At 40.0% G+C, this 72,089-nt stretch overlaps 2 protein-coding genes across 3 annotated transcripts in view; one reads left to right on the top strand and one right to left on the bottom strand.

Annotated features, from left to right (window-relative positions):
• Positions 1-9,074, top strand: part of LOC109913347 (tetratricopeptide repeat protein 37) — a 74,620-nt gene extending 65,546 nt beyond the window's left edge. Inside the window, exons 26-29 of the mRNA XM_020512846.2 lie at positions 1,159-1,311; positions 4,129-4,259; positions 5,695-5,818; positions 8,217-9,074. Of these exons, the coding sequence (XP_020368435.2) occupies positions 1,159-1,311; positions 4,129-4,259; positions 5,695-5,818; positions 8,217-8,294 (486 nt within the window). The 3' untranslated portion in view covers positions 8,295-9,074. The remainder of the gene's footprint in view (positions 1-1,158; positions 1,312-4,128; positions 4,260-5,694; positions 5,819-8,216) is intronic.
• A 7,107-nt stretch (positions 9,075-16,181) lies between these two features.
• fam81b (family with sequence similarity 81 member B) lies at positions 16,182-56,864 on the bottom strand. 2 transcript variants are annotated; one of them, XM_048592433.1, is made up of 9 exons: positions 56,842-56,864; positions 44,149-44,223; positions 34,974-35,223; positions 32,183-32,301; positions 30,582-30,711; positions 30,235-30,341; positions 28,101-28,236; positions 20,515-20,710; positions 16,182-17,060 (listed from the first exon to the last, which is right to left on the bottom strand). In XM_048592433.1, exons 2-9 carry the CDS (start codon positions 44,187-44,189, stop codon positions 16,924-16,926), a joined length of 1,116 nt encoding a protein of 371 aa, XP_048448390.1. In that variant the 5' UTR covers positions 44,190-44,223; positions 56,842-56,864; the 3' UTR covers positions 16,182-16,923. The 2 variants fall into 2 exon arrangements, with proteins under 2 accessions (XP_048448390.1, XP_020368446.1); XM_020512857.2 differs by lacking the exon at positions 56,842-56,864 and adding an exon at positions 46,351-46,595.
• Positions 56,865-72,089: the final 15,225 nt, after the last annotated feature.

Below are 72,089 nucleotides of genomic sequence, written 5' to 3'. Positions count from 1 at the left end.
ATAATGGGTCAAATGGCCAAATTCTACTCTTGTATCTTATGACCTTATGGAGGCAATCTAGAAACTGTATTGTCTTTGTCTTTGATAACATTTATTTGATGTCAGATCTGTGGTCTGGATTTGTAGTCAGCAAAACAAGGGTGCTGATTGCAGGCATCAAAGAAAGTCTCATTGAGAGATCTAGCAATCACTATGGCATGAGCTTTTGAGTCTTTTGACATGAAATTGATGATAGTATTGCTTAATGGTGATTGTCAGTGTCAAGCTGCAATGATGTCACCAAGCTACTTAATCAGCTGAATTCATTGAAGAATACTCCCAGCCACCAGGAAACAAATTCTATTCATTAGTCAAAATGATAATTAACAACATTCCATAAATATGTAATTTGTTTCTGAAGCTTATTGGTCGTGCAGTAGTAGTTATGTCTCCGATTACCAAACAAAAACTCCAGTTATACCTCATTGAACAAGGTGTAATTTTTATGGAGGTTCTAGCAGGGATATAAGAATGGAAGTGGAGACAATTTTGCCCAATCCATTGATTTTTCTCTTTGCTGATTCTGACTGGGGTATTGGGGAGGATCCACAGCACAAGCTGTGGCAAAGCAGTGGATGACAGACTGAAATTTCAGAATTTCTGTCATTGTGTTAAACTCTGAAGTTGTGGTCAAGTTTGGTGGGGTTATGACCATGAGGGCTGTCAGCAGTGAAAGTTTGCCATGGAGCACAATTGTTTTTCTCTACCTTTTTAATGAGTATTCGAACTCTAAAGTTCAGTGTGTTTTTAAACCTAGAAACTGCTTGGTACATTTCCTTAGGTGGAATTTTTTGCTGATATTTATTAGATTACCTTTCATTAACAATTTATGAAGAGTTTATATTGCATTCTTAATACCATTCATAGAAAGTTAAAACTTAGAACTTCATTGAAAATAAATCTATCATTGAATCATCACTTAAATGCCACTATTTGTACATACAGTCTCAAGCATCCATTTAAGCCATGTAAATGAACATGTCCATTTTCAACTCTGCTTCAGAAGAATTTCAGAACCTAATTTAATGTTAGCAAATCAACATCAACTGGCAGGATGTCAGGTGTTAAACATATGATTGACTGAAATCTATGCTCATCTTTTAATCTGTTTCCATCTAGTGGCTGGCAGAAGTATATAAATCTCAGGGTTTAATGATAGCAGCAGAAATGTGTTACAGGCAAGGATTGCAACTATCTTCACAACAAGGCGATATGAATGGCAAACTGTCAAGTCTGCTCAGATTAGCATTGCTCGCCCTCTCACTCAGTACGGTAAGAATTTTGTTAACTGCAACTGGAATTTTTTTGTGCTTGCATACTATAAGCAAATGTTTTCTTGTTTTCTTGTTTTGTTGAAACCCTGATTGTAACTGCATGCTGAACCTTGTGGTTAGAAGCTTGATTCTGTTGCTACCTAATGCTTTAATAGAACAATTGATTTTAACAAGTATTTTTAATGTTTTTAACTCTTCCTAAATGTTATGATATAAGAGCTGTTTTCTGTCCTTAGGTGAACTCAGTCTAAATTCAGTTCAGAACTTTTAAAGTGCACTGAATATATCCAGTGAGAATTTAAAGGGCTACATTATATGCTATTTTATATAAGTTGATGTATGCAGCAATAAAGTGCGGCTACATCCAAATTTCCTTGTTAGTAAAGAATGTTTGAATTTTTATTCTGGAAAGTATCATAAATAAAACTGTTACATAGCTATTTTATTTGGAAGAAATGGTTATGATTATTTGAACCTTGAATATAAAAGATTTCTCCTTCTCTTCCCCCAAATGGTGTAATTTTATTTTTGTCCTAGCAATTTCCTGTTTGTAGCAGCAAGGATGGAATGTACCTATTTGTCACTTGCATCAAATCTCCAAAGAAAGCTTTGGTGTGTGTGACCCTTCAACTCTGTCTTCCTCCATTTGAAGAAGCAAGCCAAGGTTTCTCCTTTACATCTCCCATAGTATCATATTTCAAATCTTGAGCTTGCATCAAGGAAACTTAAAGCTATAAATTTGCATCCTACACAAGTCAGTTCAACTATCATAGATAAAATAGCACCAGGAGCAGCAGCCATCTCTTTTTAATTCTGCTCATAATTGCCTAATTTTATACACCTTAATCAAATCTCCCCTCAAGCTCCTTTACTCCAAGATGGACAACCTCAGCTTCTTAAACTGACCTTGTAACTAAAATCACTGATCCCTGGAACTGATCTGTTAAATCTCCTCCACACCTCAACGACCACTGATATCCATTGCAATGTGCAGTGACCAGACTGGATGCGATGCTCTGGTTGTAGTGTAATACTTTATAAGAGGAAAATTTGACGTGGTCTTGTATTCGATACCTCTATTTATGAAGTCCCAGATCTCACTTGCTTTGCTGCTTGCCATTCAACTTGATATTATTCATTAGCTTCCTCATGTTCCCTTACACATTTTTTTTTTCTCTGCCGCTCTCTCACTCTCGCATTCGCTCTCTTTTCCCCCCCGCCCCCCCCACTTCCTTACTAAGCATAACATCTCTGAATCTTGACCCTACACTGAAGTTTTAATGCTGTAATTCCATTTCCCCATTATTACAAAATGAAGGTGTATCTAGATTCACTTTTCCCAAGGACCACATATAAACAATGGTGACGTATAGGTGGCTGCATCAAGTGTGATACCAAGTCAAAGAGTTTGTTTATTTTAAACAAGCATCTTCTAAAATCATTATCAGTAACTCTATGTTGGTAATTGAATCAATTGCAGATCACCAGTGTTCTCATCTCTGGAGGGTAATGCTTCATATTTGAATAAAGGTGTCTTTGGTCATACTATATATATCCACCGAGCTGGTTCGTTGTTCCGCATTTCACATCCAAAGAGTAGCCCAGTGTAACCAAATTATGCATGTTGAACTATGTGAATTCAAGTGCAAATTCCTTTGAGGAGTTTTAGGATTTTATAACTTGCATTGTTTCCTAACCTTTTGAATATCTTAAGGTTAAATCTTAAAATGTGGCTGCTTGCTTGCTGAATAAAGTTTTAATGGCTGACAGATCCAAAGGTTGCCTACCATCCTAACAGTAACACTTTTTAGGACTAAAAACAGGCAAAACATTTAAAATTAGTTGTGTTAAGTCATTGATTTATCTGTTGGAATGATTGAAGAAGCTTTCCTTTTAAATATATCCCAATGTTATTGTTTGGATGAAAGTAGCAATCATGACATTTACTAGCTAGTCCATTATAGTGAGTAATTGCCATAGACTATGACAAGTGAACATTCAACTAATGATAACGGGTAATAAAATGTTTTTAAAGAGTAGCATGAAATTTAATTTTGAGATCAATCCAGTGCAGAATAACTTCTTTAAAAAGTACTGCACTTTTCTCCTGCTGCGACCAATCTACTGTCTTTGGCTATGAAACCCTATCAAAATTCACATACTCGGTTATAAACACTTGGATCCACCAGACAGCAATATCTTCCTCCATTGTACCTACCTTAAATTTAATTTGAGAATTTCTGTTAGGGTGTTTTTGAGAATGTTCACCTTGCCTGATATGATCATATGTGTAAATACTTGCCATCTTTCAAGATTTTTTATTTGAATATGCACCTGTTAAACTTGTTAATCTTTAATAAACAATATAGATTTTTCAATATTCAGCACAAATTGTCTTTTTTTAAACTTGCATTAAAATTGGAGTCTAAAAGATTAACAAACCTGTAGGAAAAGAGAGCAGGAACACTAATCGATACATTACATAAGTGCTTTTGAAAAGCTGTAAACTGGTCAGGATTCTATAAAGTGAGCACCACCAGTTTTTGTCAATTTCAGATCTGTTGGATTTGCTTATTATTGTCTGGTCAATTTAGATTCCGTATTTCCATCATGGATTTTAATATAAGTTTTCAAATATAATGCGTTCAGTTTTAAATGAAGTTTCTCCTTACTACTTGTCAATAACATAAAATAGATTAAACATTAAACCTGAAATGTGACCTTTTGCTGTACCTGCCAAATTTAAAACCTCCAATTTAATGGATTGAACATTATTATGTATATAAACTTCACATTTGAATTTCTTTTTTATTAGATTAAACTTCAAAGCAATCGATGGGCATCACTAGTCAAAGAAGCAACCGGTGAAGCTCAAAAGATCTCTTTTTGTCCTCTTGCTGGTCTATTCCAAGCACTGCTGCAATTTGTAGTTAAAATGGGAGCAAGGTAATATTACATATTTATATTTCAGATTCCATGAAATGCTATAAATAAGTAGTCCTCTACTTATTTCTTTATTTTTAAGAATATTTCAGTGCATCCAACTAACTAGAAACATACACTAGGTATTCATAGGAAGGTATTAAAATTCTTGAAGTTTGCCTTAAACCAACATCTGTAATTTGGAGTAGACAAATGAAATTTGTAAATGTGTACAAGCTAAAGTTTGTTAAATAGCATTTGTTAATGAATAAAATATTAATTTTAGAGAACAGTTAAGTATCAACCACATTACTGTGGTTCTGGAGTCGCATGTCAGCCAGACCCAGGTAAAATGGCAGATTTCCTTCTCTAAAGAACATTATTAAACCAGATAGGTCTTTACAACAATCACTAAATGGTCACTATTAGACTAGCTTTTTTTACTCCAGATTTTTATTGAATTCAAAATTTCCATGTGCCTTGGAGATTTTGAACCAGCATCTCCATCACATTAATCAAAGAAAAGTACTGCAGATCTAGTGTCCCAAGTCCAGCAGTCTTCAGCTCCATTCATCAGCGACCTTTGCTCCAGTATAATGTCAGAAATGTTGATGTTCATCGACAATTGTGCAATGTTCAGCACCATTTGTGATTCCTCAGGTACTGAACCAGTCCATGTCTGAATTCCACAAAAGCTGGACAATATCCAGTCTTGATCTGAGAAGTAGCAAGTAACATTTGTACCATGCTGACAAAGGGTCTCCAGACTTGCAACTGCAACTTGATTTTTCTTTCCAGTGATGTTGACAGATCTGCTGAGTTTCTTTAGCACTATCGTTTGCTTTGGAGTACTAGTCCAGTGACATTACCACTGTACCACTGCCTCCCCAAAGTTGACAGGGTCAAAGGGCTCGCCATGAGCATGGGTGGGAGAGTTAATATGAAAGGAAGCTTTAGTGAGGATAAGAGGGCTGTGATTTCTGAGGAGAAAAGGTAAGGGAGTATTGGTGGTGCCTGAAGTATAATTGAAGCTGTTGAGGAAAGAAAAGAAGGACCAATATTTCATGGAAATTTGGGACAGTTAAATGAAATGATAAGGAATGAAGATTTTTTTAAGGAGAAAACTTAGGAAATAGATAAGAATGTCGAACAATATGACGGAAGAAAGGCTCCCAAAAAAAAGAGGAGAGAGACTAATTCTTGACAAAAACAAAGTTGCTGGAAAAGCTCAGCAGGTCTGGCAGCATCTGTGAAGGAAAAAACCGAATTAACGTTTCGGGTCCAGTGACCCTTCCTCAGAACTGATTCTTGACAGTGTGATGAGGTGATTTGCATGGGGTAGGTAGTGGAAAATATATTCAGTCTTTTGACTTTAACTTACTGACTTTATTTCTAAATTTTTGAGGACTTAAGTGGCTAAATTGTTCAAATGAATTGATTTTATTTTACTGCCCTACAGGGAAACACGACGGCTGCTCGAGAGAGTGGTATATCAGCCAGGTTACACGGAAAGCATTGCATCAGTTGGCCGTTGGTACCTCCTCCGACATTTGTGGGCCAAAAATGATGATGAACTTATCACAGTAAGTTTAAACAATTGGCACCTATTTTGTTTATAAACTAGGAGCATTGTGCAGTTTTGTTGCTAGCACTGGTCTTTGCTTAAAAAGCTACAGTGAAATTTAACAGAATTGTTTTCAAGACAACAAGGTGCAGGGCTGGATGAACACAGCAGGCCAAGCAGCATCACAGGAGCAAAGAGGCTGACGTTTCGGGCCTAGACCCTTCATCAGAATTGTTTTCAATTTCATTTTGTCCTTTTTTTTTATTTGCTCATGTGATATGGGCCTCACTGGCTAAGACAACATTTATTGTTCATCCATATTTGCTTAGAGGGCAGTTAAGAGTCAACTGCATTGCAGTGGTCTGGAGTCATATGTAGGCCAGACCAGGTAAGGATGGTGGATTTCTTGCCTTAAAGGGTATTAGACCATTGCTAAATAAAAACCAAAAGAACTTCAGATGCTGTAAGTCAGAAACAAAAACAGGAGTTTCTGGGAAAACTCAGCGGGTCTGGCAGTATCTGTAAAGAGAAATCAGAGTTAACGTTTTGGGTCCTGTGATCCTTCCTCGGAATAGGGAAGGGTCACCAGCACTGTTTTCCAGCAGCTCCTGTTCTTGTATAATACCATTGCTGTTGTGGAGTCTTGTAATGTGCAAATTTGATGCTGAGATTGCCTACAAGTCAAACGTTAATTCACTAACTGTGAAAATACTGAGGTTGTGAAATGTACAACATGAACACACGTTCTTTTTATAGCTTTATTGTTTTAGCAAGAGGAGCGACGGTGTAGTGGCATGTCAATGGGCATGTAATCCAGAACCCTGGGCTGCACTGATGGGTATTTACAACAATTGACAGTGTTTACATCAACATCATTAGGCCAGCTTTTTATTCCATTGTTACTGAATTCAAATTTTGCCATTTTTTAAAAATTCATTCATGGGACACTTGTGTCACTGGCTAGATCAGTATTTATTGTTCATCTTAGTTGCCCAGAGGTCAATTAAGAGTCACACTGCTGTGGAGTCCCATGTAGGCCTGACTGGGGTACGGATGGCAGTTACCTCCCCTAAAGGACTTTTGTGAACTAGCTGGGTTTCTCTAACAATCAACACGGTCATCAATAACTCTTAGTTCCAGAATTTTTTTTTTTTTACTGAATTCAGATTCCACTGTCCGCCACAGCAGGCTTCAAACCCGAGGTTTTGGAAGATTACCTGGCTCTCTGAATTACTAATCCAGTACCATCACCTTCCCCAATTTAGAGGCCAGTAGATGGGCAGCATTCTCTGCTCTCTACATGTATGACGATGGGATTCAAACCCATTAGCCTGGGGTTTCAGGGTCCAGTGACAGTACCACTATGCCGCCACCCCTCCTTGCTAAGATAATCAAGCCATACAAAAGGTTTTAGAAAAAGTATGTTTAAATTTGTACCATTCACAACCTCAGTGCCTTACTGAAAGTACTTCTCAGTTAGAGAATTACTTTTGAATTGTAGACGCTGTTAGCGGGAATCTCAGCATCAAATTTGCACATTACAGGACTCCACAAACGGCAATGGTCTGAATAATTTTCACGCTGTTTTACTGGTTTTGGTTATTGAATCAATGCTAACAATGACTCTACTTGCTAAACAGAATATTAGCCTATGTGTAAAATAAAATGAAGACAAGATTTAGTTGGTTGGAAACACTTTGCCTCCCCTTAAGGCCAGATTAATGGCGAAGTGGTATTATCACTAGACTGTTATTCCAGAGACCCAGATAATGTTCTGGGGACCCGAGTTCGAATCCCACCACGGCAGATGGTGGAATTTGAATTCACTAAATATCTGGAATTGTGAATCCATTGTCGTTTGTTGGAAAAACCCATCTGGTTCACTAATGTCCTTTATGGAAGGAAACTGCCATCCTTACCAGGTCAGGGCTGCATGTGACTCCAGACCCACAGCGATGCGGTTGACTCATAACTGCCCAATTAGGGATGGACCAATAAATGCTGCCTGGCCAGCGACGCCCTCATTCCGTGAATGAATAAAAAAAACCCACTATCCTTTAAAATTCTCACTGTCTTTCATAGAAGTGAAGGATGGTCACTGGACTCAAAATGTTAACTCTGTTTTTCTCCAAAGATACTGCCAGAGTTTCTCCAGCTGTTTCTCTTTTTTTTTAAATTTATTTCATTGTTTTCTTCTTTATTTTCCTCATTCTCTCATGCCCACAGCTCAGAGTGAGCTCACTTGTGGAAGCCTGCTATTGGTTTGACTGAGCTTAGCTAATTCGGCACAAACTAGGTGTACAACATGGGATTTAGCTGGTATTTGAGGATCATGCCGGATAAATGTCATTACAAGCTCCCAAGAATATGTTCACTTATTCAAAACTTTGTTTTAAATGAATTTACTGTGCTTTCAGGTATTACTTCAAAATGCCAAAATGAAAGGAGATTCTAGAGTTGAAGAGCTGCACAAGAAGCTTATTGAATCATCCTAATAACTAAACAAGAACAAAGATTGAACTCCAATGCATGCACACTAAAGTCTTGCATTGTAATTTATAGATGCAGCCACCATATTACTCAGATTTCTGGTTGTCAAAAAGCAGTAGCTATGGCTGGCTTTTTTGAAGCAATTTGAATACAGTACGATTTGTTGCACTTTGGCTATATTGAAAAAGACTGCGAATATTTAGACTAGTTTTCTCTTCTGCCATCATATTTCCTGCACTTTTCATCTTAAAAGCTGAAAATTTAAATATACCATCATGACTGGGAAGCATGCAGATTTCTTTATTTCTGATTGAATGCCTTCATTTTAACTTCACCAATGATCTGTATTATTATAGTATAAATACACCGAAACAATCATGTTTGAACATTTTGTTGCAAAGTTTAATGTAATGTTACGATTAAACTATGTACTCCTATCATGATTTCCTATTGAAGCCTGTAGGCATGTTTGCATTTTGTTGAATTTTTTTCTTTTTGTTTCACTAGTCGTTTAAGACAGAAATATCATTTGTGCTTTGCATCAAATGTATTTAATTTTGTCAAATTACTATGCAATAACAACCATTTCTGTATTGAACTGGAATAATCTTCTGAAATGCTGCTTCAATTAAGATAAAAAACTTGATCCATAGAAATCCTTAAATACTTTTAAAGATGGATCTTATTGGCAAAAAAAAGTGTTGCAATATCTCTTCCCTACAGCTTTGCTTCATGTGGCTCTGTGTCTAATTGAACCAATAAAAATGCAGAGGACTTTGTTGCAATTGTGCTCTACTCTGGGCCCATAGTGGGACCTTATTTTTAAACAAGTGTACAAAATGGATGGTTAAAACCAAAATAGAAAAATTAAGGACAAGTCAACTAAATCCAAGCGAGCAGAGAATACGTGCCTTGACAGTCTGCACTGTCAGTTGCAGAACAGGTAACTTAAAATTGTGTCATAGAGTCACACAGCATGGAAACAGACTCTTTGGTCCCACCAGCCTATGCCAACCAATTTTCCCCAAATTAACCTAGTCCCATTTGCCTTCGTTTGGCCCATATCTGTTTAAACCTTTCCTGTTCCTGTGTCTGCCCAAATGTTTTTCAAATGTTGTAATTGTACCTATATCTACCACTTCCTCTGGCAGTTCATTCCACACAGGAACCACCCTCTGTAGGGAAATAGTTGTCCCTCAGGTCCCTTTTAAATCTTTCTCTTCTCACCTTGAAAATATACCCTCTAGTTTTGAATGCCCCCATCCCCCATCCGAGGGAAAAGGCCTTTGACATTCACTTTATCCATGCCCCTCGTGATTTCATAAACCTCTCCTAAGGTTGCGCCTCAACCTCCTACACTCCAGTGAAAAATGTCCCAGCCCCTCCTTTATAACTCAAACCCTCCAATCCCAGTAAAACAACTTTCCAGTTGCCATCTACTTTAACATCTCCTCCCACTGCCCTGCTGACATGCCCATCCTTGGCCTCCTCCACTGTCAGTGAGGCCAAATGTAAACTGGAGGAACAGCACCTCATCTTGGGAGCTTACAGCCCAATGGTCTGATTTATTGACTTCACCAGCTTCAAAATCTCTCTATCTCCAATTGTCTTCCTACACCTCTATCTGCTCCATCCTTCCCACTGACCAACCGCAATAAACCTTTACCTGCTATCACCTATCTCCATCTCATCTCACCTCCCCTCCCCCAGCTCCACCCATCCCCCCCCCCCCCTATTTATTTCTGGGCTGCCCTTCCCCCTACCCATCCCTGATGAAGGGTTTCAGCCTGAAACGTTGACTTTCCTGCTCCTCGGATGCTGTGCTTTTCTAAAAGTGGCCTCACCGATGACTTGTACAACCGCAACATCACATTCCAACTCCTATACTCAATGGCCTCAGTAATGAAGGCAAGAGTGCTAAACAATTTCTTTACCACCTTATCTACCTATAACACAACTTTTAGGAACTATGTTCCTGAGCTCCTTGGTTCCATTTATTGTTTACCTGCACTTAGTAAGTTATGGACCATGCCCTGGCATTTTACGTGTTTGTCCAAATGCTTCTTCAGTGCTGTGAGAGTACCTGTCTCCACCATCCTCTGACAGTGCTTCCCATAATTTTTCCACTCCCTGGTTGAAAAAAAAATTTCCTCCAATCCCCTCTAAACCATTTACTCCTCACCTTAAATTTACGCCCTCCAGTGTTAGAGATGTCTGCCAGGAGGAAAATATTCTCATGATCTACCCTTTCTATGCCTCTCATAATTTTATATACCTCAGAAACCCCGTCAGTGTCCTCTGCTGTAAGGAAAATAAACCCAGCCTATCCAGTCTCCCCTCGTAACTGTGTTTACATCTCGGGCAACATCGTGGTGAATCTCCTCTCCAGTGCAGTTGCATCCTTCTGATTAGTGTAGTGAGCAGAACTGCATGTAGTATTCCATCTGTGGCCTGAACTATGCTCTATAAAGTTGCAACTTCCTGCTCCCTGGCTAATAAAGGCAAGCATCGCTTCTTTACCAACCCCCCGCCCCACAACTACCCATGCTGGCACCCTCAGGGGCCTATGAACTTGTACTCAACTTTCCTTTGTTCATCAGTACTCCCTAGGAACCTACCATTCATTGTGTAAATCCTTCCTTTTTAAATCTCGTAAAATGCATCACATCACACTTATCAGGATTAAATTCCATCTGCCATTGTTCTGCCTAATTTACCAGCTGATCATTATCAGATTATAGCCTGACACCACCACCCTCATTATCAACAGTACCACCAATTTTCATGTCATCTGCAAAATAACTAATTATACCTTCTGCATTCACGTCCAAATTGTTAATGTACATAACAAACAGTAAAGGTCCTAGCACTGATCCCTGCAGTACACTGCTGGTCACGGGCTTCCAATGACACAACTAGCCTTCAACACCCTTTACCCCCTACTTCCGGGCTAATTTTGGATCCAGTTTGCTAACTTGTCTTAGATCCTATGGGCTCTTACCTTTTGGACCAGCCTTCTAAGTGAGATCTTGTCAAAGGCCTTTCTGAAGTCTCTTCAGCTGCACAACCCTCATCAATATATTTAGTCACCTTTTCAAAAAGCTCAATTTAGACAGGATCTCCCCCCAACAAATCCATCCTGACTGTTCCCAATCAATCCCTGGCCTTCCAAGTGTTGATTCATCCTGTGCCTCAGAATATTTTCCCATCATTTTTGTATCACTGACGTCAGACTAACTAGTCTGTATTACATGGTCTATCCGGGCTGCCCCTCTTCAACAAAGGAACAATATTAGCTGTCCTCCAATTATCTAGCAATTCTTGCGTGGCCAGCGAAGTATTAAATATCTATGTCAGAACCCCAGCAATCTCCCCACCTGCCTTCTGTAGCAGCCTGGGCTACATCTCAAGCCCTGAGGATTTATGCATCCTTTCTAATGCTGTTATGTCCCTACTGAAGTGTGCTTGTCAGCATTGTAGTCTATGTGGTGTAAATCTGCACACAACAGTGTCAAGAAGGGCGCTCAGGATGTTGGTCCGGTGACATTGAAAGAGTGATGATATTGTTGCATGTTTATTTGGTCTGGGGCTTGGGAGATCAACTTCCAGGTGATGGTGTATCTGTGCATTTTCCACCCTTGTGCTCCTAGGTGATGGTGGTTGCAGGTTAGAAATAAGCTGTTGAAGGAGCCATGCTGCAGTGTATCATGTAACTGGTGCAGACTGCTGTCACTGTTTGTGGAAGAGAGAGTGAAAGTTTATGGGGATAGATGGTGCACCAATCAAGTGGACTGCTGAATCCTAGATAATGCCAAGCTCCTTGCATCTGGATGAATGGAGCAGAGGTATTCTATCACAATCCTGGTTTGTGCCTTGCAGATGGAGAAGGGTCCCGACCTGAAACGTCAGCTTTCCTGCTCCTCTGATGCTGTCTGGCCTGCTGTGTTCCTCCAGCTCCACACTGTTATCTCTGACTCCAGCATCGGCAGTTCTTACTATCTTTTGCAGATGAAGGATGTGTTTCAGTATCGGGAGATGAGTTATCACAGAATTTCCAGCCTTTTTATGGATGGTCCATTTAAGTTTCTGGTCAATGGTAGCAGCCTGTTCTGTTGAGAGTGGTGGATTCAGCACATTAAATGTCACAAAATGTCAAGGGGAGATAGTTAAGTTCTCTCTAGTTGGGGATAGTCCTTGTAATGTTGTGATGTGAAGTTACTTTCCACTTGTCAACCCAAACCTGGATATTGTCTGGGTCTTGCTGCATTTGGGTAAGGGCTGCTTCAGACTTTGAGGTGTGAACATTGCTGAACAGCAGTCATCAACAGACCTCCCCACTCTGACCTTATGATGGAGGGAAGGACACTGATGAAGCAGCTGAAGATGATTGGACCTAGGACACTACCCTAAGGATCTCCTACAGAGATGTCACGGAGCTGCGAAGATTGATCTCCAACAACTACAACCATCTTCCTATGTGACAAGTATGACTCCAATCAGCAGAGAATTCTCTCTCTGCTTTACATTGACGTCTGTTTATCTCAGAACTCTTGATGTCACGCTCACTCAGTTGCTGCTTTGATGTCAGGGGCAGTCACTCTCACAGCTGGAGTTCAGTTTTTTTTCTCCATTTTTGAAACAAAGTTGTAACTAAGGCCAGGTGTTGGGTGGCCCTGACCCCAAGAGCTAGTGAACAGTTTATTACTCCACATGCCACCTAATTAATGCATTTGACACTTTCCCTCACTTTGATGAAACTGTCCCTTTCATTCTGTGGGATTTATCTTTGCCAATAAGCCTGTCATATGACCCTTTATCAAATACCTTTTGTAAGTACGTGTATACTGCATCAATTGCATTACCCGCATCAAACTTATCAAAATCTCCAACTTGGAAATGTCAGGTTGCCACTGACTATGGTTAGAAAGTTTAGAGGGGAAGTGAAGAAGGATAGGGATGAAAAGGAAAGTATGAAAGAGACGTGGAGCTAATGTGAAAGCGAGTCCAAACGTCATAGAAGTAGGCATAAAGAATTGTGCTGGCTGGCTTTCTTTACTAGTCTACATTTACCCAAATGACTGTTAATTTCATCCTGAATTATTGGGTTGAATTTACAAGGGGTGGTTACAAATATCATTGCTGACCCCACTGAAAATTCAAGGGGACCTCAGCTGCAATCCTGATGGCTTGGAGGAGTATTAACTGCTTTTGAATGAGTCTTCCATCCCTTTCCCAGGGCATGTCCTGCCTAAAGCTGCTTGAATTGGATGACCGGGAGCTCAGGCCAGGCTTCATCAGTGACCTTCCCTCCATCAATGCTCAACTGGAAATTGAGGCAACTCCTGAGATTGGCACTGTGCTGAGACACCCAGCTAAGTGCAGCACTTGTGGGTTGGTGGGTGAGGCGTGAGCATTAAATAGGGTATGGCTTTGGTGAGGGAGGGAGGGGTGTTGTTGCTTCAGATAGGTTGGGGTAGCATCAGTTCAGGTAAACTACTGGTGGTGGTGCCCATTAGGTGGCCACAAGAGCCTCAGGTCAAAAGTTGGCACCTCCCTCACCCCCAGTGAAATATCATCTGGGTCGGAGATGGATAACATGAAAGTTTGTGTTTGGAAGATCTGCTTCGGATTTTAGGTTTCCCCCACCACACCCACCACTTTCAAATCCACACCTGGGAGAGTGTAATATCTAATTCACTGTATGTAAATCTTTCGCACCATGATTAAACTGATTGGCCTGTGGCTCTGGGCTTATTCTTGCAGTCTTTTTTGAATATGGGTGTATCATTTGCAATTCTCCAGTCCTCTGGTACCACTGCTGTATCTAAAAAGTGTTGAAAGATTATTTCTTCCTTCATAATTCTCCTTTGGATTTCAGTACGCAAGCAGTGCGTACTGAGTGTCAGTGGAGGAGACTGTAGTCAAGCGGGCTGTTTTGTCCCGTATGGTGCCAAGCTTGAGCTTCACTCCTGCAGGCAAATGGGGAGTATTCCATTACACTCCTGACTTGTGATGGTAGACAGGGGTTTGGTGAGTCAGGAAGTGAGTTACTTGCTGCAAGATTCCTAGCCTCTGAACTGCTCTTCTTGCTATTGTATTTATACAGCGAGTCCAGTTCACTGTATGGTCAATGGTAAACCCAGAATGTTGATTGTGTGGGATGTTGAGGGACAATGATTAGATTGTCTTTTATTGGAGATGATAATTGTCTGGCATTTCTGTGGTGTAAATGTTACTTGCCAGTCTCAGCCAAACCTAGATATTGTCCAACTACCTCTCACTAACTTTAACTTTATCTACTGCATCCTCTTCAAACCAAGGGTCATGCTCTACCCCTCTCAATATTACATGCAGCTTCTAACTTCACTTGCTCTCACCTACCCAGACACACAACCCACTAACTCACCATGGTCTCTGCGCTGCCTACCCATGCGATCAGGACACCTCAGCATCTTTACCCCACCTGCACTAACAGCTGTGCCCCAACTTTCAACTTTCTCAATCCTTCCCCTTTCTCTCATGCCAGGTGGAAACAGCCCACACTAGGGTAGAAAGACCCAAAATGAATGGTAGTCTGTGGCATTCAATTCCTCAGCCCCTAGGAGAGGATTCTGACCCTGAGCGCTCAAAGTAGCCCAAGTTTCTGAATGGCTAACAGAGGCTACCCTTACTGTACTGGGACCCCTTACTGAAGGCTGTCTATCTTGGTAGGCTCAAAGTGAGTAAGCAGTCCAGAGATGCAGCCTAATCCAATCTGTCCCACCACTCAAAGTATCCTTGCAGCAGCATTTCATTGTTGGTTGCCAGTATGCACCCAAAGTACAACATTAAAATGCAGAAACATCCTAAAAATGATTTAGACAAGTACCACAAAGGTCCTGAGATGCTGACAGGTATTGGATGCAACTCTCTGTAGACAAGGGGATGAATGTGATAGGTGCCCTGAGATCTTGTTGCCAGGTATTCAAGATGATGGTACAGAGGAGCAAGTGACATACCTGATTAGGTACTTTTTCTGACATTCATGTCAGGAATTCTCAGCATCTACGTGATATGATAGGAAACTTATATTAGTGAGGTGCAATGTGTAATTAATGAGGCTCATATCAAGTACTAATCCATCACTTGGCATCTCGCTGTTGCCAAGTGAGAATCTTATTTCAATTTCTGGAACTTCGTTGGAAAATGCAACTAGTTGCTCTCAACATCAGGAAAGTCCTCTGGACTTCTCATGCAATGCTCCCAGATTTATCATCATAGCTCATGTTGTTCAGGTTCAGATTCACATCATTCTGATTCCACCCAATGATTTTTTTGAATTGAATAGTGATAAGAATGTTGTTCGGTTACAATAAGGTTAAAGGTAAACATGATGTAGTTGGAAAGTGAAGTGTGATCAGATGAGCCTGCTCAGAATTCTGACTTTTTAAAAAAAACTCACAACTGGCATTGGACATGAGAATGAAGTGTTAGTTTATAGTCAAGGTAAGGACTAATTCCTTTGTTGAGCTCTTCTAAGTATTTAACACTTAGGGATAATGTGGTGAATAAGTAAAATTACATCCTTGGGCCAGGAAATTGGTAGTGTAAATATGGATTGTAGTCAAAATAGCATATTTTCCAGTATTTTCTATTCTAATGAAAGTATTTCCTAATAATGATCGAGACTGAAATCTCTCAATGTGAACTAAAGTACCTAAAAATATTAACGGGGAGGAACTTCAGAACCACAGTAACACAATTTTGTGTTGGCCCATAAAACTGTCACAGGATAAGCTATAATTTAAAATAAACGGAAGTATACACTTTTCTAATAGTTTATTATAACTACATATTATGATATTAGCACATAATGTTTTAATAAAATCATTAAATATATATGATATGGGCACACAGTGACCAAGAACAATATACACACAATAAACATCATATGGATATGTTTCAAAATTATTCAAATGTGAATGAACATTTTCTAAATTGATTTTACTTGGCTAATATCAATAGTTTTAGGTGAACAATGAGGGTTAAAGAATAAAATTGGAAATCATTCTTCCAGTGTTCATCATTTTTCTTTCATGATTTAGTCTGGCAGCTGCTGCAGTGCAATTTTGCATTTCCTACATCAATAATATATCACTTTCAAGAATGTAATCTCATTAGGTCAGCCACTGAAGTGGTTTTAATAACCAAAGTTACCAGTAAAAGTCTCATGTACCAAGCCTAATTGATCTCATATTGACCACTGATTACAGCTTCCTGGAGCATTTACTTTTTTATTTTAGTTTTAGGGAAAAACACCTGAAAATCAAAAAATCACTACATCTGAATTTCTAGTCATCACAGTTACACATGAAGTGAATAGTAGATCTGCAGCCAGAGTATTCTGCTCTTTGATAGGAGTCACTGGTATTTCATGATGGAAAATAAGAAGACATTGATTCTTTTTGAGGAAGATAATCCTAACCAGTTTCATCACATGAATTTAAAACTGTAAATCCTATTTCAGCAGTGAATTCAATTTTGAAGCTCAGATAAATATAAATTGTGTTGCAGGATTGATGTCTGATTGAATCCCACGACAGACTTCCTGTCTTCATTTGCTACCAGATATCTGTTAGATCTTATTATGCTAGCTTATGGATAGCTTTTAAGATCAATTATCTGCCGCCTGATCTGTTTCAAGTCTTTCTGAATCTTCTCTTTGTCAATTTCTATCTTCTTTTCACTGATCTTGTTCAGTGAATTAATTGATTCCATAATGGATTGAAATCCTGTTTTTAAAAACATATATTGAAATTGTTTGTCCAAAATACAGTTGTAGTTTTCCATTGGTATACAAGCAAATGTTAAAACAGTGAGGCTCCATGTTTGTTAAACACAAGATTGTTAAAAGCAACCTGTTTAAAAGTTACGATCTGCCATTAAATGGCCATATGAAAAACAACTATGTTATCAACGTTTTACTTCGTGATCATTGTATCACATCCTCCATAGATGATAATGAAATTATTTGGCCGCTAGAAAGAAATGGTTGAAACATCTATTTTAAGTATATCCCTCGAGCGAATTTGAAATCGTACATTGTTTTAGTCTCAACTGCTTTCTGTCGTAGTGAATTCCACAGGTTATTCTCTGGGTGAAGAAATTTCTCCTCATCTCAGTCCTAAATGGTTTTCCCCCTAGACAGTGACCCTTAGTTCTGGTCACCCCCTGTCATCAGGAACAGCTTGTAGGGTGGCATGGTGGCTCAGTGGCTAGCACTGCTGCCTCATAGCACCCAGGGATCCAGGTTTGATTCCACCCTCAGGTGACTGTGTGGAGTTTGCACATTCTCCCCGTGTCTGTGTGGGTTTTCTCGGGTGCTGTGGTTTCCTCCCACAGTCCAAAGATGTGCAGTCTGGAGGATTGGCCATGCTCAATTGCCCGTAGCGTTCAGGGATGTATAGATTAAGTGGGTTATAGGGGGATGGGATTGGGTGGGATGCTCTGAGATTTGGTGTGGACTTGTTGAGGATATGTTTCCAGCCTGTAGGGATTCTATGATCTTTCCTGCATTTACCCTGTCTAATCCCGTTAGAATTTTATAGGGTGCAGTGAGGTCCCTGCTCTTTCTTCTGAACGCCATTAAATTCAAGCCTCAATAATTCGATCTCTCTTCATACACCAGTCCTGCCTTGCCAGAAATCAACATGGTAAACCTTTGCTGCACTGCCTCAACAAGAAAAACATCCTTCCTCACATAAGGAAGCCAAAACAGCATACAATATTCCAAATGTGCTTTCACCAAGGCCCTGTATAGCTGTAGGAAGTCATCCCTGCACCTTACGTGAACTCTATCACTGTGAAGGCCGACATACTATATGCCTTCTTTACAGCTGCACCAATATGCTTACTTTCAGCAACTGGTTTATGAGGACACCGGATCTCATTGCACATTCCCTTCTCTCAAGTTCAGAAAATAATCTTCCTCCTGATTTTGCTACCAAAATGGATAAGTCACATTTATCCACATTATACTCATCTGCCATGCAACTCCCCACTCACTAAGCTTATTCAAATTGCACTGAAACATCTCTGCGTCCTCCTCACAGCTCATACTCCCACCCAGCTTAGTGCCATTTCCAAAAGTTAGTGATCTATAGAGAGTATCAAACAAAGTAATTACATCTTTCTTGTTCCTTAAGTCTAGCCAAATAAATTCTGTTCTAGACCCCGATTGGACTTTCTCTTTGCCCAGCACTGCAATGTTCTCCATAATGTTGTCACTCTATCCACTTATCTCTCTTTATCTTTCCTCAGCTCCTCGCTCTCCACCTATCTGCTCCACTATCCACCTTCTATCACCGCCTCCCCCCCAACTATTTATTTCAGAGCACCCTTCCCCTCTCCCATTTCTGAAGTAGGGTCCTGACCTGAAACGTCAGCTTTCCTGCTCCTCTAATGCTGCCTGGCCTGCTGTGTTCATCCAGCTCCACACCTTGTTATTTCAGACTCCAGCATCGGCAGTTCCTACTATCTCATAATTAACGCCCAGTTCTCTCCTCCTTTGAGCCAAGCCTCTTATAGCAACATAGACTTTTTTTCACTGGAGTGTAGGAGACTGAGGGGTGAGTTTTATAAAATCATGACAGGCATAGATGAGATAGATAGCCAACATCTTTTCCCCATAGTAGGGGAGTCTAAAACTAAAGGGCATAGGTTTAAGGTGAGAGGGGAGAGATACAAAAGGGTCCAGAGGGGCAATTTTTTTCACACAGAGGGTGGTGAGTGTCTCGAACAGGTCCGGTAGTGGTGGAAGCGAGTACAATTTTGTCATTTAAGAAACATTTGGACAGGTACATGGATGGAATAGGTATGGAGGGACATGGACCAAACACAGGCAAATGGGACTAGATTAATTGTGAAAACTGGGTGGCACGGGCAAGTTAGGCCGAAGGGCTTGTTTCAATGCTGTAAACCTCTATGACTCTCTGTGGCGATACCACACTTCAGGTATTCACATACATTCACAGTAACTCTGCTCTGGACTTTATTACTTTCTCCATTACTTTGATTCACCTATTAAATCCTTGTTCTGATGATATCTCTTTTCCAGTATTCAGTGCAATTTGGTATTCCTCTCTGATGTTATCTCTTGTCACACCTGGGCAAGTTAGTTTCGACCTTCTTCTGCAGCACTAGCAAAAGAGCTTGAAAGGAATTCAGTCTCACATCTAAGTAAATCTGACCTGTCTGCTCTGCACAGGTCCTATCTCTCCCAGAGGCAGTTCCAATGTTTCATGAATCTAAAGCTTTCCTTTCTGCACCATCTTTCCTGCCACATATTTACATGCAGTTGCATGTGGAACTGGGAGTAATCCAGAAATTGTCACTTTTGAAACCCTGATTGCTAATTTCCTGCCTTGCTCCCTAAATTCTAACTGTAGGACCACATTGCTCTTGCTATTTATGATATTCACACAAATGTGGGCTACAGCTGCTGGCAGTTCATCCTCCCCCACTCCCGGTGCTCTGATGCTGCTCAGTGACATCCCTGACTCTGGCACCAGAGAGGCAAGACACTATCCTGGATTCATGTGTTTCTGCAGCTGCAGACCTGACCATTACCCTCACAATCAAATCATGACTGCTCTTCGAGAGTTCCTTGTACCCACTGAATCACCAACCCTATCCCTGTACGGCTCAGCTATGGCAGTGCCACAGACTTGGATCTGACTATGAAGTTTTTCCCGTGCTTTACAATGAATTGCACAGAGCAGATTTTACAATACGGATGGGTAAAATGGCTAGTTTTATTGAACGGTGTGAGTAAATTCTATTAGGAATTTGATCGTGTTAATTTGGCCGTTAGTTCATTGACTTAGCATTTATCCAAAATACTGTGCCATCATTTGTATTTTGATTCATCAATTCTATCATCATTTTTACTTTAAAGTGCAACAGAGAGCCTCTCAGCAGAAATATCCTGTGGCTAAAGAAAAATAAATCTTCGGTTTCAAAATTCTTATTAAGTTGTGTGAAACTTGAATTAGTGCTTGCAACTTGTGTGTATTGTTTTTGTTAGTAAGTAGGATTCTCCCCACATCGTCATGTTTGCTTCAACATCATTGAAGTACTTGTGTTATTAGAAATCTCAAATTGCAAAACATTCCCAATAAATGTACATTTCAGAACTAATCTATTAGCAGACCACCCGAACTAGTTGTATTGAAATGACCTACTCACCTTCTCTGTATTCGTTCTTTATGCTTTCTAACTCATGCCAAATAGTCTTTTCTACTTTAGCAAGTTTTGCATTGATTTTCATGTCAGAGTACTTCATTCTGTTGGATTCAATATCAAGGCTTTGTTGATTTTCAAGCTTTTCTAGTCTCAAAGAGATACGATTAAGTCTGTTCAGTATATTCTTTTCCATCAGTTCCTAGAAAAGTCAGAACAAAGCCAACGGCTTACTCATTTTTTAAAGAAAAGTGTGCTCCTACCAGATGTTCACCAGTTACATTTTAGTTGAGTCCTTTTGAAAATTGATTTGCCCCTCCCAACTTTTTGCATGATTTATCATAAAACTACTTACTGGCAGAAAATGCCTAAAGGTAACCTTGTAATCAGTGCCTCATATCCCATTTCTCCATGTGCTGAATTGCCCGGTTTTGTTGTGCCAACTGTAACTCAGCAATGTCAGACATTCAATCTATTTCCACACAATTCATTAACAAAAGCGTCCTGGTATATTTTCACTGGAATTACTTTTAGTTATTAAATTAACATTTTCATCAGATGGAGCGATGTACTGCAAGAAACTGTTTTCTAACAATATTAATAAGCTGAAAATCATATTTGGTGTGTGTACCAAGCTCAGCACCTTCCTTTACAGGGTAAAGAATGAACAGTTTATGCAAGCTGAGAAAAGAGGGTGAACATATTCTACCTCTACTGTCTCAACCGAATAGTGAGCATCTTCTGCAGGACAACATACCAAACGTGGAAGCTTGCAGGGATCCCCAGCATGTTTGCTGTATTGAGTCAGCAGCATTCTGTAGGCTGCATCATGAGAGCTGAGTGGATGAGGGCTGCATCCCCAGAGACATTCACTATGTCAAGCCTACTATCAGCTTGAGACCAATAGGTCACCCCTGTCTGCAACACAAGGGTGTCTGCAAGTGAGACCTCAAGTTGACAGGAATTGGAGTCAATGCATGAGAAATCTTCACTGCTGATGGGGACAAGCAGTTGAAAAGGGTGGGGAAAAAGTAAAGGACAAAAGAAATTATCAGAAAAAGAACCAGATGAAGAAAAGCCAATCAGCTGATCAACCAATAGATAGTCATCTGTGCTAACTGGAGAAAGAATAACCATTCACAAATCAGCCTCTATAGTCAAAACAGAATTTGTTCAATCCACCTATGATATACAACCAAGACACATTCCATCATGTCCCAAGGCAGGTGGATGCTATCTCTATTTGGGGACCAGTGTTTGAATCCAGCTTTTGCTTGATATCAAAAGAATAATGTAGATATTTTATTTTGTAAGGTACGCTTCAAGAGGGAAAGGAGGAAAAGGCATAATCAGACCAACAGGAGAACACTGTACCACAGATTATGGAGTTGCCCTTATGGTAACACTGCAGATAGACAACTTGGCTATTTTACTTGTTTATTGAAGTAAATTTATTGATTTGTCATCCCTGAATTCCCGCCTCCTTAAATACTACAAAATAAGGAGCACGTGTAATTTGTTCTACAACAAACTTAGCTCAAGGTGTATCAGCTTTTGTACAAAACTTTGGACTGAATTTTTCCATTTTTTAGGTAAAGTGATTTTTTTTTTAAATGCAATTCATGGTGACCAGTCCACCATGGTACATGTCAACTTTTCTCACATGATCTTTCACTCTTCATCTTATTCATTACACAGTCAGCTCCTTCGGCCCCAACACATGGAATTGTGCAGTAGGAGAGGCTAGCATGTTAGAACATTCATGTCCCTTGTGGTGAATTTGAACACTAGCTGTAAACCACTTCAAATGGCACAGAGAGGCAAGTTATATTCTGTTTTCTCTCTGTCTCCCTTCTTGATTAATGGAGTTACATTAACTACCCTCCAATCCACAAGAACTGTTTCATTGTAGAATTTTAGAAGATGATTACTTGCGCATCCTTATTTCTAGGGCCTTACTTCCTTAAATACTCTGAGATGAAGATTATCAGGCCCAGGGGTTTATCTGCCTTTAATCCCATTAGTTTTCCCAACACCATTTCCCTACTACTATTAATTTCTTTCAGTTCCTCCTTAAGCCCTGTGTTCTCCCCTTTTTTGGGATATTATTTGTCTTCCTTTCTGAAGACAGAATTAAAGGATCTATTTAATTTGTCTTCTTTCTCTTTTTTCCCCATTATAAATTCCCCTGTTTCTGCCTGTATGGGACTTAAATTCATCTTTGCTAATCTTTTCTTCTTCAATAAACATAGAAACTTTTACTGTCGGTATGTATGATCCCTGCAAGCTTACACCCATTTCTCTTCTCCCCTTTTTAATCGGTGTCTTTGTCACCATTGCTGGAATGTAAATGGCTTACAATCCTCACATCTGTTAACATTTTTTTTGCCAATTTGTATACCTCTTCCTTGGATTTAATACTAATCCTAATTTCCCTTGTTAGACATGGTCTGATCACATTTCTCATTTTATTTTTATGCCAGACTGGGAGAAATAATTTTTGCAGTTCCTCCATGTGCTCTTTAAATGTTTGCCATTGCTATTTACTATCATCCCTTTAAATAATGATGCCTAATTTATCACAGCTAACTTGTACCTCATACCATCATAATTTCCTTTATTTGCATTCAGGACCCTAGTCTCAGAAACAACTATGTCATTCTCCATCTAAATTCATCTAATACACTCTACCCAACTGTGGTCATTTTTCCCTCATAGGCCACACACAAGTAGATTGTCAATTATTCCTTCTTCATTACATAGTACCCAGTCAGAATGGCCTTTTCTCCAGGTCCTTCACTGTCTCTGGGTTAAAATCTTGGAATTCCCTCCCTAATGGCATTGTGGGTCTATGTACGGCACATGGGTTGCAGTGGTTCAAGAAAGCAGCTCACTAGGGGTGGCACGGTGGCCCAGTGCTTAGCACTGCTGCCTCACAGCGCCAGGGACCTGGGTTCAATTCCACCCTCAGGCAACTGTCTGTGTGGAGTTTGTACATTCTCCCTGTGTCGGCATGGGTTTCCTCCAGGTACTCCGGTTTCTTCCCAAAGATGTGCAGGTTAGGTAGATTGGCCATGCTAAATTGCCTGTAGTGTTCAGGGGTGTGTAGTTTAGATGGGGTACAGGGGGATAGGTCTGGGTGGGATGCTCCAAGGGTCGGTGTGGACTTGTTGGGCTGAAGGGCCTGTTTCCACACTATAGGGATTCTATGATTCTATGATACCACTATCATCTCAATGGCAACAAGGGACAGGCAATAAAAGTTTGCCCAGCCAGCAAAGCCCACATCCCATGAGTGAATTAGAAAATAGTTGGTTCCTCAACATATTGATACATAAAACTATCACATATACTCCAAGAATTCCTCTTCAGCAGTGTTGCTACTGATTTGATTTGCAGATTGACATCAGCCATAATTACAGCCATACCTTTATAGCTTGCATCTCTAAATTCCTTTTAAATACCTAGTATTAATACGAGAGTTTGGGGATCTATATATAATCACTTCTATCATTTTCCACTCCTTGGTGTTTTGAAGCTCAACCCACACAGATTCTACTTCACCAGAGCTAATATCCTTCCTCACAATTGCATTACATTCTTTTTCAATCAAAAGTGCTACCTCACCTCCTTTTCCTTTTTGTTTGTCCTTTCCAAAAACTGGAAACCCCTGGATATTTAGTTCCCATTCCCAGTCACCCTGCAGCCACATCTGTGTAATCCCCACTATATCATACCCATTTAGATCTATTTCAGCGACTAATTCATCCATTTTATTGCTCAATTCTAGCCCTTGAACTCTGTTTATCACCTTTCTTATTTCTCACACTGTTTTTTGTCTTACTCCTTAGTCCTGTCATCCATCTCCCTGTGTAGGTTCCCATTCCCCTACCATTTTAATTTTAACCCTCCCTAATTGCCCTTGCAATTACTCCCCAAGGACATCAGTCCCCATGTTGTCTAGATGCAATCTGTACAGTTTGTGCTGGTGCCACCTTGCCCAGAACTGCCGCAGGAATATAAATCGTCTGCCTTACACCATCTCTCCAGGCATATATTTATCCAATTTGTCCTGTTATTTCTACTCTCACACACAGCACCAGTAACAATCCCTTTGAGGTCCTATTTTTTAACTTGCTTCCTTACTCCCCAAATTCTGCTTTTAGGACCTCTTTTTTTTTCTACTGATGTCATTGGTACCGATGTGGACCACGACCAACTGTCTGTTCACCATCCCACTTCAGAATGTCCTGTAACTGCTAACTGACAGAAGGGTTGGTAGAAAGGAGGTTTGGTTGCACTTGACCTGCAGGCCTGACCATGGCCTGACGCCTGGACTAGAATTAGATGGGCCTTTTGACTGACTATGATGGTACCTCTAATTGACTGTATTCCCCTCGAGCCCACTAAGGACTGGTCCCCTTTGACTTTTACAATTGGTTGTTTGGTTCAAGCACACACAATGTATTTGCTGCCTGTGCTGTTGAAATGTGCTGTAGCTGTGACAGAGATGTAGCACAAGGTACAGCAATATGTCCATACCCTTCGGTGTTCAGTGCTCTCAATGCTCTAAAAAGCACAAGAACAAGTCACAAAGGCTGGCAGCCTCCAAGGAAGCACAAAGTGAGCACTAAGCAAGTAAGCCAAAAGCCATAAAAATGCATCCAGTGTGGACGCATAAGATCTGTGTGTGTATGCAAAGAGACTTGGCAGACCTAAACAGGTTGTCGGTGTCCCTGATCTCCAACCTGAAGAATTGAAGAGCTGAACTGATGTTTGAATTGGTCCCAGGGCAGCAATGAGGATGTGTTAAGCTTGGTGGTTTGCCATTGCCAACTTGGTGGGATGAATGATGGAGGAGAATGGTGTCCACACAGCATGTAGGGACACTGTAGTGAAAACAGAGTTGGACAAGCTGCTGCCAAGTTACGAAAGGTTTCTTGGCGAAGGAGAGGAGAATAAGAAGATGCAAAGAAACTAAGCCTCATAATTACAGAATCCCTACAGTGCAGAAAGAGGCCATGTGGCCAACCAAGTCCACACCAACCCTCCAAGCAGGATCCTACCCAGACCCAGTGCCTCCACCCCATCCCCTTAACCTTGCATTTATCATGGCTAACCCAGCTAGCCTGCAATTCCTGACCACCACAGGACAATTTAGCATGGCCAATCACCTAGATAAGGTAGTAAAAAAGGTCTATAGCATGCTTGCCTTCGTTGGAAGGGGCATTGAGTGTAAGGATAAGCAAGTTACGCTGCAGCTTTATAAAACTTTAGTTAGGCCATACTTGGAATATTGTGTACAGTTCTGGTCAGCACACTACCAGAAGGATGTGGATGCTTTAGAGAGGGTACAAGGCTGCAGTCTGGTATGAGGGATTTAAAGCTATGAAGAAAGGTTGAATAGACTGGGTTTGTTTTTACTGGAACGCAGGAGATTGAGGGGCGACCTTATGGAAGTTTATAAGATTGTGAATGGGTAGAGTGGAAAGAATGAAGCTTTTTCCCAAGATGGAGGGGTCAATTACCAGGGGACATAGGTTCAAGATAAGGGGGAGCAAGTTTAAAAGAGATGTGTAAGGCAAGTTTCTCACACAAAGGATGGTGAGTGTCCGAAACACGCTATCAGAGGAAGTGGTAGAAGCAGACACAATAGCTGCATTCAAGAAGCACCTGGATGAATACATGAATAGGAAGAGAACAGAGGGATACAGATCCTGTAAGTGAAGACAGTTTTAGTATCGAAGGGCAAAATGTGTCGGTGCAGGCGCGGATGGCCAAAGGGCCTGTTCCTGTGCTGTATTGTTGTTCTTTGTTCTAACCTGGACTGTGGGAGGAAACCGGAGTACCCAGCAGAAATCCACGCAGACACATGGAGAATGTGCAGACTCCACACAGACAGTCCTGTGAGACAAACATGAGGCCAAAATTGAACCTAGGTCCCTGGTGCTGTGAAGCAGCAATGCTAACCACTGAGCCACGATGCCAATGAGATTTAATTGCATGGAAATATAGTAGTTGCTGCTCATTTGTGAGATTCTGAACTTGGCATTTAAACCTCAAAGGAAAAATTGGAAATTCTTTTCTTGGTTCCAAGATTCTCAATTTGTCATTTTTGATACATTTTGTCACATTGCTCATCCTCACTCATTCTCTTCAAGGTAGCAGAACATTCTAGCCTTTGTTTTTGTTGTGGAGTTGGGAGAGGAACGTCAATGTACCCCACTACACTCAGCTGTTTAAATTGCCACTTTCTGTTGATCTCAAAGGACAGATCTGACCAGGTTACTTTATGAAAAAGACATATAGAAATGTACTAACAGGAAACCAAACCTGAAATGCTGGCATGTAACAAATTTAACACTCTGTTCTCACTGTGATAAAGGCACAACAGATGTAATTTTTGCACAATTTGAAATTATTCAAAACTATTCTTGTGTGTCATTATTACAGATATTTTGAAAAATAAACATTTTGCAAATTGTTTGTTGATCTGAGCAACAAGTGACAGTTGCAAGCGTGAACAGAGGAGAATTTATTTGATTCAAATAAAACCCCTTAAAAAGCAGTGGCACTGGTAAGCTCTGATTTACAAAAAATTGATCCAGGTTATAGACTTTGATGGAACTGGCAGTTCAATTCAAGGCAGGCTCTGCCAGGGTTGCCAATGAGACTTCCTAATCCCAATCAAGTAGGTTGCTGGCACAAGAAAAGATTGCCTAGAGAGCGTAACCACAGCACACTTGGCTGCCAAGCAGAAAATCTGGTGAAATAGCCCCTGTTAAAGGAGAAATAGTGATAGTGACAGCAAATAGTCGAATTAAATTTGACCGGAGTTTAACTGTGCCTTTCACTGATATTCTTCTGTTACCATATCTTCTGAAAGGCAAACAGATCCATTGTCATACTGTTTCCTCAAACCCCTTTCTTCAGAACCAGGAGTCACAGTCTATGGATACAGGGTAAACCATTTAGGCCAGAGATGAGGAGAAAATGTCTTCACCCAGAGAGTGGTGAGCTTATGGAATGCCACAGAAAGCAGTTGAGGCCAAAACAATGTGTGATTTCAAGAAGGAGTTGGATATAGCACTTGGGATACAAGAGATCAAAGAATATGTGGGGCGGGGTGGAAGGGGGTAACGGGAATAGGTTAGATGAGCTAGATGATCAGCCATGATCATAATGAATGGCAGAATAGGCTTAAAGGACCAAATGGCCTTCTCCTGCTCTTACTTTCTATGTTTCAATGTCTACTTCAACTTCCCTGTTCTTCAAGGCTCCCCTCCATATATCCTCCATAACCTCTAATATCTAAATCATAGCTGACTTCTGCTACCTTACACTAAGTCTGGCTCACTACAGTTCTGTCCTTCAGCACATTGAATCTAAAATTGGCATCTCCATTTTGAAATGCTTCTGGGGTTCGCCCATCATTATCTCTGCAACCTCTGTAATGCGACTGTTTTTAATGTTAAAGTTGCAAATTTTTGATCTATAATTAGGAAATTATTGATTAGCTATAAATGTCATAAGCAGAGTGTTGTGAGTTATCATTTTTTCCCTTGTGAAGTAATAAATAGCAAACTGCTTACAGTTTTCTCTTGCATTACATGTAAGAAGTGGTCTCCTCTCTGTCCTTTCTCAATTTCTGTTTTATCCAGTTTGTATTCTGCCCATTTCTGATGGTTTTGCATCTGTGTATGCACTTCAGTCAGTGCAGTCGTAATCCTGGGAAATGATTGCTTAATGATTGTTCACAGCATATCAATAAAATTAACATAACATTCAAACAGGGTTTACACAGCAACCAGTAGATGAATCACAATTTTGAATGAAAAAATAAAACAGATGAATTGTTACTGATGTTCTGTGGTAATTCATGGAATTCTTACATTCTTGAGACACATTTGCATTATGCAGATTGTACGATCAGAATCATATCCAAAATATACTACAGCTACTTTTAGAAGAAGAGAAAGAGGGGACTTTTGAGTAACAAAGGAAGGTTTTGACAAACTTTCGTAGTGTTTCAATTTAATGTTGCTTATGCTGTATTTTTATATCAAAGAAAAATCCTTTAATTTAGTTATCTTTTGCTCAGTTTAGCATTAATCCCTTAAGTGGAAGTCTGTGCATGACAAAGGTACGTTGTCATCTTCTATCTTGCTTGACCAGCCTCGCTGAGTTTTTTAAAGAGGCAACAGAAAGTAAGCAAAAGTAATGTAGTAAATGTAGTTCATAGAAGCCATTTTGAAACTTCAAATAATTTAAAGTAGCCATAGTCCCAGAGGACTGCTGTCTCAGTCCAGAGAGATGACAAGTTGTGAGTTGAACCTGAGGCTTACCACACCTCAGGTGAGGAGGAGCAAGGTTGAGAAGGCAGGATCTTTATGGTAGCCTCAGCCAGTGCGGGAATTGAATACATGCTGTTGTCACTTGCACGTTACAAACTAGCTATCCAGCCAACTGAGCTAACCAGTCAATTAATAGAGTAAATAGTGGACTGATGAATAAGGTCAACAAATACAGACTCCAGTGGCAAAAAGTAAAATGGATGGCTATTTGGGTTCAAGAAAAAACAGCAGAGTAGAGGAATAGAATACATACTAAAAGTGACAAAAGTTGGGAAGTGGTGTTCCACAAAGATCAGCCCTGGACCCACTGTTACTCACAATTTAAATTTATGATATAGGTTTTGGAATCAAAATACAATTTCTAATATTGCTGTCGACACCAAATTGTGATGTGGTCAATGAGGAGGACCAATAAAAACTTACAAGCAGCTATTAACAAACCTGTAACTGGGACAAATAGCAGGAAAATGAATTTTAACATAGAAAAATGTGAGGTGTTACATTGGGGAAAAAAAAGTAAGGAGGTTGCATGTTATCTAGAAAGTAAGAATTTAATCAGAGGAAAGGAACATCTGGAAGTACAAATACACAAATCACCAAACAAAAACTTAACATAAGTTAACAAGGCCATAAAAATTAGCACTAGGCATTATCTCAAGAGCAATAGCATTGAAAACGAAAGAGGTTATATTAAATTTATATCAAATCTAAGTGGGCCTGTTCTTTTGAGTACTGCATAGAATTTCATATTATAGAAAAAAATAAAGCCACTGGAGAAGGTGCAAAGTAAATTTACAGGAATGACACCCAAAACATGGGAGTATGCCTATCAGGTGAGGATGAACAGGCTGGGTTTCTTTTCCCTTGCAAAACAAAGCTGAAGGAGGTCCAGTAGTGGTCTTTACAGAGATAAAAATGTTTCCCATTTATAGGGCAGAGCAAAACTAGAGACAACAATGCAAGGTTGTCTCCTCAAATTTAAATAGGGCGTTCAGAAGAAACTATTTTATCAGTGACTGTGTGAGAATATGGAAGTCAGCAATATGAGGAAAATAGTATGAATGCTTTTTCTGGGGTGGGGGGCAATAAGTATAGGAGGAACGAGAAAATAATGCTAATAATGTTAGATGAGGAAAGACAGGAGAAGGCTTGAGTTGAGCATAAATGCCAACATATACAAATTGGACCAAATGACCTGTTTCAGTATTGTATATGCCATATAATTCTAAGTTAATAATTCAATTTATGTTATTATTCTAATTTAATTCCTAAATCCCTGTTACATCTTCAAAGAATGCAAATAGAATAATTCAACAGAATGAATATGACAAATATTAAAACATTTATATTCCACATTTATAAAATATTTTACTTGAAATCTAGACGTTGTAGTTCATGTTGTAGCTCTCCTCTTACAGTCTTTAAGCTTGTATTGTGTTCGCATTTAGAGTTATCTATATTTCTCAGTAGTTGTGTCACCTATTATAAAAACAATGACACAAAGATTATGTTTCCTTGTTCTGGAAACATCAACATTATACAATTATATTTGTCTTAAAATACTGCACTTCAGAAACTTTGCCCTCCTTCCAGAATACATCTGTCAATATTTACACATGACTAACAAGCACGTTGATGTTAAAGTTTCAATAACACTAACAAATTACATTCATATCAAGAATTCTATTCACATTACTTATTTAAAAAAGATTTACCAACCTTAATTTCCAATTCTTTCATTTGTTCTTGGAGGGAAGACTTAGCATCTTGAACATCTTTCTTTACTTTTTGAATCTCATTGTTGGTTACACTGACATCCCCAGCTAGTTTGGAGATATTGGCATCACACCTTATATTGGAAAACAGCATCATCAAGCAAATTATATAACTTAAATTAATAGAAAATCAAGCAGGATCTCTTATTAATTTGAGGCCTTCCCCAACGATTTTTCCTCTGATGCTCTGCATTTGGAAAACTGTTTTTGCAGGTATAAGCAACCTGCCTCTTCAAATTTATGGAGATGAGCTTTGTATTAGAAGACACCCCAGTGCAACAAAATTGTCGCTAAAATATAACATTAGGAAGACAAAAATAATCACAACACAGAGAAATAGAGGAAAACAGAGAGACAAGAAGAGAACAGACTGTGATCTAATGATGGGCTCTGCCAAGGAAATGATGAACCAGCCAGTACAAGAGCAATAAAATAAGTAATACAATGCTTCTTGGTTACATAACTTCCATTTAATGTTGTGCCACACACAACAGAAAGAATTACAGACATTAGAACATTAGCTGCTGTCTCATTGAGTGACCAAAAGAACCACATTGATCCAATTGCAAGCAACACAAAAAAAATCAGAGATTTTAGGGAATTCAACAATTGTCAATTATTCAGCTTCTAAACAAATAGATCAATTCATATAAATGTAAAATCCAGGTATTATCAAATAATGCTCAGATTTGGTTAAAATTTGAATATGCAGAATCTTACTAAGCAGATTCTATTTAATATTCCCAGGTACTAGAAACTATCAATATTGGGAACATTTTATAGACAGTAGTTTTTAAACTTTTGCAGCTCTTAATGTTTTCATTCATTCTTAGTGATTTGCAGCAAGAAATCTGTACAGTTTGAAGCCATGTTTGTCAAACATTGTACGGCAGCTCAGTCTTTGCAGACAAGTAGACCTTTTACATTGTCAATACCTCACATGCACACTGACCTGAATAATAAAGTATGATCCATACCATAAATAGGAATGGATTTGCATTCCCCCTATATCTTGTCTGTTTTTCACTTTAGATAATAATTAAAGTAAACACGAAATTTAACATCATTATAAATTTATCATTGAGTAGATTAGATAATAACCCTGATTACATTGTTTCCAAAAATTTTAGCTTCAAAAAATGCATAATGATTTTTTGTGAAATAACACTCTGGGGACAAAATTGGATATAGATAGGAATCCAAAATAGGCAGCATTGTGTTTGTTGCCTGACACAGCTGGTATTAAATTCTTTTGAGGTCAATGGAAATGAATATCAGGCAGGCTTATAATAGATGGCAGACCAAATTTCAACGGCTTTACATCCTTGCTCATGTCCAATTTTACTCCTTACAATTGCACAGGAAATTAGACAGAAATTGTCAGGATTCTTGCCAGATGGTGTTAATCTTAAATAATTCTCACCAACCAAGAGCAGGTTATACAGTACGATGTATAAGTGTGATCTTGTCCTTAGGTCAAGTGGAGTGCTTCTGCTTCAGTATTTTTATGTGTTTCCCTGCCAATTTGAGCTCCATCCCCCATACCTGGCAACTCTTCCACGGAGGTCTCCAATACCAAGCAAATGTTTGTGGTTCAGGCTCTGAATTGCAAAGCTAGTCCCTGTAGTCACACCATCACGTCTCCTAATCTGTTCTTCTAGAATCTAGGAGGATATCACATGAAGACATAAAAACATAGGTTCAAATCCCACAACAGCTGCTGGTGGAATTAATAAGTTAGGAACTAAAAGCCAGTTTTAGTAAAGTTGAATCTTAACTGCCCTTGGCAATGGCCTGACAAGCCATTCAGTTTTACTAAACACTACAAGAAAGTTAAAAATGAATGCAACTAGATGGACTACCCAGCATCAACAGTGGAAATAACAATGGCACACCCTGGGCCTGTCAATCATACAAAGTCCTCCTTGTTAATATATGGAGGTTTGTGCCAAAAATAGTCTTTTCCGCAACTAGTCAAGCAACAGCCTGATATAATCATGCTCAACAAATCATACCTTGCTCAACAAATCATACCTTGCAGGCAATGCCCCAGACACTACCATCACTATTCTTGGGATGTTCTGTTCCACAGATATACAGAGGTAGTGCATGATGGTGTACAATTGAGAGGGAATTACCCTGGGAGTACTCAACATTGGTTCTGTACCCCATGATGCAGTATGACATCAACTCAACAAGGCAAGGAAACCTCCTGCTAATTAGCAACTACTGTCCCCACCCACTCAGCCAACGAACCTGTACTGCTTCACATTGAATATCAGTTGGATGACTGAAAGAAGCCCTGACGATGGCAAGGCTGTACTCTGTGTAGGGAACTTAAATATTCATCTCCAAGAGTAGATCAGTAACACTGCTACTGACCAAATTGGCCAAGTCCTAAAGCACTCAGCTGCTAGAATTGATATGTAACAGGTAGTGAGGAAACCAACAAGATGGAAAAATCCACTCAACTTTGCCTTTACAAATCTAGCTGTTACAGATGAATGTCCATGGCAGAAGGGACCACACCTGATGACAGGCACAGTCCTGTCTTCACAATGAGGATACCCTTAATCCTGGTCCACTGGCAAGAGTCCCTTAGGATAATTTGCTAGACCCAAGCAGCTTGAGATGACCTTCATTGCATCATAGTCAGAAGTGGGGATGTTCACTGACGATTTTATAGTGTTTGGTACTGTTCACAACGATGCTGATAGTGAAGCAATCTGTGTCCATATGCAGCAAGACCTTGGCAACATTCAAGCTTGGGTTGATACGTAGCAAGTAACATTCATGCCATACAATTACTGGGCAATGCCATCTCCAACAGGAGAGGGTCTAACCATTTCCCCTTGACATTAAATGACATTATTTTCACTGAATACCCCAGTATTGACATACTGGAGATTACCATTGACCAGAAACTTAATTGGATCAACTATAAAAATAACATGATAACAACAGCAGATCAGAGGCTGCGAAGTCAGCTGCAAGGATCTCACATACAAACTCCTCAAATCCTGTCCTCCATCTGCAATGAACAGAGCAAAAGTAGGAAATAATGTTCTCCATTTGCCTTCGGATGAGTGCAGCTCCAGCAACATTCAAGAAGCTCAACCCCATGCAGGACAAAGCATTCTCCTTGAATGGTACCTGATTCACATTATTAAATGTTCATTCCTTCCACCACTCAAGGACAGTGGCAGCAGTGTGTATCATATACAGAATGGAACTGCAGCAACTTGCCAAGGCTCCATCAGCAGCTTCATGCAAACCTGAGGCCTCTACCAGCTGGAAAGGCAATGGTAGGACATGGATGGAAACACCACAAATTGCACCACAAAAGCCACATACCTTTCTAACTTGGAATTACCTTGGCATTTCTACAGTGTCACTGGGTCAAAAAACTGGAACTCACTTCTTAGCAGCACTGTGGATGTAGCTACAATATATAGACATTAACAGTTCAAAACAGCAGCTTATCTCAAGGGCAACTCGAAATGGGGAATGATTGCTAGCCAAACCTGTTATGTCTACACTCAGTGAAAGAATAAATTGTTTAAAAGTGCCCATTAAAGAATGGAGGAATATTATACATGGTTTCCCAAAAGACAGAAGAGCTGACTTTCAATCATGGCACCTAGCTATACTGCTATAATGTGCTTCAAACATTAATCTTCATGCATAACGAGGGACTTCCCAAAAGGATTTATATCATGTCACTACTTTCCTTAGGCTTTGATTGTTTACACCAAGTTTTTATGTTCCAACAAATGCTAATAGATATGGACATTTTGATATAAAACAATAATTAATGCAAACTTGCGACTTGCACAAAAAAATCAATAAAACTTCATTTTCAAAAGGTAAAAAATATTAACCATACAATGGAAAACTCTTAACAGGAATATTTATCTTTGCCAATTATCAAATCAGCAGCCTGATTTTCTTTTCATGATGTTGCCCCAATGATGAGACTAAAAATCATCTACAACAATTTTAATTTTACCAGATTAGTACTGATGATGTTACTTGGAACAATTCATTCACAAACTTACTGATGCTGTGAGGAAGCTGATTGGATTCATTGTAAAACACTACGCACCTGTCTATTGGTGGCAGTCTTATGGCAATTCAGTAGATTGAGGATGGGTGGTACTGAGTGAAATAAAATACATACCCTGGGTTCTCTTGCTGTTTGTTTCTGACTCACACTGGCTGTAGCAACATCTATTAATTAGTATATAAGAGGCAGACTCACTCATATCATTTCCATGATGATAAGCAAGAACAGTAATCTCCCCGCTTATTGCTTTTAGCAAAAGAAATAAAGTACCTCTATGTCAGTACTTAGTTGTTTGAGAATACTTGTTATAACTTGTATGTGGTTTTCCAAAAGCTGTTGGGATATTTTCTCGACTGGGTAGTGGCCCTGGTTTCCTCTTAAATGGGTAATGATGTCTTCTTTATTCCGAAAAGCTTGCTCCAGGAGTGTTGCAATAGTCCTTTCCTGGTTGGATATACGGTCATCCATCATTTGTAAGTGGCTCTTTGTCACTACTGGAACTCGAAGCGAGGTATGGTCTCTGGATAATCAAAACAAAAAGAAATACGTTGAACATAGAACGAGGAGTGTGCCATTTCACCCTTTTAAACCCCTTCTACTGCTCAGTAAGATTGTACATGGTCTGTGACCTAAGTCCAAAACACTCACCTTTGCTCCCTATCCCTCAATAACCTTGGCTAGCAAAAATCTATCAAACACAAGCACTACAACAACTTATATTTATATAGCGCTATTCATATAATGAAATGTTCCAAGATACTTTGCAAGAACATGGGGCGGCACGGTGGCTCAGTGGTTAGCACTGCTGACTCTCAGCGCCAGGGACCTGGGTTTGATTCCACCCTCAGGCAACTGTCTGTGTGGAATTTGCACATTCTCCCCGTGTCTGTGTGGGTTTCCTCCGGGTGCTCTGGTTTCCTCCCACAGTCCAAAGTTGTGCAGGCTAGGTGGATTGGCTGTGCTAAATTGCCCGTAGTGTTCAGGGATGTGTAGATTAGGTGGGTTATGAGGGATGGGTCAAGGTGGAATGCTCTGAGGGCTGAAGGGCCCTGTGTTCCACACTGTAGGGATTTTATGACTCTATAACATTATAAAAGGACAAGCATCCACAGAAGGAGATATTAGCTTAAATGATCAAAAACTAATTAGTCCACAGCTTGGAGCATAGGTAACTGAAGATATGACTACCACAAGTGGAGGCAATTATGATTCTGAATGCATAACAGGCCAGAATTAGAGGGTGACAGGTGTCTTACAGGGTTGTGGAGATGTAAGAGATTACAAAGATAGATACGGGATAGGCTATAAGGGACATTTAAACAAAGATGGAAATTTTAAAATCAAGACACTGTTTGTCAATTTGATTCAATGTAGATCTGTGGGTATAAGTAATAGGTGAAGAAGATCTACTGTGAGTCACAAAATGTACAGCAGAGTTTTGGATGACCTCATGTTTAGATGGTAGAATGTGGAAGACTATTTTATAAGATAATGATACTGAAGAAATTAATGTTCATATTACATTGGGTCCACTCATTCTACTGATGTTACTCACAGTATCTGGGTAACAGAAAGAAGTTCTACTCAAGATTTCAGAGGGATAAATGTATCTGTGCCAGCTCCCTAATGTCCTAATAATCATGACTAACTGCAGTTGTATTTATTGCTAATGTGCAAGAAAACTTCTTGTCATCTAAAAACAGTGCTTCTCCTAAATATTGTCTATGGTGGTTCAACCTTTACCACCAATCATAGAGTCATAGAAATGTTCAGCATGGAAACAGAGCCTTCAGTCCAACTCATCCATGCCGAACAGATATCCTAAATTAATCTAGTCCTATTTGCCAGCATTTGGCCCATATCCCTCTAAACCCTTCCTATTCATTTACCTATCCAGGTGCCTTTTAAATGTTGTAATTGTACAAGCCTCCACCACTTCCTCTGGCAGCCCATTCCACACACGCATCAACCTCTGCGTGAAAATGATGTCCCTTAGGTCCCTTTTAAATCTTTTCCCTCTCACTTTAAACCTAATGTCCTCTAGTTTTGGACTCCTCTATCCTGGGGGAAAAAAAAACTTTGATTATTCACCCTATCCATGCCCCTCATGATTTTATAAACTTCTATAAGGTCACTCCTCAGCCTCCGACACTCCAGGGAAAATAGCCGCAGCCTATTCAGTCTCTCCCTAAAGCTCAAATGCTCCAAACCTGGCAACATCGTTGTAAATCTTTTCTGAACCCTTTCAATTTTCACAACATCCTTCCTTTGGATGAAGACCAGAATTGAACGCAGTATTCCAAAAGTTGCCTAACCAATGTCCTGTACAGCCGCAACATGACCTCCCAACTCCTATACTCAGTGCACTGACCAGTCAAGGCAAGCGTACCAAACACCTTCTTCACTACCTTATCTACCTGCGACTCCTCTCACTAAATAGGCCCAAAACAAAGCAAAGGCAAAGAAGGGTTGACAGCAACAAACTACTTCAAACAACCCTTGCCCAGCACCATGTGCTGTACCAAATATCAAAAGATACCAGGAGTGGTCATTTGGGAAAATGTCACATGGTTGCAGTGACTACCACATGCCCCCCACCAGCATGAAAAAAAGAAATCTAGAAGACTCAAAAAAGTCAAATATTCAAGCCATTGAGTTTATCACTTTTACAGCATTACTACTTTAAGAAGACACTGTCAGTCAGCAAGTGAAATGTGATTAACAACAGATACAGACAGCAGCAGCTGTGAAAGCAAAATGGCAAGCTCAGCACTCCAAAGCCATCTTCATTCAGAAGCTTGAATGTGCATGGGTACTTGTAGATTTTTAAAGTATGTTCATTGGTCTGGTCACTGTTGACCAGGCTAACATTTATTGCCTATCCCTAATTGTTCTTGAGAAGATAGTGGTAATCTGCTTTCTTGAAGCACTGCAGTACTTGTGGTGTAGGAACACTCACTGTGCTGTTAAGGAGGTAGTTCAGGATTTTGATCTAAGGACAGTGAAGGAACAGCAATCTAGTTCCAAGTCAGGATTGTGTATGGCTTGGAGCGTAAATTGTATGTGATAGTGTTGCCATGTATCTGCTGCCCTAGTCCTTCTTAGTAGTGATCATGGGTTTAGAAGGTGTTGTCTAATGAGCCTTCGTGGGTTGTTGCACTGCATTTTTGAAGATGGTACACACTGTTGCTATTATGCATTGGTGGTGGAAGGAATGAAGTTCAAGGTGTTACATCAGATGATATATCAAGCAGTTGCTTTTTACTGAGTAATGTTGAGCTTCTTGAATGTTGTTTGAAGTTGCATTCATTCAGGATATTCAATGATCTGGCATAGTAGATGAAAGAGGAAAGGGCGCTGGATGGAAGTAGGCACTAAGTTGGCCCAGAGTTATGAGGGGCTATGGGGAATGGCTGGAGAGCTTTAGCTTGCATGGGTACAAGTCTGGGTCTGTGTGGAGTGAGGGAGAATGAGGGGTTGTGAGGAGTGAATGCTGTATATTTCTCCCTTATTTGGAGATGTAATTTACCTTTGAATCTGGTCGTGAGACACCCTTCGAGGAGGCGAAGGCATTGTTTAGTGGAGATAAGGCACAATTATGGAATGTGAAAGGACAAGGTGTTGCATCAAATGTGCATTAACTCTTTGGAACTTGCAAAGTTGTTCAGAAACTGTCTAAAAGAAGTGCAGCTAAAAAAAAGTTTGGTATTTCAGAGTACCTGGTTATATAAAACATTTATAGAATTGGCACTGCATGACCAATTTGCCAAACTATCACTTTGACAATGGGGTGCCCTTTTATCCATACACGTTATTAAGCACTTCAGTGAAATGTTGAAATAAGGTACAAATCACTTAAGTGAAATGCATGTTTACATAATTCATTGAATACTTCAGTGAAATGCTTGCTTTCATAAGAGACATGTTGAAATAGCTTTCATTATATTGGATGTTTGTTTTCTATTAATAAATGTGTACATTTTTCAATAGTGATATACAAAAATAGGTGCCTTTGTGTGCTTGCTCTCAGCCAATCTTCTAACTAGGTCAATAATTTGTCTTTAATTCCATGAGTTTTAATCTTGGTTAACTGATCAATGGATTCAGTCAGTTTTGGCAGTCATGACCTGTCCATTATAAATCCATCTTGGATTTCAAAATTAAAATTTTCATGGTAACTATAACATTAATTACAGGCCCTGGCAAATTTCCAATAACAGATATTAGCTTTACTGATCTATATTTCCTGGATATGTTTTCGTCATCTTAGAATAATGTGTGCCATTTTCCTATCGAAAGGCAAAATGTCCTGAATCAGGGATAATCTGGAAGATTATAGTTAGGGCATCTAAAATGTTTTCCCCCACCTCTTATGTAGGATGCAAGCCATATGGTCCAGGGGATCTGTCACTTTTTAGTGCCATTAATTTCTCACTTTATTTTTGTGGAGTTCCCATTCCTGATTCAGTAATAGTTTCCTCGGCCTATCTGATATACTGACCTCTTCCTTTTCTGTAATTATTGATGAAAAGTAATTATTCAGCATGTTAACCATTTTCTCATTGACATCATTACAATTACTTGTTTTCAAACAATCCACATTGCTTCTGGCCACACCAATTCTGATGAATGATTTGATGATGAGGATCACAGACCTGAAATATTGGCTTTGCTTTTTCTCTCCATAGATACTGCCAAACATACTGAGTGTTGCTTAGGCCCATACTTTTTTTCTTCCCAAAGCAGCTGTGAAAGTTATTGTTGGTTTTTTAATCCCTTGTAAGTCTCTTTTCATGCTCCCTTTTTGTACCTTATTACTTATTTCATCATCTTTTGCTGGTTTTTGCATTCTTCTCATTCAGCTGGTCCTTTTTTTGCATTTTTGTAAGCCTTTTCTTTTAGTTTACATAATCTCTTATCTCCTTTGTTGTCCATGACTGTCTTTGTTGGCAAGTAGAACTCATGCTCAACGGGGGTAAGGACCACTATTGTATCATGCTTGAATTTTCTTAGAATCCATGCCCTAATGCTCTGCCATTTTACCCTTGAACAAATTTGCCCAATTTACTGAGGAAAATCCCTGACTTATCCATTGAAATCAGCCTTAATGAAGTCGAGAACCTTAGTGGCTATCTCAAGTTTGTCCCTTTCAAAAACTGTTTTGAACTCAACCATACTATGATCACTATTAGATAAATGTTTACAACATTAGATTAGCTCAATTAGTCTTATTGTTCATTATTCAATCTATTGTGGTTTTAGGCCTTGTTGGTTCCTGTAAACTTTACCCGGGAAAACTGTTCAAGACACAAAATTCATGACTTTTCTGATGTGCTTGTCTGCTTATCCAAACCTACGTGAAAGTTAAGATCCCCAAGGAAATCACATTGCCTTTGTTACATGCTTGTCTAATCTAAGATTTATTCAGCTGCCACCAGGGAATCTATAAATAACCCAAGTGTAGTCTTAAATCCTTTCCCATTTTTAATTGCACCCATAAAATCTCCACTGCCTCTGTACATCTCATTATATCCTATCACATCATTGAATTGATTCCATCCTTAATCATAAAGGTTATTCCCTCTCGCTCACATTTTCCTTATCTTTCCTGTAGATCTTATCATTTGGTATATTTAGTTCACAGTCCTAAGCATCGGACAGCCTCATCTCCATCATTGCTAACATATACTATCCAGATTGTCCTGCAATTCTTTATTCCTTCGACTTCATGTGTTTGTAGATTACTGGGTTATTCACTCCTAATCTAATGTCATATTTACTCACATTTTTATATTTCTTTCTCCTGGTTTAATTATCTTACATCTTTTGGTTTTCCCTTCCCCAAAACAAAACATGTTTTAATAGGTATTCTACTCTCTTTCCTTGTATTTATTTTCATACTATTATCTGTACTACTTTCTTCGCCTGAGGCCTCTCCAATTCCATCCTCCATATTACAAACTGTCCTGGTGACAGCCCTTATTAAAAAATTCTACTGAGACCTTGGTCCCAGACCAGTTCACATCTGGAATCAATCCCAAATATAGAGGGCCTTCCTGTAATGATTTAGCATCAAAAGGCTAAAATTTTAACTTTAATACCTTCTTAGTTGAAGATATGGTCAGCAAAGCTTTTATGTATTTAACTACCATTCATATTTAAAAGTCTCGCATACAGTACACTTAAGAGGTAATGTTGAAACTACTATTTCTTATTCGCGTTCTTATCTTTGTCTTTGGCTGCTCAGTTAGTGTTCTAGCTAGAACCATTCAGCTTTAATTATCTTTGTTGCCTTGACCTAGAAGGGACACAATGTGATTATCAATAGATGGGAATGAAAGGACCTGACAAAACTGGGATCAAGGATATCCCCATCCTTGAAGGTGAAATGCTTCCAACAGCTGGACATACCTGAGACAAAAGAAGTTGGTCACGGTTGTTGGATTCTACAGAGCTCATTTCTATTCACAATTCGTTTGTTAACAAAACAATGTATCCAAGCCTTTAGCAGGACTTAGGATAATATCCATATTTGGCTTGGCAAATGTCAGAAAGACCTATGTCATAAATTTCACCCAATACCACCTCTAACAAGGCAAGTCCATCTACTGCCAATGACACAATCATCACCAAGTTCTCCCAATTTACATCCAAGGACTGCTCACACACATGTCACATACACACACATATAAATTAATGGGGTGAATCATTTCATCCAAGAATTTTGTTTATTTGCAGATACATTCTATCTTGTTCAAAAAACATACAATTTGTAGTCACATTCAGTCAGTGTGGCATCTTATGAATTCCAGCTTTCAGAATAAAACCAACCAACTCTGAGACAGATTCTGAACAAAACCTCACACCTACAATTCAGTGTCTAAGCTGAGATGTCACCTTTTGTATATTCCTATGGCTCTGCCTGATTGTCATGACAGCACAGCACTAACATTGACTTTATAGACACTTTACACACTGTATAACAGTCTTGGTCACTTGCAGAGACTTATTACCTGACACTCCACACACACCAGTTGAATGATCTTTTTATCTCTCCTCCCTTAATCTGTCTGCCCATAAACTCTGTGTTTGTGGGCGCTGCTCTCTCACTGCACCTGATGAAGGGACTGTGTTCCAAAAGCTTGTGTGATTCTAAATAAACCTGTTGGACTATAACCTGGTGTCATGTGACTTCTGACCCTGTCCCTCATCCACAGGGCTTAGCTCAGGAGTATGATGGGATATTCCCCACTTGCCTTGATGAGTGCAGTTTCAGCAATATTCAAGAAGTTTGACACTCTCTAGGACAAAATGACCTATTTGATGGAAACCACATTCACAAACATTCACTCTATCCATCACCAATACTCAATGCTAGCAGTGTGTACCATATACAAGATGCATTACAGGAATTTACCAAGGGTCTTTGGGCAGCATCTTTCAAACTGTCAACTACTACCATACAGAAGAACTAGAATATACAATTTTTTTTATTCACTCGAGGGATGTGAGCGCTTCTGGCAACACCAGCATTTATTGCCCATCCCTAATTGCCCAGACAGCAATTAAGACTCAACCATATCGCTGTAGGTCTGGAGTCACATATAGGCCAGTCCAAGTAAGGATGACAGATTTCCTTCCCTAAAGGACATTAATGAAGCAGATGTGTTCATTGTGAACACAACCATCAGCAAGTTCGCTGCAAAGCCACTAGCTATCTTACTTGGAAATATGTCACCATTCCTTCAATGTAAGTTGGTCCAAATCCTCGAATTTCCTCTCTGACAGCAGTGTATGACTACCACCACCTTCCTAAGGGCAACTAGGGATGAGCAATAAACAAAAAAATCCCTGGTATGCTCTTATATTTGTATGTTCTGTCCCTTCCTACCAATCTGTGATTATCATTACCATTACTGGACCATTGCATTATCAATTTGTCCTTTCGCCTTAACTTTAGAAATCTTCTCTCATCCTCTATTATTCAGTTTAGGACACATCAACAACCCTAGTTCTTGGCCAGAACACAGGTTCAAATGTAGGTAAGATAAAAAATCACAACAACGGCATAGTTTCTACTTCCCTCCCCACTACCTGTATCAGTGCCCCATGAATTAAAATTCATTCCTCCTACATCAGGCTATGAGCCACACCTTCAAATCTCTGATCTTATTTACCTATACCAATTTGTTTGTAGCTGAGGTAGTAACACAGAGATTATTAACTTTGCGATTCTGCTTTTTAATTCAACCCCTGACTACATATTTGATCAGCCAAAATCTTTTCTTTGTCCTATTTTTGTTCGTTGGTACCAACATGCACCATGACAACTGGATCCTTCCCTGTCCACTCAAAATTCCTATCCAGTTCTGAGGAGATCTCATCAATCCTGACACTGGACAGGCAAAGCAGCTCTTGCAATTGATTCACAGCTTCAGCAGCAGTTATTTTCCCCTGGGTGGCTTGCCTGGCATCACTTTGATTGGGCCTGTACCCTTAGGATCACGCCACACCGAATATTGAGATCGCCAATTAGGAGGCTACCTGGCTCTACTTGGAGTACTGTGAGCAGATCTGGGTGTCACACTTTAAGAAGGATATATTGGCCTCTGAGGGAGTAATAATGTAGGTTTACAAGAATGATACTTGGACTTCAGGGGTGAAGTTATGAAGAGAGATTATATAAACCAGGCATTATTTCTATAGAATTTAGAAGGTTAAGGGTGATCTGATTAAAGTCTTTAATATATTAACAGGGTAGATAAAGATAAACTATTTCCATTGGCTGGAGATTATAGAACTAGGGAGTATAGTCTGAGAATTAGGGCCAAACCATTCGGGGAAGATGTTAAGAAGCACTTCTACACACAAAGGATAGTATGGCTTGAAGCTCTCTTCAACAAATGGCAGTTAATGCTAGATCAGTTGTTCATTTTAAATATGAGATACGTAAGTTTTTATTAAGCAAGGGTATTAAGGGATATAGGCCAAAGGCAGGTATATGGAGTTAGGCCACAGATCAGCCATGATCTCCTTGAATGGAAAAATGTGCTTGAGGGCCTCAATGGCCCAACCCTATTCCTATGTTCCTACCTGCCAGAACTTTGTGTGGATGGATATGTCGACGATGTGCCCAAGTTTGACACCCCAACTTGGTTCTGTTTTTAGGTTCCAACACCAGCCAGAAAATTTAGCCTTTTGATTTTCTCTGTCAACTCATATCAAAATTTTAGCTCAGTATAACAATAGCCTTCTTGTTTGTACTAAGACTGCTAAATGCATTAAGTCACGAAATATAACTAGAGTCTTTTTAATGCTAACATGTTGCTTGCAATGGACAGTTGAACAAACTGCTTCCTGTTCTAATCATGCAAGGAGCTGGCAACCCTTTCAATCACTGCAGCATTATAATAGTACAATGTAAACCAATGTGTCTAACACTTACTTCTCTGGTATCTGAACCAGCAAAAGGTTTTCTGCAGACATTTTTAAAATGAAGTTCAAATTAGTCACCAACACTCTAAAGGAGGAGAAGACAGAAAACAAAGTAAGTCAATGAAATGCTTTGAAATGCGGTATGACATTAGGTGCTCAATTGAATTCTTATTCATTCATTTGATCTTTGAGATTTGATTTCAGCATTTCAGTATCTTAAGTCACACATCACACTGTTAACACAGAAGGCATATTAGTATACATCTAACATATCATCATGCACAATCTACTTAGCTTGAATGCTGCAATACTTCCAGTTCCTCCTCCCTGGCAGATTAAATTTTCCATGGGTTGTTTGGGCTAAAGATTTCACTTGTAATGTTTCTGTAATGTAGATTCTGCATTTTCCTTAACAAAAGTTAAACTTGAAGTGCTAATTAATTATTTTAAAGGAAATATATGTTGAATCTCAAACATTTTGCCAGACTATTGTGAGAAGATTGTCAGTAATAATTTCTGTGGGTTCAGAAATTAATGTAATGGTGATCAGGATTATCCTCTTCTTACATGCATGGAACTTACCACCACAAGGTGATAATAGCTAATAATGGCAGGCAGAATAGAAAAGCTCAATATTATTTCAATTGGAAAAGACTTAGAAAGCTGCAGCACAGAGGTATTCGGGATCCTTGCTCAAGATTCACAAAAATCTATCATCCACATTCAGCGGGTAAAAGGGAAGGACTGTTGGACTCTATTGTAAAGGGTATAAAGATATATAAAAATAAAAATAAGGAAGTCTTGTTAAAACTATACATAGCTCTAGTTAGACCACACCTGGAATACTGTGAACAGTTTTAATCCCCTTATTTAAGGAAAGGTATAACAGTATTGGAGACAGATCAGGGAAGATTCATTAGGTTGGTCCCCAGTGTAAAGGGATTTTCTTATGAAGAAGCATTGACTAGGTTGGGCCTGTACTCATTGGGATTTAGAAGAATGAGGAGTGATCTTATTGAAACAAGATTTTTAGGAGCCTTAATGGGGAAATGCAGAAAAATTATATCCCCTTGTGGGATAGTCTAGGACCAGAGGACATAATCTCAGAGTTATGAGTCATCCATATATGATGCAGGTGAGGAGAATTTTTTTCATTTCAGAAGGTAATCAATTTGTGGAATTCTTTACCACAGAGGGCTGTTGAGGCTGGGTTGTTAAGTATATTCATGGCTGAAATAGGCAGGTTTTTTTTATTCACTTGTAGAATTTGGCATCACTGGTTGAGCCAGCACTTAATGCCCAACCCTAACTGCCCTTGAGAAGGTGGTGGTGAACTGCCTTCTTGAACGGTTGCAATCCATGTGCTGTAGGTAGACACACAATACTGTTAGGGAGAGAATTCCAAGATTTTCACCCAGTGAACGTGAAGGAATGGTGACATGGAGTCATACAGCACAGAAACAAATCAGGATAGTGAACAGCATGGAGGGGAACTTGCAGGTGGTTGTGCCCTGGTCCTTCGAGATGGTACTGGACATATGTTTGGAAAGTGCTGTAAAGGAGCCTTGGTGAATTTCTGCAGTGCATCTTGGAGACTGTACACACTGCTGCTACTGAGTGTTGATGGTGGAGGCAGTGGGTGTTTGTGGATCCCGTGCCAATCAAACGGGCTGGAGAGCGTCAAGCTTCTTGAGTCTTCTTTTTATTTAATTGTCATTACTTAATGGAATCTTGGGTTGGATAAGGCACGGAAGTTGTGGATTATCAGATCAGCCACGACCTGATTTAAAGGTAGAACAGACTCGACAGGCCGAGTGGCCTACTTCTGCTCCTAGATGTTATATTGTAGTTCAACAGCCATCGCTAAAAAATGCAAAAATCGTCCGAGTAGCGGCTCTGTCTCCCATTTTCCCTTTGTGACAACAAGAGTTTCGCAAGCTGTGCACGAAAAGATTAACACATGTTCAACGATTTAACAAGTTGAATATTTGCTGCTTTACACATTCCGCGAACATAGAGAAATCGATTGTTCTCATTTCAAAACAGCACGTCGTTTCCCTTGAGTATGTAAATTCATCAGGAAATCGCCTGAAGATTTATGCATACAGATATTTTACAATCTTGAAATTCACCGGATAAATTGGGCCAGGTTCGGTTGTGCCAGATGAAACCTGACTTGCCCCAAGTACCATTTGCTAAGAAGACAACTCACCGGATAGTTCGAGATTTTTTTTGTTTGCAATGGGTTCCCCTGTTATCGGCAGAGTCCTTCAATGGGGTAGGAAAACATCGAACACTATGAGAATACTAAGGATAAATTTAACCTGTACAGCAATCGGCGTAGTCTGCATGTTATTCGTTTCACTACAGTACCTCACTGGTTTTGTAAAATTGAAACAGAACAAGACTCATTAACTATGGTGTGATCATTGTGTAAAATAACTCGGGTCTGAGAATGACCTTGTTTACTGTTGTTTCCAAGTTACTGTCGAATGGCTAGCACCGCCCTCTGATCATAGCTGTAGGCGATTTGACGAGGGAAAGATGTATTGGCTTCCAGAAGCAGTTTTGACAAAAAAAATTGACACCAAAATCCAAGAACATTCATTTTTTTAATCTTGGCTTTATTATTTGAAGGCTGGCGGAAGATTATATATGGAACATGGACTTAGTATTGAATTAACTGAGCAGGATATTTCTTAAATTGTAAATTTCAACTGACCCCTTATGCTCAAAAGTTATTGACTTTGAAATAAAAGGGAAACTACAAATTACACGCAATTACACATCAACTTGACGATTCCAGTGCTGATAAAAGTAAAATTTGTTTTTGCTTATGTATTTATAATTTATAATTTATTTTAATGTAAGACTTGTTGGACAAAATGGTCTTCATTCATGCACCATCAACCAACTCCAAGAGATTAAATCTTTGACTTCCTTGTGGTGTAAAGGCTTTAAAACCATGGATCAATCTTCCAATGATATCACAGAGCTGTGGCTCACTGGGTATAAATAGCACAGTAGAGGTGGAGTTAAGAGGAGAGAGGAAGAGAGAAACACACCTGGAGCTCAACAGAAGCCTGAAGTCTAATCTTGTGGATGATAGAAACATTTACGTAGAAGCAGGAGGAGTAGACTGACTAGCATTAGGAGTTTTTGGAACCATCTCTTTCAATAAAGTAACAGTAAAATTACAGTACTCCAGTGAAGCTCAATGCAAGTCGGAAAAATATCACCTCATTTTCCATTTGGGAACTGTACAGCCTTCTGGACTCAATACTGAACTCAACAATTTTAAGCATGTTCTCCCATGTCCTTACCCTAAGCCCCACAGACCAGGCCTCGTTATCACATGGTCTGCTGCAATACACAACCCATTGTTAGCCATTAACAGTCTCCATTAATAGCTATTCACCCTCGCAGCCTGATTGCTATCCACTCCTTTGTCTGTGTGACTGTTCTCTTTTTTGGAGCTCTATCGTCACCTATAGTTTACTCCTTACCCCCTCCCCCCACCCTATTTTGTGCATACAAAACCCAACATTTTCCTAGCCACTATCAGTTCTGAAGAAAGATCACTGGACCCAAAACGTTAACTCTGATTTCTTTCCGCACATGCTGCCAGACCTTTTCAGCAATTTCAGTTTTTGTTTCTGATTTCCAGCATCTGCAGTTCTTTTGATTCTTACTTAGTGAGATTACAGTGTTGTATATCCCTGAACACCATGAAATGTAGTATTTAGTCTTAATATGTAATAAATAGTGTAATGAAGAAATCTAAACTTGAAGACAGCTTCAGATTATGCTTTCTCCTCGACGAGTCTGTCTTGAACACGCACCCACAGATCTGTGTACATGTGTGTACACAACAAAACATTGGAAGGCTGTAATATAACCAGGATCATTCTGCTGGCAACTGTTTCTTTCATTCATAAGAAAATGGTGATGAAAGGAGCAGGTTCTTCATACAGAAGCACAGCTGAAACAAGGTATAAGACCGAGGAGACATCAAACTTACCTTTCCTATATCCTTAACCCGCATGCCATATGCTGCAGTTTCAGAGACCATCATATCTTTAATGGAGGAGGTACACAGACTTTAGAAGCAAAATAGAGTCACAGAGCTGTACAGGATGGAAAAAGACTCTTTGGTCCAACTCGTCCATGCTGACCTGATATCCTAAATTAATCTAGTCCCATTTGCCAGCATTTGGCACATATCCCTCTAAATCTTTCCTATTCATATACCCATCCAGATGCCTTTTAAATATTGTAATTGTACCAGCCTCCACCACTTCCTCTGGCAATTCATTCCATACACACACTGCCCTCTGCATGAAAAAGTTGCCCCTTAGGTTCCTTTTAAATCTTTCCCCATTCACCTTAAATCTATGCCCTTTTGGATTCCCACACCCCAGGGAAAAGACCTTGACCGTCATGATTTTATAAGCCTCTATAAGGTCACCCCTCAGCCTCTGATGCTCCAGGGAAAATAGGCCCAGTCTATTCAGCGTCTCCCTATGGCTCAAACCCTCCAACCTGAGCAACATCCTTGTAAATGTTTTCTGAACCCTTTCAAGTTTCGCAACAGCCTCCCTATAGCAGGGAGATCAGAATTGCACACAGTATTCCAAACATGGCCTAACCGACATCCTGCACAGCCGCAACATGACCTCCCAACTCCTATTCTCAATGCACTGACCAATAAAGGCAAGCATAACAAACACCTTCTTCATGATCCTATCTACCTGTGACTCCACCTTCAAGGAACAATGAACCTGCACTCCAAGGTCTCTTTATTCACTCTCCAGGACCTTACCATTAAGTGTATAAGTCCTGTCCTGATTTGCCTTTCCAAATGCAGCATCCCACACTTATCTAAATTAAACTCCATCTGCCAATCCTCAGCCCATTGGTACATCTGATCAAGATCACATTGTACACTGAGGTAACTTTCTTCGCCATCCATTACACCTCCAAATTTGGTGTCATCTGCAAACTTACTAACCATACCTCCTATGTTCACATCCAAGTCATATGAATGACAAAAAGCAGTGGACCCAGCACCGATCACTGTAGCACACTGCTGGTCACAGGCCTCCAGTCTGAAAAACAACCCTCTACCACCACCCTCTGCCCTCTACCTTCGAGCCAGTTTTGTATCTAAATGGCTAGTTCTCCCTGTATTGCATGTGATCTAACCTTGCTAACCAGTCTACCGTAAATAATCTTGTCAAACACCTTCCTGAAGTCCATATAGATCATGTCCATTGCTCTTCCCTCATCAATCTTCTTTGTTACTTCTTCAAAAGACTCAATCAAGTTAGTGAGACACGATTTCCCATGCACAAAGCCATGTTGACTATTCCCTAATCAGTCCTTGCCTTTCCAAATACATGTAAATCCTGTTCCTCAGGATTCCCTCCAACGACGTGCCCACTTCTGATATCAGGCTCACCAGTCTATAGTTCCCTGGCTTTTCCTTACCATGGTTCTTAAATAATGGGACTGCATAAGCCAATCTCCAGGCTTCCGGCACCTCACCTGTGGTTATTGATGGTATAAATATCTCAGTAAGGGGCCCAGCAATCACTTTGCTAGCTTCCCACAGAGTTCTAGAGTACACCTGATCTGGTCCCAGGGATTTATCCACTTTTACGCATTTTACGACTCCAGCACCTCCTCCTCTGTAATATGGACATTTTTTATGATGTCGCTATTTATTTCCCCATGTTCTCTATCTTCCATTTCTTCTCCACAATAAACACTGATGCAAAATACTCACTTAGTATCTCCCCCATCTCCTGCTGTTACACACATAGGCAGCCTTGTTGATCTTTAAAGGGCCCTATTCTCTCCCTTATTAATCTTTTGTCCTTAATATATTTGTAGAATCCTTTTGGATTCTCCTTGCTCCTAATTGCCAAATCTATCTCATGTCCCTTTTTGTCCTCCTGATTTCCCTCTTAGTATACTCCTACTGCCTTTATACTCTTCTAGGGATTTACTCAATTCCTGCTGTCTATAACTTCTTATTCTTGACCAAAACCTCAATTTCTCTAGTCGTCCAATATTCCTTACACCTACCAGCCTCACCCTTCACCCTAACACGAACATACTATCCCTGAACTCTCGTTATCTCATTTTTGAAGGCTTCCCATTTTCCAGCCATCCCTTTATCTGCAAACATCTGTCCCAAAACAGCTTTTGAAAGTTATTGCCTAATACTGTCAAAATTGGTCTTCCTCCAATCTAGAAATTTCACTTTTAGTTCTGATCTATTCCTTCACTGTTTTAAAGCTAACAGAATTGTGGTCACTGACCACAAAGTTCTCCCCCCTTGCAACCTCAGTCACCTGCCCTGCCTTTAAATATAACAGCATAGACTTTAAGATCATAAGACATAGGAGCACAAGTAGGTCATTCAGCTTATCCAGTCTGCTCTGTCATTCAATGTGATCATGGGTGATCTGATAGTCCTCAAATCCACTTGCCTGCCTTTTCTCCATCACACTTGATTCCCTTAGTAATTAAAACCTGTCCATCTGAGCCTTGAATGTACTTAAAGACCTAATCTCAACAGTCCTATCTGATAAAGAATTCCACAGGTACACTGCCCCTCTGAAAGAAACAAATCCTCATCTCTGTTTTAAATTCATAAGTCATTATTCTGAGACTATGTTGAGTGCGTAAATTAGTTGAGTAGATTCTGGTTGTTGTAGCAACAAATAGGTACAGATACTGTGGGCCTAGTGGTCTTCATTCTGACTATAATAACAGCTCCAAATGGTTTGTAGTTTCCCTATCATTTCCACCCAGATAGCTTTGTAATCTGGACTAAATCAAATGTAACAGTATTAAGATTTGCAGAATATTAAGTGTATTTGATTTTTATCCATAAGCGTGTTATGCTGGATTAAACTGTCCTTCTCCCGATGCAGTCCTACTCACACTCTATATTATCATGGTGAGTGTTCAGATATTATAACTGTTCAGCTATGTTCATCACATGGTGCCCAAAGTGATGTTTAGGATAGTTATTCAGGGCTATTTACCTGTGTGTGTGGTGACCGACAGTGAAGTAAAGCCTATTGTAGGTCTGCTGTACCTGCTGCTGCTGTACATATTTAAAATTAGTTTTAATATCTTCAATTATAACAAAGCAGATAATATTCATGTGGCATCACAGGCTTTATGGGCAAGTCACATTAATCGATTGATGGCGATTAAACAGGTCACCAGCATTAAAAAGCAGTATATTGAAAAATGGCTAATTTCCTGGCAACACAACTTCTCTTTGAGATTATGGAGAATACCCTGTTCCTGTCACATATCGATTAAGATCAATTGTGCTGATTTATGAGAAGCTTCATGTTCAGACTTATGCTCATTAATGTGCATGGAAAATTGAGTATCTATAACCCAAGAAAACATCTGACAATTATATAACTAGAACTGAAGATATTAAAGTTGAGTGGATAAGGCAACATGTGAGCTAGAGCTAAGATCATATAAAATGTTTCACAATAGATTCACTACAAGACAAGGGAGAAGCTGTTATTGGCAAATTCTTTTGTCATTTCTTTCAAATTTATAACATCTAGATCCTGGCCCATTTGCCAAAACAAACAGTTCCTCAGCTGCTCTATGAATACACCTCATTCAGTACCTTTACTGGGTCTCTCCTTAACTTACTCTGAACTAAAATGAACAATTCCAGCTCCTCCATTCTTTTTCCGAATAGCTCAAGTCATTTATCCTTATAAACCCCTTCGGAACATTCTCTAAGACCTTGACATCCTTGCTAAACTATGTGCTCTCCTTTCTGTTTATCTAGTAAAACAGAAGGAAGACAAGCCTAAAACAATATGAACTGAATAGAATGCTAATGAGGATGCAAAGAAGCATTTGATTATGGCTAATATATAGGAGGTTGATTAGCTCAGTTGGCTGCCTGGTTTGTGATGCAGAGGAATGGGAACACTATCGGTTCAATTCCCACATTGACTGAGGGTGCTATTAATGTCACACCTTCTCAACCTCACCCTCACCTGAGGTGTGGTGACACTCTGCTTAAACTACCACCAGTCATCTCTCTCTTTATGATGGGAGAGCAGCCCGATGGCCTGGGTAGGGCTACTGGTGAGTTTGCCTTTTTATTGCTAGTAACAACTAGCACAGACTAACGAGGAGCTAGAATGGAAACTGAACAATTAAACAAATTCACTTGGCAATCTTACCACACAACTCTTAGATTAGTGATCAAGAAAATGGGATAGTTATTGAGCAAAGTATTAAAGTGGATCTATAACAGCTAATGGCCCTGTAGCCTAAAGTAATGGAGAGAATTATGATGCAAAGGAATCCAGTGTTTTAATGAGTTGCACAGGTAAGGAGGGGTTGAGATCATGAAGAGATCAGTAGATAAGTTCAAATTGCTTATGCAGTGGGTTGGAGAATGAGAGAATGTCGTTGAACAGAAATGTAGGACAAATGATTTTTAAAAATTCATTCATGGGACATGGGAGTTGCTGGCTGAGCCAGCATTTACTGCCCATTCTTGTTGCCGTTGACAAGTGGGTGGTGAGCTGCCTTCCTGAACTGCTGCAGTTTATCTGGTGTAAGTACACCCATAAGGCCATTATGGAGGGGTTATCAGGATTTCAACCCAAGATGTGTTCTTGGGTTGGTGGTAGATATCCAAGTCAGGATGATGAGTGGCCTGGAGGGAATCTTGCAGATAGTGGTGCTTCCATGTATCTGCTGTTCCACTGTTTAGGAAGGATGTTATTAATGAGCGGCAGGTAGGTTGCTAAACCTATGTAGAGGGTCATATCCAATATACAGGCACAGGGAGGAGAAACCATCACAGGATATGTGCCAATTGTATTGTGGCAGACAGAATTTAAATCAAGTTAATGCAGAGAGTACCGAATGAATGGAATGGTCAAGTGCAGAAAAGTCAAAATAAATCAGAACAGACAGCAAGCACACTGTCACAAATATGATAATAGACTGCCTAGTAGTATTATTATTGGACTGTTAATCCAGAGACCTAGGTAACAACCTGGGGAACTGGATTCGATTCCCACTATGGCAGATGGTGGAATCTGAATTCAATAAAAAAACTGGAATTAAGAGTCTAATGATGACCATGAATTCATTGTCAATTGTCAGGAAAAACCCACCAGCTCACTAATGTCCTTTAGGAAAGGAAACTGCCATCCTTACCTGGTTTGGCCTACATGTGACTTCAGACCCACAGCAATGTAGTTGACTCTTGTGGGCAATTAGGGATGCTCAATAAATGCTGACCTAGCCAGCAACGCCCTAATCCCGTGAATGAAAAAAAAAGTAATTAGTGAGTTGGGCAGCGAAAAACACAAACCTGCTGACAGGGTGGAAACTGAATTGAAGGAATTGGGGGAAGTGACAGAAGAAATGAATAGGGAGCTAAGTGGTGGTGTTATGTTTGAGTGCTCTGTTATGACAGTGCTGTTACCGAAGAAAAGAACACCTCCTGCTTAGTGGTGACATCATTCCCACCTATCTACTGTTGTAGGGAAATAGTTCCCATTTAAAGATAGCTAGAGACTAGAGGAAATCAAAGCTTATAGGAGGAGACTGTGATAGCAGACCAGACATCAAGGCGAGGCAGAATGGGGACAGGCAATTAGGCTTTGGGATTTTGTGATGTGCGGGCGATTTTTGGTATAGGGATTAGACAAGCAAACAAGGAAGACTGGGAGCAAGACTAGGGTACTGATGGGAGGGGAAAAGGAGACTAAGAAATAAGATGGGTGTGCAACCCAGTTTTCCTGTAAATCTGACAGCAACAGTAGTACCTGGTAAATGAGGGGAGTATAAGACAGTAGCAAATGATTGATTGTTTCTACTGGAGAGAGCAGTGGGAACATGGGGCTTAGAGACCAAGGATTCTTCCTGAAAGAATCAAGACAGAAGGAAAGATTTTTGCCAGATCATGAGATGTTTCATCTTGAGTGACTAGTAAGAGGCACAAACTTTATTTAAATCGGATAAGAATTTACAAAGCCGAAATATAGAATGATCTTTTGGAATGGGATTACATGAAAGTCTGTCAGTACTAGCACAGGATCACATGCTAAATTTGCTGAAATTTCTGTCATTCTATGGAAATCCAATTGAATCTGAGCTAAGGTATTGGTTTATAAATAGAAACAGAAAGAGCAGTTCGATGTTGATGCAACTGATGTTACTTGGCACATCAGGCAGAATCTTTCAACTCCTGCAGTGTCTGGAAGACAGTAGTGAGAGAAAAGTCAGAAATCTTAAGAGTCAGTTCAATTAGAGGGCTAATTGGGATTTTCTGACAAAGAATGGGCTCCCACTGGGCATCCCCTCCACAGGGTGTAAAATAAAGCTTAAATTATATCTTTATTCCAGGAATAGTTACAGAACATGTGTGAAAGGAGCTATGTCACAGTGATATCAGCTCCCATGGAACTAAGCCTGAGTCTGTAAGACTACAGCAGCAATAACTGTCTCACCATACTTGCCAAGTAATAATATTACCTTAATAATGCTTGTTAATGTTCACTCATAAAAGTGTAGACTTCATGTCTTTACATGGTCACCAGGCGGTGACCAGACCCACAAAACTAGAGGCCAGCAACAGAAAGAACTCAAAGTGAAGCTCAGCAACAGTACAGTCTTAAGAATAAAAACCACAAGGGCTGTCCAGTGATCTGACGCCAGAATGGGTAAAATTCTTGATGAGTTGCTTAGTGATGATACGGACTAGTCAGAAAGCAAATTCAAGGCCCAGCTAAACATCAGACCACAGAGAGACAAAGCTTGTCTAAAAGCTGAAAAACTGCAGCAACAGGCTTATAACAAGCAGCATAGAAAGCAAAGACTAACAAGAAATAGGGAAAATCAGTCAGCCACGGTAAGTAAAATATAACAGGAAATCAAAGGACGAGAAAGAAATTATGATTCAGAAAATCCACCAGTAGCTGGGCATGAATATAAGTACATAAGACCTTGGATCTGCCCAAACTCTGAATCTCTTTAACCTCTACAAGATTTTGCCCATCGAGTGGGACGGCACTGGTGGTGAGCACTGCTGCCTCACAGCGCCAGAGACCCAGGTTTGATTCCACCCTCAGGTGACTGTCTGTGTAGAGTTTGCACATTCTCCCCGTGTCTGTGTGCGTTTCCTCCAGGCACTCCGGTTTCCTCCCACAGTCGGAAGCTGTGCAGGTTAGGCAGACTGGCCATGCTAAATTGCCCATAGTGTCCAGGGATGTGCAGGTTAGGTGGATTAGCCTTGGGCAATGCAGGGTTACATGGATGGGTTGGGTCTGAGTGGGATGCTCTTCAGAGAATTGGTGTGGACTAGATGGCCCAAATGGCCTTCTTCATCCGCTATAGGGATTGTATGAGTGTTTTTCTGTTTTGATTTCCAATTCTCAGTAATTGGGTTTGGTTTGTGATTATTAGAAACATTGTTACTGTCTACTTTCAGATGATGAGACTATGAGAGGTGTCCCAGACATCATTATAAGATTGCTACTTGTAATGGGAATAATATCAGAGTATAAAATCTATTATTATAGGTTACAGCCTCAAATAATGTAACCTGCAATGTAACCAATATGCCTCTAAGTCCTTTTGATCTGTATATCCTTTGCTTGCTGTGATCTGCCTGTACCTCTCGTCAACTAAGCTTTTCACTGTATTTAGGTACACGTGACAATAAAATCAATCAATCAAACCGTTGAAGGGAATCTAGTAGTAAACAATGAAGTTTCAGTATGTTCACACCAGTTAAAAGATGAAGCAACTTTTGCCAACTCTGTTTTTTTCACAGAGTTGTTATATTTCCATTGGTTTGACCATCATTTTCCCTTCTTCACATTCTAGTAGGAGTTCTCAGTCAACAGATGTTGACACAAAACTGAAGCAAAGATAGATAACCTAACCTACATAAGTTAAATGTCATGATGTCTATAGAGATAAAGTAATTGTGGTCAAACCTCAATTAATACCTTCAAACAGTTGGTAGGTATGAGCTTGAAGCATGAGTGATTAATGTCCCAGATCATTGGTTGAAATAGAGTTGTTATGTCATAAGAAGTTCAAAACTGGCATTACAGTATGCAGATGGACTGCCCACACACTTCCAGTATTTCAGATTTCTACCATGGAGCTGCTGATGATTCAACTAAATTGAATTTGCCAGTTATTGTCAGATTAGGTTGGACTGGATACAGTTACAACTGTGACAGTCCGCTCAAAGGCAGAGTTCCCAATTGGGTTGGCACTAATCCATCGGAGGCTGGTTTCATAGACTGGACAAATCCTCAGGATGGAAAATGGTTAAGTTCTAAATGGTTATGTACCGTATAGTATAGGAGCCAGTGCCAGTGAAACACCCAAAGCTCTGTTTCAAGAATGAAAAGATGAGGGCACTAAACATGGACTGGCACACCTGGGAAACAATAACAGGCAGAAGATGGAAACGATGACATGTGGCTGGTAGCATTCACACAATGGCCGGTTACGAAAGCCTGGCAACAGGGTGTTAATGCCGAAAACAGCAATCCTCATTGTCACATCGCAGCTTCATGTACATTTGTGGCAATACCTGTCCCTCAGTGATTGGCCTTCATAGCCATCAACAGATGGTACAGTACACTCAATGAACACAACCCACCTAAATGGATCATTTGCAATGTGTTTAAGATACCTGGCAGCTATAAGGTTACCGACAAGTCAAACTGGACATCAACTGGGCTCATCAGTATATAAACAGCAAATATTCCAGGTGAAGTGCAGTGCAAAGAACAAAATAAAACAATGTCAATGGTGATTGTTGTTTTCTGGACTCCCGCAGAGCTCTGTGGCACAGGTTTTAGAATCACTTAAAGGGTCGCAGAACGTCAAATGTGTGCTAATACATCAGGTCCTTGTGTGCCGAATGAATAGAATGGTGCACCTTAAAGGTCTCGGTGTCCTTTCTACTATGCCCATTGCATCGCCTGTGGATGTTTTACCAATTCTTTCAAATGAATGGAATCTACAACTTTTAGCATTTAACCAGCACCGTCCCTTTTTCGACACGTGTTGGCTTGCAGCAGTAAACAAGGCTGTAGGTTGTTTATAGAGTCACCTCCTGTCCCGGTGAGTGCTTTTCTTTCAGAGGCGAGTTTACATCAGTCAACATTGTCGGGCGGTTTGCTCTCCACATTTGAGCATTTTAAGGTGGCCATTCACTGTTAGAAGCTGGGAGCTCTGTCCCGTCGGAGGAATTGCTGCTGGAGGAGATGCCACTGTAGCTGGCTGTGTTGAAGCAATCCTGGTTATTGTTGGTGAATACAGTCGTGTGGTAGCCTTTGTTTATAACAAGCACTGTGACATTTCGATTTTAAACCTGACAAGAGTTTCTGTTTTCCGGGAGCTTTTCACCACAGGCAGTGGTGCCCGGTGATAGCGAGGAGGCTATCACTCTGTCTCTCCCTGGTGCAGAATGGAGGAGCTGGCAGCATCTGACACCGAAACCAGCACCAAGCAAGAATCCCACTCCATCCAGACTCGCCTCCGGAAACACTTCCAGAAGAACAGACCCTTCCTCGGCTCGAAAGAGCAGAAGGGCGATTCTAAGAAAGAAACAGCGGGCAGAGTGCAACTGAAAAGCAAGAGGAGGCAGGTACTGGACCGCGTCTTCTCGTCCTCTCAGCCCAACCTGTGCTGCTCGGGACCGAACGACAACACGGGCTCCAGTGGTCAGAGGGATTCCCGGGCTGGGAGCAAGCTTCTGCCCGAACCGAAAGCGAGCACCCCGCAGAGACAGAAAGCTATTTTCGCCAGTGTTTGGTCTGCAGTGACCCATCACAAGAGCTCTTCCCTGGGCACCTCCGAATGCCTGAAAGTCCCAAACCGTGCTGAGGAAGTGGAGACCTGCAGTCAGCCTGGAGCTGCAATGACTGTGAGTAACAACTTGTTATCGCTCCAATGTGTCAGCTCCGGATTTTGGTGCAGTGTTGATGTTCGTGGTTCCTCTTCAGTCACCACTGGATGGGTTGAAGGGGCCATGACACTCGGGGCCTAAAGGCTGGAAGGTGGTTTGCCAGGCTGGGTAATGTGTAAGCAGTGACTTTATGACGGGCGTGTCTAAATTATTATAAATGTACGTGACCCCCACTTCACCCGACCCAAGGGCCCTATCCGGAGACAGGAGAGAACGGGGTTAGCTGCAGCCGCCTTAGGGCTTGGTGGGGTGTAGATCGGATCGGGGAATCCCGCCTCCGGGAGATCCCAAACTTTTGTTTTTGCCAGTTGTCCATAAAAAAAAGCGGAGCAAACCGGCAAGACAGCGGGAGAGGCGGGATTTCACAGTCACCGGGAAATATTTCCACTCCGGGCCAGGCGGAAATGCAATTCAGGCATCGCTGAATTGTTTCAGTACCGGCATCTGGAGGATAGCTGGCAGTTCCGAGTCGTGTGGACCAGCTTGGTGCTGCTCTGACCCTGAACTTGTCGCACGTATTTTCTGCAGCAGTTGTAAAGCATGCGAGCGACTGAGGGTAGCACAACCTGAACAGCAGCAGCAGCGATAGGGCGGCTTGGTATTTTAAGCGGACAACTCTCACAGGGCTACATCTACCACAGAAACGTCGCAGAACAATTCGTGAACGGAATGAAATCAGGGACACTTCCCTCTTAATGTATGGTTCCTTTTACAGTTGTAAAAAGTGGTGAATGAAATCAAGAGATTAGAGTCCATCTAGATTACTTTCTGGAAGTGGTATTGTAGGGAACGATAATAAAGCTGTTCACCAAACGTGACGATCGATTGGTCTTCAACAGACCCAGAGGTTAAAGGAGGAAAACCTAGTGATGGTGAGCTTTGGGAACCAAAACCAGGTCAAAAATCCTCCTTCTTCCATCTAAACAATGCCACACATACCATATGCTACCTCATCACTGACCTTGCTACTAGCTTCTTCTGTGAAAGAATTCCACCTGATTTGCCTTTCAATGAATTAACATTTACAGACACCACCAACTTCTGAAGGAAGCTGCTTCATACTTGTGCCGCACACTCGCTGAAATAAGGACTATTAGTGGAATTTCAGGAATAGAGGAAGGGAGCTAGGTTTGGGAAAACAAAAAGGCATGTCTCTCCAAATGGAATGGAGATTTCACCATGGTGAGCATGTGTTTTTTCTTAAATTCAGATTTCTCGATGGAAGTCAGTCTGACTGAGAGACAGACTTGGCTGCCCATTGGGAAGGGAAGTTTTCCAGAATATGTTGCAGGCAAAGATCAGAAATGGTTTGTGACTGATCTAGACGGAGATTGCAGGGAATGGAGTGGGTAAGGCATGGTCAGAGTGTCAGACCACAAGGTCTTGAGGAAGATTAAAGGGCTGTCAGAGATCATAGGAGTTGGGGAAGATTCAGAAATCACAGCAGGGATTTTGGGGTTTGTGATGAGAGAGAGGCTGACAACAGAAGATTATGAAGGTGAAATGCTTTTTAACAGGTTGGAGGAAACACTCGTACTGCTCCTGACGTACATGCGCTATTTGTAAAGGCAATTTTCTGCTTCTGGTCCAGTGTTTCTAAAGCCTTTTCTGACCAACATTAATTACCAATAGTAATGCATTAAAAGTAGAAGCCTGCAGCCTCCTTGAACCTCCTTAATGACACACCCAGTGCATTGATGGCCAGATCCTCATCTCACTGCTGTTAATAATAGAAGTGGCTAGTATCAAAGTGGCTCAGGATTCTCTTTCAGATTTTTAACATGTTAACCTCCCATCTGACCCAAATTTGGGAGCAAGAAAGTTATTCCAATGGGTTCTCCAGATTAATTGAGATTTTATCCTTCTTTAAATATTGTCTGGTCTTGTACATCCCTTTAAAATTGTAAAAACAGCAATCACTTCTCAACTTTCTCTTTTCCACTGACAGCATCTTCAATTAATGTAATTACTCATCATAATCTAATCATCCTTTGCTGTTTTTTGTATCCACTCAACAGCAACCAGAACTGGACTTGTAATTCCAAATCTAATTGTGCTCATGATTTACAAATTGGCAGGATGGGTCTTAGGCCTGGCAGCATCTGTGGAGAAAGAAACAGAGTTAATGTTTCATGTCTAGTTACTCTGTTTCACTCTCCACAGATGCTGCCAGACCTACTGAGCTTCTCCAGTAATATATGCTTGTTTGCAACTTCTTTAGTCTGCTTTCCTACCTATCTTGGTATTGAATGCAAATCAAACTTTGCCTTTGTTCCCCTCATCAAAGTCTTTAATGTAAATTGTGAAATGTTGAGTGACCAGTACAAACTCCTGTGGGATTCCAATCGTATCCTACCAATCAGACAATCCTGCCTGTTGTGTATGCATGCTTTGTTTTCTGTTAGCCAGCCGATCTTTTATCCATACTTATATGTTACACTATAAAATGGGCTTGTATTTCTGCAATATCCTCTCACATCTTATAAAATGCTTTCTAAAAATCCAAGCATAATACCTGTACAGATTCCCCTTATTGGCAATGGATATTATTGTTTTAAAGGCAGCCAATAAATTGATTAAACATTATTTTCCTTTGACAAAGCCATGCTGATTCTTCCCAATTTCATTGAGATTTTCCATGTGTGCAGCTAAAATCTCTTTCATGATTGATTCAAACAGCTTCCCCTCAATGTCAAGCAAATTGGTTCATTGTTTACTGTTTACTGCCTCCTTCCCTACTTACGTAAAGTGGTCTTTTGCTACTTTCCAGTCCAATGGAACCCTTTTTGAATCAAGGGGATTTTGCAAAATGTACACAAATGTATCAACTGGCCTTCTCGTTTAGACCCTAGGAAGAAGACCATCTTGATCGGAAGGTCTGTCAGATAACAGCTCCATCTATTTGCTTAGTACATTTCCTTTTCCATTGTAATTTCACAAAGATCCTCTTGCCCTTCTACATCTTGATGTACATCTATTACTGGAATGCTTTTTGTATCCTTTATAGCAAAGACAGAAGAAAATATTTGTTCATTTCATTGTCACTCCCTTATTATCTACTATTATTTCCCCATTCTCATTCTCTAGATGACAAACACTTTGCTTATTCTTTCCTTAAATATCTGTAAAACCTCTTGCCATCTATTTTTACATTCCTAATTAGCTTCCTCTGGTATTCTAATTTCTTCCTCCTAATTAACCTTTAAGTCATTATCATTCCTTATTTTCTTTATGTTCTTCCAATTTGTCCTGTTCACCTTTGCAGTCTATTTCCTTCATTAGCTTTAACATTTCATCTACTTTTACAGTGGACACTAGTCTCCTACAGAAAGGGTAAATAGGTTGTCATTTCCTGGGCATTTAGTACAATTACACATCAGCAGTGATTTTTCATGGACATATGGAGCAACAGATTTCCTAGCATTATGTGCTTTCAGTGACAGCCTCCTGCAAATACACAGAAATCATGCTAGTACATTACATTTATTTTTGTTTGTCATAAATAAACTCCAGTATCAAATTATAAGTAAGAGGAACCTAAAGTATTTTGCCATTCAATAATCATTGCCTCCTTTTAAAAAACGTTTTTTCGTTTTTATAATTGCACAATCATGATTAAAATCTATGGTTTAAAATGTGTATATATTTTTAACAAACCTCTGGAAATATCAGTAATCCAGGATTAATTAGCTGCATTGAAAAGTAAATTTCAAGAAATTTACAATGCTGCAATTATATGTCAACATGTAAAATTGTACTGAAACAGCTCTGAGAGAGTTTTCCACATGTGCTTAGAGATAACTGCTCCTGGATAGGGTGTACATAGCATGACTGCTGTTGCCCAAGAAGATGGATCACCACCAGCTTCTCAAGGGCAATTAAGGATGCCAGCCATGTTTACACCCCATGAACAGATTTTTAAAAAGTATATGTTGTGACTCATGCAGGAATTGGATAGCAATGCTAAACTAATTCTGATCTGCAGTAAGAAGCTAAAATCCAGAAGTAATCCAAGATGCACTGTTTCTCCCATAACACAAAAGTGGCATTTTGCCATCTGGCTCCTCTGCCAAATGCATTTAATGATATGAAAGATCTTTACTAATGATGTAGACCTGTGCTAAGCTCACCACAAAAACTTAGGTCTTGTCCATTTCAGTCTGAAGACCCTGAATGCCATCAGAAGTCTTAATTACTGTTAAACAAACTCTGATACTGAAAGTTTCACGGACATTATGTTTAATTCCTTCAGCTGGTAATTCCTTTGAAGACAATGTTCTTTCTCGTCTCTTTTTCTAAATGGATGTTTTTGTTCTCTTTAGTTTCGTTTATTTACCTGATTTAACAATTTGCTTACTATTTTACTATAAATCCTGGTTAATACTATACTGTTAATTAACAGTTCTTCAATCTGATTATTGAAAATGATATACTGTTGGTTGCTCTGTTCACACAGGTCCCATATCGTGGGCACTGCACAATTTCGATCACACATTTACAGAAAATTATTGTGCAAAAAACTATGGAAATTAACCGGGCAAGGCACGTCTAAGGAACAGCAGATGCCTGTGACTTTGCCTAAACAAACTACTGGGTTGCTATAGCAATGGTTCTGCTTGCAAACTGAGGGATTTCAGTCAGTGCACTAAACATTTTCCTATGTAATAGCAGTAACTCTTGATTTAACTTTGGTAGCAACAAATTCTAATACTACCTCAAAATTTATTCTTCATAAAGATAGTGTTTTTTGGTGCAGTTTACAGATGAGGATATTCTGTAATTGCTCTATGAGGCACTTGTCCCACCGGAAACTGCCACAGTTGCATTGGAATTATATTCCAACTAGTATGAAGATCAAGCCCCCTTTTATTCATTCACAGGATATAGACCTCACCGGCCAGGACAGTGTTTATTGCCCGTCCCTAATTGCCCAGAGGGCAGTTGAGAATCAACTACATTGCTGTGGGTCTGGAGTCACATGCAGGCCAGACTGGATAAGGATGGTAGATCTCCTTCTATAAAGGACATTAGTGAACCTGATGGGCTTTTCTAACAATCAGCAACAATTTCATTAGAGTCTTAATCCTAGATTTTTTTTATTGAAAACAAATTCCAACATCTTTGAACCTGGGTCCCTGGGACATAATGTGGATCTCTGGATTAATTGTCTAGTGATAATACCATAAGGCCATCGCCTCCTCCTAAGTATTAATACAGCTTCCATGAGAGATACTCGCATACTGCTGCACATATAAAAGAGCTCATGGTTGTAATGTATTAGAATTGTATTTTCACATTTGCCCTGCTGGGAATTGGAAACCAATTTACAGAAATGCACAAGTGACAATATAATGGTTTTGGACAAATGCTGGATGTGTTTTGTTATTATTTTAGAGTAACTCAGCAGATGTTTTAATTCGCAGCATTTGTCAAAATTTAAAATGCTTCATACACTTACACCTGACTGCTGTAGTTTAGAACATATCCCCCTGATTGATTTACAGCTCAAGCTAAATGTTGTTAGAGAAATGTATGTATTTGCAGATTTTATTTATAGATAGCCAAGAAAATATATCCTACAACCATGCTCGAAGTTTTATTTTTCAATTGTTAATGGAATGTGGGTGTCAATGCTGGGCTAACATTTATTGCCCATTCCTAATTGCCCTTGAGAAGGTGTTGGTGAGCTGCCTTCTTGAACCAGAGCTTTGATTTTGTGTAGATACATCCACAGTGTTGTTAGGAACAGGGTCATAGGACCTAGTGATACTGAAGAAATGGTGATATATTTCCAGGACACTGAGTGACTTGGAAGGAGACCTAAAGGTGGCAGGGTTCCATATATCTGCTACTGTTGTCCATTTAGATGGTAGTGGTCATGGGTTTGGCAAGTGCTGTCTAAGGAGGCTGGTGACTTTCTGCAGTGTATCTTGTGGATGGTAGGCACTGCAGTTACTGAGCAATGGTGGTGGAGGGAGTGGATATTTGTGGATGCCATGCCAGTCAAGCAGGCTGCTTTGGCATGGATGCGGTCAGACTTCTTGAGTGTTGTTGGAGCTGTACTCATCCAGGCAAGTGAGGAGTATTCAGTTACACTCCAAACTTGTGCCTTGTGGATGATGGACAGACTTTGGGGAGTCTATTTTTGGCTATTTGTGGCCACCGTATTTAGATGGCAAGTCTAATTTAGTTTCTTGTCTATGCTAACCCCAGTTAGTGGGGGAATTCAGCAATCGTAGTGCAATTGAATGTCAAAGGGTGACGGTTAGAATCTCTCTTCTTTGGAGTAGGTCATGCCTTGCAGTTGTCAGCCCCAACCTGGGTATTTTCCAAAATAACAAAGTGCTGGAGAAAATCAGTAAGTCTGGCTCAATGGAGAGAGAAACAGTGTTAATGTTTTGTGACTGCTTTTTTTCTTTGGAATTGTAAAATTTCTCTAGCACTTTATGTTTTTATTTCAGATCTCTAGCATCTGCAGTATTTTGCTTTTATTCGACTAGATACTGTCCAAGTCTTGTTGCATTCGGACATGGACTGTTTCAGTACCCGAGGAATCGCGAATGGTGTTTGAACATTTGGCAATCATCTGGGAATTTTCCAACTTCTGAGCTTATAATGGAGGGAATATCACTGATGAAGCAGCTGAAGATGGTTGGCTTAGGAACTCCTTCAGAAATGCCATGGAGCTGATATGACAGATCTCTAACAACCATTGCCATTACCATTACCATTTTCCTATGTGCTATGTATGATTCCATACATTGAGAGTTATCCATTTCCTATTGACTCAATCAAATATAGCCTTGATGTCAAGGGCAGTAAGCATGGCTGGACCAAGGTTATAGTGAGGTCAGAAGCTGAGTGTTCTTGGCAGAGTCCAAAGTGGACGCCTGTCAGCAGGTTATTGCTAAGTGAGCACTGCTTGATACCACACCCATTACTTTATTAATGATCAAGAGTAGACTGATGGGAAATAATTGGCTGGGTTGGATTTGGTCTTTTATTGTGTATGGGACATATGTGGGCAATTTTTCACAATTGTTGTGTAGATGCCAGTGTTGTAGCTGTACAGGAACTGCTTGGCTAGGTCCTTGGTAGGTTCTGGAGCACAACTATTCAAACTGGTGGCAGAATGTTGTTAGGGCCCATTACCTTTGCAGTATTCAATACCTCCAGCCATTTATTGCGATCACATGCGGTGAATTGACTTGGCTGAAGACTAGCGTCTCTGATTTTTGGGAGCACTGGAAGAGGCCAATCATACAGCAAGGACATTGTTGGTAAATATCCAGAGGTCCATCCAAATTCCTGAAATATTCCTCTGTTCCTGAATTTGTTTTATTTTTAACAATAGATCACACTTGTAAAATGTTTAAATATTTTGATGTAAAAATGCAATGGTAGTTGCAGAAGAGCTAAATGACCTAAAATGATATTATGATATATCGATAATAGATTGCATTAGAGCAAAGGCTATGCCTGCCAATATCCCAGCAGTTGTACTGAAGAGCTATGCTCTAGATCCAGCTGCACCCTTAGCCAAGCTGTTTCAGAACATTTCCAACATGAGCATTTACTCAACAATATAGCAAATTACTATGTCCATAAGAAACAAGATTAATCCAATTCAGACGTTTACTGCTCTATCAGCCTACACTCAATCACACGCAAATTGATGAATGATGTTGCTGACAGTTCTACTTAATCAGCAGCAATCTGCTCGTTGATGCTCGGTTTGGGTTCATTTACAGCAATTCAGCTCCTGAACTCACTTCAGCCTTGCTTCAAACAGGGAGAGAAGAGCTGATTTCTCCAGAGGCTGGGTAAGCCTGACTGCCCTTGACATCAAGGCAATAATACAGCAGGAATGGCATCAATGAACCTTAGCAACACTGAGATCATTTGAGAATTGGGGAGTAAACCCTTCATTGTTGGAGTCATTCTTGGCATAAAGGAAAACATTTGTGATTGTTGGAGACAAATCATCCCAGTCCTAGGGCATCACTGTGGGAGTTCTTGAAGGCTAACCCCTTGGCCTAACCATTTTCAGCTTCTTCAATGACCTTCTAGTATCATAGGGTTCAGATATGGGAGTGTTCACTTTTTATTGAAATCTGCTCCCAAATACAGCAACACCTGGATAGTAACTTGCAAAGGCTTCTTCAATGACCCCCTGATCTCTGCCAAATAAAAGGACAAGTAAGTGCATGGGAACACAGTGACTTCCAAGTTCCCTTCCAAGTGATATACCATTGGATTTGGATATGTATCACTGTTCTCCATTGTTTAGTTGTTTGGTAGCACAGAACTTAAGTATTGGCAAAAAGGGACATGAGGGCAATGCTGTTTGTCTTGCACTTATCAGATTGAAGTACAAGAAAAACAATCTTAAAAAGGAAACAACAAGTGATGTTGAATGAGAAGAGGGTGATGGGTAGTTGAACTGTGATAGGCATCGAGGTGGAACAGGAACTACTAATTATCAATCTTATCTAAATTATTAAATTCAAACTAGGCTAGTTAACTGTGGTCAGGCATAGCAGTGGACTTGCCATGGAAATGTAGCAAAATTACTTTTCTCCCGTGCACCTTTTCCAATGAGGAAAGGGCAATGTGTGGACATACTCCTTTTGCCAACAAAGATCAAGGCTCTGTATGTCAATATATGTAGCTTTTAGCATATGCAAAAAAGTAATTCAAGAAGTCTGAGCCCAAATGATAATATTAAATTGGTTTCTAGTGTAATTCTAAGGTGCAGTTAGGATTATTTAATAAATGCTATCCAACAGCAGAATCGTATCTAATATTGGATGCTGTGTTGATGCCAGCTTGAACTGGTTGAGCACAGTCACCACATTGTCCGCTGCCAACAGTCAAATGGCTGTCACTAAAACAAAATAAAGAACTAGGGATCCAGGAAATTTGAAACAAAGACAAAAATTGCTGAAGAAACTCGGCAGGTAGGGTAGGGGAGTCTAAAACTAGAGGGCATACGTTTAAGGTGAGAGGGGAAAGATTTAAAAAGGACCTGAGGGATAACTTTTTCACGCAGAGGGTACATGTATGGCACGAGCTGCCAGCGAAAGTGGTGGAAGCTGGTACAATTACAACATTTAAAAGGCGTCTGGATGGGTATATGAATAGGAAGAGTAATTGGGACTTGGTCAAATTAGGATGTCAGGTCAGTGGGGACTAGTTGGACCGAAGGGTCTGTTTCTATGCTGTATGACTGTATAACTCTAGGTCTGGCAGCATCTGTGGAGAGAAAACATAATTTATATTTTGAATCCAGTGACTGTTCTTCAGAATTGTTGAACAGTTCTCAAGAAGGGTCACTGGATTTGAAACATTAACTCTGCTCTCTACACACAGATGAGTTTCTCCAGCAATTTCTGTTTTTGAATTCAATGATTGTGTTGTCTGATAAAATCCACCAGTCATTTAGACATATGATCTACATAACTGGCATCACGCAAACAGTGAAACTCATATTAACTTCTCTGCGGTGTGCAGAACATCTTTTTGGCTTAACAGCAACATCATATTGGTGGAGAATACCGTTTTTGCGTTTACTGCAATGTAGCATTGTGAGACAGCTGGCTTTACCAATCGTTCAAACTTTTGAGACACATTTTCTTCCAGAATGATTTGCAGCAAACTGAGCATTTTTCAAAACTGAAAGCGGATGTGTTAGGCCCTTGCATGTGTTTGCATAGTATACAGTGAATGATGATTTCATCAGGGTAGCCAATATCACCCTTAATATTTTGATAAACCCAATCAGCGGACTCTTCTCAAACAGTATAAATTGTTGCTTACTATCTAAAGTCAGTTTTTTTTTGTGTTTGCTTCATCATTGCTTCAAGGCAATATATATAAGTACCATCAATATAAGGACTGCAGTAGTTTAAGAAAGCAGCTTACCACCATCTTCTTGGGGCAACTTGAATTGAACAATAGTTAGTGGTCTAGTCAATGATATCCGCATCCCAGGAATAAATAAACAATTTAAGTCTCTATAACAGAAATAAATGTTTAAAATTTTCAAAGTAACTTTTTAATTTCCTCAAGGTGAATGAAAGTTTAGATGTGCAGTTCACAAGAGATTGTGCCACAGATGCTGGCACGTGAGTTTGAACTGGTGATTCTCTGCATAGTAGCTTGAGAAACTTAAACTGCTACAGTGCATCATGTAGGTGGTATGCACTACTGTCACAGTATTGGGTGAGTGAATGTTTAAATTAATAAATGGGATTCTCAACCTGCAATGTCCTGAAAGTTAATTAAATCTTTTGACTGTTACTGGAGCTGTATTATTTGAACCTTGTAGATTGTAGATAGGCTTTGGGGAATCAGGAGTTAAATTACTCACCACAGCATATTCAACACCTGACTTGTTCTTGTTGCCAAAGTATTTACATTTCTAGTCAACGATAAGAATACAATTGAATCTTAGTGGGAACTTTTTCAATTTTTTTCTTGCTGGAGGTAGCCGTTACTTGACACTAGTGTGTAAATTGCACTTGCCATGTATCAGCCCAAACATATATGTTGTCTGGATTTTGCTGCATGCAAGCATTGACAGACTTATTACCTGAAGATTTGTGAATGGAACTGAACTCTGTACACTCTTCAACAATCATCACCAATTATGATGAGGGATGTTAATTGACGAGGTGACCGAAGATAACTGGGCTGAATGTGGTAGCCTTAGGAGCTCTTGTCGTGACGTCTTGGAGCTGAGATGCTTGGCTTTCAACCACAGCCGTTTGCTTTTGTTTACATATGATTAAAGCCACTGAAGAGTTTTACCCAGATCCCCATTGACTTCACTTTTACCAGGATCTGACTCTGAATCAAATACAGCTTTGATATAATGACAGTCAATGATGCTTCAACTGAGATCACTTCCTTGTCCATGTTTAGATCAAGGTGTCGTGAGGTCTAGAGCCAAATCCTGGCAGAATCCAAAATGAACATCAGAGAGCATACCATTGGTGTGCAAGGGTGCTTGATTGCACTGTCAATGACACATTCCATTATTTTGCTGACGATTGTATAAAGCTTTATAGGGTGTGTATTAGCTGAATTGGATTTCTCATACTTCTTTTTGGACAGGATTTAGCTGAGCCATTCTCCACTATGTTGTAGCTTTACTGGAGTAAGTTGTTAAAGATCTGGCTAGTTTGGAGCAGAGATTTTCAAGCAATACTACTGGCATTTGTCAGCTATATTGCTAAACAGTAGGTTATATTTACAGATCTTACCAAATTCAGGACTGGTTCCTGATGATTTTCAAAAGCTTTAAGAATTTTCTTTCCAGATGCAATTGCACTTCTTTAAATAACTTTGCTTTTAAATTTCAGAAATGTACAACACTGCACACCCACCAATAAATTTCCTCCCATACTCATCCAAATTCACACCTGGTGTATGAAAATGAGTTAGCCTGGAAAATCACATGCAAACGATACACTTCCATTTCATTTTACCTCAAAGCAGTCACTAACCATTTTATTCAAAGCTGTGTCAATATTGTTAGTTATAAGACTTTAAATTTATTTGCAGAAATCTGAACTTGAACCATTTTGTATGCAAGGGTTTTGCAAATCCCTTACATATTACATTGGTTCACTTCATCCGTCCTCCCAGGTGCCTTGAGTATTATTAAACATGCCACACTAGCTGATGTGGGCATCTGTGACAGGAGTCACAGCAACAATGCTAAGTTATTTCAGTGCATATATTCAGTAAATAAAAATAAAATTAACTTTGATCTTTCTGGAAATGTCGGGTTCACTATGAACCTGATGGCCTGTGGACATCGAGGCAATTAGGAACGACAGGTGCATTGCGGTAGTAGATATATGTCCAATACTCTGATGGATTTGTTGAAAGCTACAGAGTGCAAATTCAGTTGCAAGATAGGACAGCCTACACATAAATCTCAGATATTAGAATTGATTTTCATTTTATTCAGATGTTGAAGTGCTACAGCCACCAATACACCTAGAAACAACTAAACAACTCCAGCGTCAGACTTCGCAAAACAAAAACTGATGACCCCAATTGGTTAATTGGGTTAGCTGTCAGTGATGGTAGTGAATGACCATAAATACAGACAATGAGCAGAATTGTATAAGTATTCATTGATTGTTGGCATTTATCATAAAACATATGAGAGCGCTGGAGGAAATGCGTCGTTGCTTAACTGGACAACCGTGATCCTTTAAGATGAAAAAGAGATATTTCTTATCTGGAAATATCTAAGTAGATCCTAAGAATTGACATGGAAACAAATAACTTAAAATAATGTGAAAGACTGTAGTACCTTTCACATCTTCAGAATACCTTAATTTACTTCATAGACAACTAATTACTTTGAAGCATGGGGGATGTTTTAACTTGGAAGGTCATTTGGATTTGTGTAAGGCTGTGGAATTAATCAAAACAAAATATAAGTATAGAAGGTCTGGGTCCCAGTCCCACCTGCCCCAGACATATATTGTGACACATCTGAAAAAGTTGATGTAAAAATTTCTTTCTGGTTACTGGCTCCAAAGCATTGATATAGGTGTTTAACTTAGTGAGGCTGTCTGTGCATAAGCCCTTGGGAAAGGTGGTTTGTCTACTAACATATGCTAATCACTCAATTGGAGCAATATATTGACTCACTTCAGAATTTAATAGTGTATCCATTGGTTTCTCAGCCTTCTTGAAATTCACCAAAGAAACTCACATGGCATCCACAACACCCTGCGATCAGGCAGGAGTCTTCATCATCCTTTATTCTTTCATGGAACATGTGTGTCACTGGCAAGGCTGGCATTTGTTGCCCATCCCTAATTGCCTTTGAACTAAATGGCTTGCTGAGGCATTTCAGAGAGCAACCACATTGCTGCGGGTCTGGAGTCACATGTAGGCCAGAACAGGCATTAGTAAATCAAATTTTTTTGACAATTAATGGTAATTTCCTGGTGACCAATGTTGAGACTAGTTTCATATTTCAGATTTTATTAATTGAATTTGAATTCCACCAACCAATATGGGAATGAAGCCAGGTCTCTGGATTGCTATTGCAGTGGCATTCCTGCTACACCACTGTCTTCCCAGTAAAGAGTAAGAGGCAGGCTGCTCCTATCCCTGCTCTGGCTGTCAAGAGGCTCTTGGGCAATGATTTTTAAAAAATTTTTTAGAAAGCTAGGCAAGCCCCGATAAAGTCAACTCTATTTGCAGGGCAGATCTGATCCTTGAGGGATGAAAAAAATTATAGCACTTTGCACAATGCCCAAATTTCCTTTTGCCATTATTGCTTTCATGGGCCAGTCATATTTCACTGTTACCACTCTGCTGGAGAGCACTTGAGTGTAGATTGTGGTGGCACTGACGGGTCATGGCGAAGGTATCTTTTTTTACTCACTTATGGGACATGAGCATCACTGGCTGGTTTAGCATTTATTGGCCGTTCCTAGTTGCCCTTGAGAAGGTGGTAATGAGGTGCCTTCTCGAACCGCTACAGTGCATGTTCTGTAGCGGGAGGGAATCTAGGATTTTGACACAACGGCAGTTAGGGAATGGTGATATATTTCTAAGTCAGATTGGTGGATGGCTTAGAGGGGGACTGGCAGGTGGTGGTGTTCCCATGTATCTGCTGATGTTGTCCTTTTAGATGGAACTGCTTGTGGGTTTGGAAGGTGCTGTCTATGGATCATTGGTGAATCTCTGCAGTGTATTTTATAGATGGTACACACTGCTGCTACTGAGTGTTGGATGTTGTGGGAGTGAATGTTTGTGGATGTGATACCAACCAGGTGAGCTTCTTTGTCCTGGATGATGCCAAGCTTCTTGAGTATTCTTGCAACACACCCATCCAGGCAAGTTGAGAGCATTCCACCACACTCTTGATTTGAGACTTATGGATTGTGGAGAGGCTT

The sequence above is a fragment of the Rhincodon typus genome, chromosome 3 (assembly GCF_021869965.1).
Source record: "Rhincodon typus isolate 14 chromosome 3, sRhiTyp1.1, whole genome shotgun sequence".
NCBI lineage: Eukaryota > Metazoa > Chordata > Chondrichthyes > Orectolobiformes > Rhincodontidae > Rhincodon > Rhincodon typus.
Note: the sequence above shows the minus strand (reverse complement) of the source record. Positions and strands in the feature narration are given on the sequence as shown.

What these genes read in the sequence shown, in the direction of transcription:
- fam81b (XM_048592433.1), bottom strand. Translation starts at nt 44,189, where the DNA reads ATGTCTGCAGAAAACCTTTTGCTGGTTCAGATACCAGAGAA. An exon ending in TGAAAGAATTGGAAATTAAG is followed by an intron (nt 30,342 to 30,581) that starts GTTGGTAAATCT and finishes TTTTTATAATAG; the next exon opens with GTGACACAACTACTGAGAAA. An exon ending in CTACAACGTCTAGATTTCAA is followed by an intron (nt 28,237 to 30,234) that starts GTAAAATATTTT and finishes ATCATTTCCCAG; the next exon opens with GATTACGACTGCACTGACTG.